At 39.3% G+C, this 72,089-nt stretch overlaps 1 protein-coding gene across 1 annotated transcript; it reads left to right on the top strand.

Moving 5' to 3' along the window:
• Window positions 1–42,463: 42,463 nt before the first annotated feature.
• Window positions 42,464–71,884, top strand: LOC309598715 (vasoactive intestinal polypeptide receptor 1-like; the record flags this gene model as incomplete). Its single annotated transcript, XM_082329535.1, has 13 exons — window positions 42,464–42,496; window positions 52,078–52,177; window positions 55,857–55,964; window positions 56,704–56,813; window positions 59,619–59,716; window positions 60,847–60,979; window positions 61,414–61,567; window positions 63,565–63,625; window positions 65,487–65,556; window positions 66,443–66,534; window positions 67,552–67,681; window positions 68,977–69,018; window positions 71,696–71,884. 13 exons carry the CDS (start codon window positions 42,464–42,466, stop codon window positions 71,882–71,884), a joined length of 1,320 nt encoding a protein of 439 aa, XP_082185661.1.
• Between the last annotated feature and the right edge of the window lie 205 nt (window positions 71,885–72,089).

The following is a 72,089-nucleotide window of genomic DNA, read 5'->3' as shown; positions in this document are numbered from 1 at the left end:
GTGTGGTAAGCGCTGTTCCTTTTAGATTACTGCCTTAGTATCTTCTGCTTCTCTTTTGCTATGGTAGACCATTGATTTTCACATAAACATTAGAAAGGTGACATTCTTTAATGACATTTATGAAGTGGCATGGCCTGAGAAGACTCTCCAGACTGACTGGCTGCATTTTCCCCACTGTCCATGTAAGCAGGACAACGAGTAAATAAAAGTGCACTGTCTACTGGGGAAAAGGGTTACAGCAATAACAAAAATTACAGCTGGGAATTGGGAAGTGGAATTAACAGACCTAAGCTACAGTAGTTGTTCTAACAGCCACAATTCCTAAATGGCAAGGTGACTTGGAAGCTTCTGTCCTTTGAGAAGGGAAAATAAAACATCCAGTGTAATGGCAACTGTGAAGAAGAGATAGGGATTCATGCCTTTACTGGGAGTTGGAGAGCGTGTCTGGTTGTTATAATTTAATAATGCACATTTTTCTCAACTCCACTATTAGGATATTTTTAGTTGCTCACTATGACTGTTTGTTTCACTAGCTAAGGTGAAACAATATTGGGGTCTCAATGAGGAGAAGTGCTTCATTGTGTATATATGTGTGTGTATATGTGTGAAATCAAACATTGAAAAAGAACCAACTTTCAGGGTAATATTTACAAATCAATCAGCTGAATTAATCTGGTTTATTCTTGTGACTTAAGAATCCATTTCAGAAGCTGAGGGGCAGTGGAGATCAGATGTACTCTTTACTACTGAGAGTACATATCTGGGAAGCCCAGATGATGGCAACCACCATCCTACAAGGTGCAGAAGGTTCACAACTGGCTTGTAGTAGTGTATGCCGAACCAGCCAAAATTCAAGGTACATACGCATCCTTTTGGGACCAGTTAAAGATACGCAGTCTTCTGGCATTCCTATGACTGGGATGGAGCTTGTCTGACAAAAGATTAGAAGGCTATCAAGGCTGAAGAACAAAGTCCAAACACAATTTCTTGTCTTGCTCTATTTGATCCCAAATGCTTACTATTCTCTTCAAACATTTTCAGTCAATCAGGTATCTCTATTTTCTTAGAGTGGATGCCAAAAATGGGAGAGTGAGGCTGAAAGGTTAATGCTAAGGAAGCTGAAACATGTAGTTGGAATTAGTCAGCTTGGTGACGTTATTTTTAATAAATTATTGTAGATTATGGAAAGTACAAAAATCTGAATAAAAGCAATTGAAACAGATAAGGAGCATGCAGAAATGTTGCAAAATCCTTCAGTGCTGTGGGCACACAGTAAATAACTTGAAGTCATTTTTATCTTGAAGAAATACAGATTTAATTCATGGTGATATATTTCTGTAAGTAAAATAATTCTCATGAAAGTAGATTACATTGATTACCGCATGTTAAAATGATAAATTAAAAGTTTTATGGGTTTTCAGTTTCATTTTAGTGTCACAACATTATAAATCAGGCACAACTCCATTAACACTGATAGATTGGGACAATGAGGGGGGACAGAAATGCAAAGGCTCAGAGGAAAAGTAGTCACATCCTTAACTGGTGCAAATCTGGAGTCCTGTTTACTGAAGTGACTCTGTATTGATTTGCACCAGTAGGGAACTGCAATTCCAGTTTGGAAATATCACCAAATATGGACTAAAATAACACCCCAGGAAAAGGGCTACATTCTGTCCATCTGGAGATGCAAAAAAAGTCTGCAGTTTTTTTGCTGACTGTAGAAATAAAAAGAATTTGTGTCAGCTGCATGAAAAATTAAACACTTGTCTATGCTGGGGTCATCAGGCCAGGAATCTTCAACTGAACCAGTCACCTTAACCTGTACTCTGTATAATATTGAATTACACACTCTAGATAATCTATAGAATCAAACTGAAGTTGTGGGATCAAGTGCTAGATGTTTTATTTTAATTTTTTAAACCTTTAATCAGACTACCAAACTCAACATTTATTAAAGTAATAGTCTATCTGTAATAATTCTTGCTCCACAATAAAGTCCCAAGAAGCTCTTTTAAAATAGCATTGCACTGGAGACATTGCTCACATAAGCCCCTCCTCATCTTCACAGACCAATACTAATAAATCTTACTCCCCTTCTTCCTGCACATGGCCCTTGCTGGATCCTAATGAGCTCCCAACCGTGCATCTTCCTCTATCCCCTATTCTCCAAGCCTTTCACCAGTTTTGGGGACTAAGTGTTACAGTCAAGGCAGTTTTACAGATCAAGCATAAAAAAGAGAAGCAGATTTTCCTGTAGCTTTCTTGTGTTGGAGGCTGATTCAAGAACAGATCTAATATGTGGATATTATTTGGAGCAGATTGTCATCTGGAAGCCTAAAGGCAGAGCAAACCCTAAGAGTTACAAGTGGGGAGCTTGCAAAGAGTCATATTCTGTTATCTGCTGCAATGAATGAGAAACAAGTAGGGGAAAAAGCAATGGCTAGGCCTAACATGTTTGTCTATATGTGCAGTGTTGTTAGTTTTGAAAGGTATTTCTGTTAAAATGAGCCAGTCATTACACAATTACAATAACATTTAGAAGTTCTGAGCAGTTATCACCATATACATGTGCATGAGATGACAAGTTACTAATGCCTTGTAAGGCATAGAGATGTAAATGTTAGATTCAAAGTTTATAAGATATGGAATTAAAACAGACAGATTTGCATGAGCAGCTTTTTTAAGATAAGTAGAAGGACAGGAAAAAGTGGTTTAAGAGTTTCCTGTGACCTCAGAGAGAGTTTAATTCTTTTTCTACTACCTGAAATATTAATAGTTAGAAAAGTTTCTGAATGTAGGGTAGCTATAACAAGCACAGAGAGAGGTCCATCTAAGAGATATTGAGCAGAAAAAGGAAATTACATGAAATAGAGGTAAGTGGGAGCAAGGAGTAATGTGAGTCATGGCCAACAGGAACAGTCAGAGGAGTGGGAAAAGTTTATGGAAATAAATAACACCAACGGATCTGTACAACTTACATTCTTACCATTTAGCAAGTTTTAAAATCCTAAACTGGGAGTTTAGGCTGCTGGAAGAGGAAATAGAAAATAATTTTCTGAGGTCAGGGTGTGAGGGCTAGAACCTGTATTTAAAATTGGAATCCAATCCCTGCTGCTGCATTCCTAACAGAAAGGTCACATTTGGAACCACTGGACAAGAACGATGTGTAGAGCTACAGCAGAGCCTGCCTTTACAACTGCAGAAGGAAGCTGAAAACCCAGCCTGGTTGTGTTTTGCTCGGCCAGTGGGAGTTCTGCTGTGGGAAGCCTGGCAGCAACCCAAGAGTTAATATAATCCCTCCAGGTCCTTGCTGGAGTGACAAGTCTGTAATGCAGGCTCTAGCCAGTGGTGAAAGGGATAATAGTGTGTAGGCTGATAAAGTAAGAGCTCTGCAAGGACTACATTGGCTACACAGCTTCATTCCCACATCTCATAAGTGAGGGTGTTTCATTGTTCAGAAAACGATGCTGTCTTTTCCCTGACAGTACTGACTCTCGCAATCTGGCTTTAATGTGAAACAATATCCAACTTTGTTTCTATCACGGGGCAGCTGGGAGAAATCAGGAGGTAACTTATCCCTAATGGACTTTTTTCTCTCCAGGTTGATTGTACAGCAGAATGGAAATGGTTCATTTGACACACTATGAGCACATGGCCAAAGGAGCAAAGAGTCCTGACATCCTCTCTAATGTGTTTTTAAGCCACTTTCCCCCAAATGGGCAGGTGAGTTGAATAGCTATAGAGCAAACCTTCAGTTCCTAAGAAAAATGACCACTGGTTGGGATTCCCAGGTATGGGGTGTATTATTGCCTTAGACTCTGAGGACTTCTGGGAGGCAGAGTTAATTATAGCTTACAGCCATTTGGCCATGTTGGCTTAGGCAGAGCTGTGGACCCCTTGGGCTGTCTCATGATATCCTATTTCTTTTTTGCTCTGGGCAATACGGTGGCAGCCATTATAGTCAGCTGCCTGTGTAAGGATGAAGATGAGGAGGTAAATGCACAACTCCAGCCTTTTTTGCTCCAGTATACATATACATGCAGTGTGTGAAAAGTGACAGCCCCTGTGCTTATTCATTATGACGCATCCTGTAAGACTGGTAAACATGGTAACAATATCGATCACGGCTCGTTACATACAATTACAGCACAGGTACACTTCATAAGTTGTTGTGTTAAATTTTTGACCGAGTTTTCAGAAACCTCTGTTCTATTCTTGATATCAGTAATGAGGCAAGAACCATATCAGATGGAGCCATGCATCTTTTCTTTAAGATTACTGTCATCATAACTTCTGGGAAAACTTTCTAGTTCCAGCTACTCAGAAACATGTCATTCTTAAGTTTTTAATATCTAGTACTCACTTAAGAGCAGAAACTGGAAATGGATGGATTGCTACATCCTACTCTGATCAGGAAAATTAGGCTGTAAACTTGATAGGGAATAACAAATGTCTTATATCCTCTGGCCCCTTGTCTTTCTGTTCTACAACACTGAATTATTAGTTATCAAGCTTGTTTAGATCAAAAAAGTCTCTTTGCTACTGATTAAATTACTCATAGGAATTAATTTGGGGTTTCAGTTAGTTAGCTGGGCAGTTATTTCCTGAGATCTAGGAATACAACATTTTTAAAGGTGCTTAAGGAATAAGCAGATTTTGTATCACCATCTATCACATTTGTAGGAATTAATTTGGCTTTCCAAGGAAACACGTACACATCTCCTGTGACAAATTTTTCTAAGGCAGGTTAGGTGGATGAAACACGTGATGGAGAAGAGACCACATGGGGCTGTTTTTATTTCTTTAAATACATAAAATATCACTATGAAAAAATAGAAAAACTTCTGCTAAGCAAACATTCCAGATATAAATGAAGCCTGGTTGCCTCAGTGATGTTAAGAAAACATGGGTTTAAGCAGCAACTGATATAGGAAAGAATCGATTAACACTAGATCAGATTCAGTCATCATGTAAATTTGCAAAGAGAACTAAGAATGTAAATGGAGATACACTGATTTGTACTTACTAAAGGTCTGGCTCTAAGCTTCCTATAGAGCAAATATCAGCTAAACAAATATCAACAAGTTACAGCTGGGGATTTCTATCGGTCATTTAGACTTTATTGGAATTTTCCATAGGTGAACTAGAATAAGATGTCGCAACGTAGACCAAAAGAAAGCTGAAAGCATCGTAGTAGAAATTGATAGGCTCAGATGAGCATGTTTACCCTTTGCAAACATTCGTTATTTCTGTGCTATAAAAAAATAAACATCAAGCCCTCTAATAGCCCATAGTCTGAGTCACTTCCAAGACTGAAGTAAAATAAAAATCTTGAATGGATCAGCTACAGGATTTTTTTTTTTTTTTCCTATTGTGCCTAAATATATAGCAGTGTTAATGCACAGATATATACCCAGAATATCAGTATTGGGCACTTTATAAAAGTTACTACTGAGCAAGACAACTAGGGTCCACCCCGCCCCATCCCCTTCATAGGCATCTATTTGCTAAAGGCAGACTTCTATGGAACTATTTTTATGCCAAAAAATGTTTTTATAAAAATAGTTTTTGAGATGCAGGGTGGATTTTTTTTCTTCAAAGGCACACCCTCAAGAATAGCCTTCAGCCTAGTAATCATAGCATTCAACTGTGAGGTAAAACTAAAATCAAAATCTGAGTGAAACAAGATAAAATTGGCTTCCCTGAATTCAGAGGTGATTGAACCAGCATGACCATGAACACTGAAACAGTAAGATCTTCCCTTCCCACACGTATGCTCTGCTTTTTAATAGATATGAAAAATTAAAAGGTAAACACATTGGACAAAACACAAATTCCTGTGTGGATATAAAGTTAATTTTTGACCCTGGGCTCTCTTCATGGGAGATCTAATCAACACCATCAGTGAAGTCTATGGCACAACTCAACTCTACCATACACATCTAAAAAGGCATGATGAATCACTCTGGAAGTGCTCATTTCTTTCTGCTGACTGTGAGTTTCCCAGAGGAACAGCTGAGCTATCAACTGCAGATGTCTAAAGTTAAATGAGATGAATCTTACCCACAACATTTAAATCTCATAATTTACTTTATCAAAGAACTTTCCTGACTAGATCTATACATGATGGGCATTTATATAGCACATTACAGCCTCCAACAACCAAGTCCTAAAATGCCTAGAACATGAAGAAGAACAAGGCTGCCAGAAGGAATTAAGCAGTTCATGAACATTTGCTGGGATTTAACGAGGGCAGCATGTCTCAAGGAGAAGTGAGAACCTTAATTCTGACTCCACTTAGGGTAAACTTGGAGAAAAACAGAGCTTTCCTCACTCATGCCTGGAATTAGCTTGCACTGACATTGATCCTGGGAAGCAAACAGGGGTTTACCACGAGCCAGTTCCCAACCCAGATTTGTAACCTCATAGTCCATTTGAGGACACCAGCATGTTCTGTGGTGGAGGTAATCATACAGTTTTTCTTGAAAAGATCCATTTGACCCATTCAAGTCATATGCAGTTTGCTATCTAATAATAGTGACTACATTATTTGAATCTTGGATTTGTACTCTACAAAGAAGATTGTCAGATAAATTGGTATCATGAAATGGTTTCTCTGCAGGGGCCAGTTTTCTATGAACACAGATGGGTGGCAGTTATTGGACAACCCATATCTGTTTACATCCTCTGTAATAAAAGTGACTGTGGAAAAAAAATCCTGTTACTAGCTTAATTTTCAAGTTCTCTCTTTATGTTAATCAGGCTGTCAACTGTGTCAGATATCTTGATTAAGCTTTGTGGTTTTAAGTTCCACTTGCACTTTCTTTCTAAGTAGTGTAATGTCCCCAGGCTAGACTTTGGATAGGCGGGAGCAGAGGTATGTGAGCTCCTCTGCTTACACTTCTGAGCTGGTCAGATATGAAGCAGCTCTATTCTGGAAGCTGGAAAGCTGCAACATCATAGCCCAATAGGCAGTTTAATATACTCCCTTGATCATGAAGCCTCACTAGCTTGGGCATAGCAGCAAACCACCAAAGTCCAGAAGGCAAAGGCAAAGCAGATTGTTGCCTGAGAGTAGACAGTGTCAGTAAAATACGCAGGACCGCATTACCGGCCTTGCTTATGGGAAGGCAAAATGAGGTGACTGCCATTGCAGAGATATGTGTCAGGACAGACAGAGTGGTAATCGCTCCCAACAGACAGCCATCACTCTCAGCAGTCCCAACTTTGAGACAACGTTTAAATGAACACCATTTCAGCCAAGCTAAGTAAGATGCCACATTCGGTCCTCGCTGACTGGTTACCAAGAAGAGCTGTAAGCCACCTGTGTTGGACAGCGTGCTTCCTGCTTAGGTCTTGCTTGGTTCCACCTTTATAGAAAAATCTACTACAAGAAGAATCACTGTTCTTCTTATTCCTTCTTTGCAATAATAGCTTGTGTTTCAGGACTCCAACAGATGCCTATACAAGAGCAACAGGAGATACTATATGCATCACTACTTACAAATTTTAGTGAATAATCCAGCCTGAGTATTTCGCCTTTATGGGTGCCCCCAGAGGTCAGAGGTGTATATGCATATATGATTAAAGGCTCATGTTCTTCTGCCTTAATTAAACCTTCCCAATCATTTATCCTGATCTACAGCAGGATGTGCGATGGGATGGAGATCTTTATGAAACTCTTGGGCACATTTATTATGAAGCTAGTATCCTTGTTAAGGTAGCATAGAGGAACTGAAGTGATCTTTGTGTTAAAAGGCTTTCCTGATGAAGAAGGTGGTATAAAAATAGAATGAAAACAGTGACTCAGGCTTACAATGTTGGCAATACATCAAGTGTCACAGGACAAATTACTGTGAGCTGAGAAAAACTGATGTGTAACTCCTTAAGAGTCCTGGACTATTACTTTAAGGACAGAAGTTCCTCTCTGCACAGAAACAGGGCCCACAAATTTTCCTTTTTAGAAGCATCTGGCTTTTTGTCTGACTGACTGAATTTGAGATGAATATGAGATTCAAAGTATTATCACATATTTGTCATGCTGTACCATTCCAAATATTAATTGTAAGCAGGAGTATTATATTTTCATATTTTTTTCTTGGACCAAGGAGTGAAAACTTCTACATACAAAATGACTATGACATTTGTTTACATCAGGGACCAGTGTAATGTTACCAAACCAAAATTAAAGCTGAGCTATTCTTCTTTTACACCTTTAATGTTTTGAGGAGGGTTAAATGCCATTGCATAGTCACAAAGTAAGTGAAAAAGCAAACAGAAGTTATCAGATAGACAACAAATGGTATGATGGGAAGTGTCATGAGAAGTTGCAGAACTCTCATACCTTGTGGTTAGAAAAAAGATGCCAAAAAAATTGATTGATACAACATTGGATTTTGGATTCAATGTTTTGGCACTTAACAGGAATTTCAAAGGGAGCAGCCTAAGGGAATTTTAAACAGGTGGTGAACATCTGAAAAGGGCACAGGAATAATGCAATTACCTATAAGCTATTACATGTGGAGATGACTAATAACTGCAGTATAAGATTGAATCCAACAACAGTACATTTTGCAAGAATTTTTCTTTTCCTTTCATGGGATTTGTTGATAAATTGCCTTCACTCTGGTGGTCTGAGATAAAGTGTTGTGATTTTTATAACAACAATATTAGAGATCCAGAAGGAACAAAATATTTAAACCTGTTTCTAAATTGAATGCACAGTCTCAGAGACTGCTTTTAACAAAGGTAGGTGTCCTTATTTTTTTCAAATCCAAACTAAGGGATTTTTTGAATGAAGCAGCTAACCTGTTATCTTTAAAGAAGGACCTTCCTAAAAGCCTATTGCTACAATTCCAAACAGAAGGCAGCATCAGGCACAGTCATCCCACTTACTTCCCAAATAGTGTTGAGAAACAAACTTTTCAGGTGCAGTTTGTGTCATCCAACCAACAACCAATCCTCAGTAGGGAGTTAGACACACCTCTACAGCATCTCTGGTGGGTCCCTTCCAACTTTCATGTCTGAGCTATCAAGCTTTGCATGTGTGGTTTCTCTCATCCTAGTCAAGGACCTAGAAATAGGTCAAGCAAAGCATGGCCTGAAAGTGCCCGTTTCTCTCCATTGACTATGAAGTCAACATGACTAGCCTCGGTGGAGACACTCGTGATTGTCCAAAGGCAGGAGAAAGGAATCCTGCCCCTTAAGTACCTCAAGTCCTAAAATTTGTTATCTTTCCTTGAGATCTGTTGAGACTGTGTTGAGGTACTGTATTTTAGACTATCGGGCCTCATCTGTACTGTACCTAAAATGGGGCAAGGAATGTTCTCCTTCAACATGCTGTCACAGCATGGCTCACAGCCATTCAGTTAAATCCTTTCCTCCCGTCAGGGCACATGGCCTCATCCAAACTGCTTCTTGAAAATAACCAATGCCTTGTGCTAACTAATGTGAACAAATCTAGGAATTGCTTCGAATGCATGGCCAAAACCACGCAAAAACCATAATAACGATTCAACAGCATGGGTAATCAAACTTTTCAGTGCCTGGGCTCTATCCTGGCCCTGGATAGTTTGCTAGGCAGAAGCTGTGATGTCTGATTTAAAAACTATTGGATGTTTCTGATCCTGCACTCAATAAAAAACAAAGGAAGCTCAACTAAATCATAAGGCACTGGATCTAGCTCTGTGTGTTTATCTCAGAATACTATCAATTACAGAAATCCAGGCTGGAAAGCACAAAAGCCTGGGGGGGGGGGGGGGGGGGGGAGGAGGGGGAGAAGAAAAACAAAGCAAAAATCCAAAAGAGCTTCTAAATGGTTCCAGGGTGACAAAAGGGCATTGCAGCTTTCTGAATCTTTAATTAGTGCAGCTACCCGAACAGTCATAGATGTTAAGAGGCATGTTTATTCAATTACCAGATTGCTTAATGAAAAAAACTACAATGGTTCTAACCTGCAATTAAACAATGATCTTTCTCCAGAAAGGACAACTTTCTTTAGAAAGTGCTGCCTGAATGTAACCATTTCATCCATCATTGCAAATGACAACTCCTAGTGACATGTCAAAAAAAAAAAAAAAAAAAAAAAGCAGGATGGATCCAGGCTCAGCATGTTCTGTAACAACATAATTGACATAACCCCAAAGGAAAAGTATTTGTCAGACACTGTCAGCTCCAGCAGCTGCATAGTCTCAATTTTCTCAAAATTATAAGGTTGGGTTTAAGTACTTTTTGTAACACAGTGAAAAAAGTAACATGTAGAAAACAAAGTTTCTTATCAGGAATAAAAGATCCAATCAAACCTCCACTATTAACCCCACAATGATGATGATTTCAGGAGGCATTTAAATTTGATTTGAACTCCACTGTGCAAGTACTGCAAAGTTACAGTAAGAAGTGTTTCTTACAGCAGAAGTTTGCAGCCTAAAGACATTAGTTGAGGCAAGAAAAAAAAAAAAAAAAAGAATACAGACCAGGGTCAGGTCAACAGTAAACAGGTTTAAATAGTTAATAACTACTGTTTCAGTGAGACAGCCAGATGTAGCTGGTAAACCCTAATCTTGTTGTATCAATGGACATGGGTGTAACATGGCACAGAGAGGAGGGTTTGATATCCACATGTCCAAACAGAAATAGTAATGAAGGCTTTCTTCTGAGCCATGTTTCTCACTCTCTTCATTGCTGCTTTCCATAAAATTACACAGCTTAGGAGAACAAGTCATGTTTTATTTAAATAGTTTGTTTATTCAGGAGAAGGCTGAATCCAATCACTATATTTCCGGTGTTTTGATAATTTAGCATAATTTTTATGGAACAAAAATTGAAGTTTCAGCAGAAGTCATGAGATAAAAACATCTATGCTGCTACCAGCATGGACTGTTTTAATTACTGTGGATGTCTGTGTACAATATTTGTCTTTTTTAATTAGGGCAGGATTTAGGATGTCACCTAAAAGATAAGGGCTAAACCAGTTGTCTAGAATCAAGGTAGGGAGACATTCACCTCCCTGTTTTTGAGCCTTCTTACCTGGGATTAATCACCCTCTGGAGTTCTCCATCAAAACTAGAGGGAGCCTCAATAACCAGCTTAGAAGAGAAACCTAGATTCTAAATGAGTGAGAAATAAGCTCTTGGAGCAAAAGCTGCTTTTTCCTTGATCCTGACACAACATTAATTTCAACAGAAGTTCAACTTAGTTACCGTTTGTTTTTTTTTTTTTAGGAATACTCTTTTATTGCTGTCCCCATGGCCCCACCAATTGCAAAGGAGGGTAATGGTCTTCAAAAGCCTGTGGTACCAACTTGCCAACAGGACTGCTATGGAAGAGAATGGCTCTTGTCTTCTGTGTGGAGGGGGTTAGAAAATATGCAAGTTGAAGAGCAAAAATGACTGGGAATAGTCCATGTTCCCAAAATGCATCACTTCTTTGCATGAGAACCCAGACCTGGAGGCACAAGGACAGGAGTGAAAGTTTCTCCAGCCCATGCAGCTTTCGAAAGAAGGAAGTGAGCAGCTGCGACCAGGAAAACTCCTCCTGATGACATGAACAGGGAACTAGGAGAGCTTGATATGTTTCTCTGCGTTCCCTGTTTTTGAAGTGGGACAGTTGTACCATGTTGGTGCAGTGTCTAAAATTCATCACCCAGGGCAATTTAATAAGTGCATGTGAGTAGAGGCTGGGAGAGTGGTTAGTCTGAAAGTTCAGATTCAGTTACTTTTAATGGAATTACCAACATTATTCTGTGCAAGCCACTTGGGACCAGGTTCTTAAGAGAATATACAGTGCTTCCTCATGCAATATTATAAGACCCAAATAATCAAAATGCTTAACTCCCATTTCCCAAATACGCTTGACTTTTTTTTTTTTTTTTAAACAGGATTTAGAGTCTTATTTCTAACAAATTCTATGTAAATATTTCACTATATTGTATCTTTTGCAAATCTGCTTACCTTTAAGAATCTGCTTCTTAATTGGACTGTGGTCCTTAAATGAATGAATAGCTGAGTCAGAGAAAGACAGTAGATTGAATGTTACTTAAAAGAAATTAATAAATCTGGGCTTTATCTTATGGGTTTCAGCCAACTGTAAAAGAGAGACTATATTATGTTGCTATCTCTTAAGAGAGCTGTCAAGATAAAAAAAGACTGAAATGCTCAGATCTCTCAATAATGGGGTCATGTAAGTGTCAGAATTAGATAAGAAGAACTGGCAATTTTGATAAACTATATAAAGACTGTATGGATATTCCAGCATGTCCCTACAAATCCATTTAAGCTATGCAAATATTTTCCTAGTGTTACTATCAGTAAATAGAAAAATCAATCTAGAAAGATCAAACTGAGTTTGGATTACTTGGATAAATGCCGATATCAGTAACAATATTAAAATGAAAGACAGAATAGAAAAAGACACGTAGCTTTAGCTTTTTAACATTAAAAGTTCATGAAAGAAACAAAAAACTAAATCGTGTTAAAAAAGCCAGGCCTGAAGATCTGACAACTTACGTTTCCTTACTTTTTGCAAAGCAAAGTGGATCTGAAACAGAAGTAACACATTTCAAGCCTAGTAGATGCTGAGAAGCATGCAACTGTGCAATTTGTGTGCAATTTCACTATGCTAACTAATTCCTTCAAAAGAAAAAGTGTTTGACACTTGTGGGGGTGCAGTAATACAAGAAACTCTTGAGGCTGTTAGCTCCAGTGGAGAAAGCAGGGAATGGCATAGTGATAGCAATAAGCTAAGTCCTGCAAGAACAAGAACTGTGCTCAGATTTCTGAGCCTTTTATACTGTCAAGTTTGTTCAATTCATCTTCACTGACAGCAGCCTCACCTGGGAGAGTCAGTATTTTCACTTACAGTGCCAAAAAGATCCAACAATATGTAAATATTTCTGTCAACTTCCAGAAGAAAAAAAAAATATTAACTGTACTGTGGTAATGCTAATAGTTGTACCAGCTGTACCCAAGAGCCTTGGTTTATAAGCTAGACTGAAAATCCCAAATTCTTTACTGAAGTGGTAGTGGAAACCAGTAACACGTTTCCCAAAAACTCTTTTAGACCATATCAGCTTCAACACGCCTCGACCAACATCCAAAAGGGCAATGTACAGATTAAGTTACCCAGAAAATATAAAGGTTAGACTACATCTTTTAGGCCAACAACTATTACAACCCACGCTCAGAAACCTGTAATAATACACCACCACTTCTCAAGCACCACTAAATCCACTCAGTGAACACTCCTAAATCTTACCTTATTGTAGTCTTAGAGATGAGAATAAAACCTGAGTAAAGAACAAAGACCCAAACTCACCCCTTACAGCACAAGAAAAAGGAAAAGAACCTCCCTGTGAGATCTGTTGTTATTTATTTCAGTTAGAATAGAATCATAGAATCGTTAAGGTTGGAAAAGACCCTTAAGATCATCGACTCCAACCATTAACCCAGCACTGCCAAGTCCACCACTAAACCATGTCCCTAAGCACCACACCTACCCGTCTTTTAAATACCTCCAGGGATGGGGACTCAACCACTTCCCCGGGCAGCCTGGGCCAGGGCCTGACAGCCCTTTCGGTGAAGAATTTTTTTCCTAATATCCAACCTAAACCTCCCCTGGCGCAGCTTGAGGCCGTTTACTCTCGTCCTATTGCTTGTTACTTGGAAGAAGAGACCAACCCCCACCTCCCTCAGCTGCTCCTCATATGACCTGTTCTCTAGACCCTTCACCAGCTTCATTGCCCTTCTCTGGCCATGCTCCAGCACCTCGATGTCCTTCTTGTAGTGAGGGGCCCAACACTGAACACAGCACTTGAGGTGCGGCCTCACCAGTGCCCAGTACAGGGGCACTGTCACCTCCCTGGTCCTGCTGGCCACACTATTCCTGATACAAGCCAGGGTGCCATTGGCCTTGATCTAATCAACCAATTTGCAAGTGCTAGCAATCTAGTCAATGCATATGTATTGGAATTTACAATCATACAGGTTGTGCTTTCCCAGTATTTAGCAAGTAGAATCTGGGAGGTATGGATACAGGATTACAGTGAGGAAAAGCAGGTATTATTGCAGCTGTAGGTAGTTAGCGTTAAGAGGCAGAATCATGATGGTGAGCTCCACTGTTTCATTGGCTCCATTGTTTCATTAGCTCAATTGTTTAGGGAGAAAATTATTTTAGGCAAACAGGGAGAGTGCCTTGAAAGACATTCAGAGTCAAAAAGGTTATTAAAAGGAGAAACAAATTTCTTATTCAGGATTTAGCTTCATGGCCAAAGAGGGGAGTCCCTTAAAGTAAAAAGCATAGGAATCACAAGTTACAGGTCTGTAACCCAAAGTGTTTCAGGGCTGAAACTTTTAGTTTATATTAAGGCACTTTGAAAACTTCACTCCAGGTTTGCATAGAGTAGCAGAACCACATAGCAATACACTAGTGTCCTTAGTACCAGAAAAAAATGTGAAAGGGATTTGCATAACAAAACAGCACGAGCTTCTTCAGCTCATATCCTCATGGCTGCAGCATTTGCCACAGAGGTGGAAGGGCAGATTCACCAAGGCACAGTAGGAACTAACCACACCATGCCCGTATGAACTCCTTCATATTGAGGGCAGAAAAAGGGTCATTTGTGTAGTTATAGCCCTGTTTTAGAAGAATGTGAAACTGAGACACCATTTCACATGACGGATAATCTAGGAAGTATCTGATATGTGTTTCCAGCAAGTGCTTATCAGATGAAGCCTGTCAGGAGGAAAAGGGAGGTGTAAGACAGGCACTATTCTCCTTAGCACTGTCAAGACCGAGATGCTCAGAGATAGACAGCCCATAAGTGTAGGTGCCTGAGGCATTTCAGCATTGAAAAGTAGATTAAAGTGGCAGATGTGCAGGTGTTTTCAGGGTGGCAGTTTTAAACCTAGGCACTCAGGTGCTGCTCAAGTCCCATTTTGGAGCTGTCCCTTGGGTCTTAACTTTCCCAAAGGCTAAAGCACATTAGTAGTCCTCACGGATCACATCCCTGAGGATGGGGTATCATCCACATGACCACAAATGATTTATATTCCACTTGATTTCTGTCAGCACTGAACCCTCTATGGAAGTGGTCTTTCTTACCTTTCATAGAAGAAAGTGCACAGCAATGTTTTTATGGAGATGACAATTATTTAGCTGTCTCTGTCTTCTCTCTCTCTCTAAGTCTTCTTTGGGTGACATCCCTCTGACCCTCAGATACCAACCACTCTCTCCTTTTAAAAACTCTCATTGACAAACCTACTTGATTTAAGCTCAGAGCAATTGCTCTGAGTTTGAACTTTGCTGCTCCTCAGACCCAGAGAAAGGCAGAAGTGTCAAACACCTCATCTGTACTCTCCAGCTATCTCAGATGGTCTAATAAAAAGCTAATACATCTCCATCCAAACCTTTCCTTGCATAAAATAGCGTAGTGTTCCCCCTATGAATGAAGCCGGAACAGCAGTACTGGATTTATTCAAGGCAGGCAGCACAAGTTTCTGAAAGGTCTTTTGATCTTTACAGTTATGGCTAGGAGCACAATCAATCCTGTTGTCTTTAATTTGCATCAGTCAGGGGCTGAAGTGGCTCCCTTGCAGAGATGTTCGTTTTTTTGCTATGCTCCTTCTGACAGGGGCAGGAAAACTGCATACATGCACAAGGCTACTGGTGTTTTCCGGGAAGCACTAATTAGGGATGGCTGACTAGATATAAATCACCAGCAGGAAGGAATATAATTGTCTTACAGATTCTGACGGCTGCTTAGAGGCAAACAAATCAAAAGGCACGTTAATTGCTCATACCACAGATTCTTTCACACAAGTAAGGTTTCTTTTTTTTCTTACCTTACCTTTCAGGCTCAGTTTTCTGGCAGCCTTACTATGCTTGGTTTAAATCCCTTCTTTGTGCCTTCACCAATACAAGAAAGATGATGTTTAATAAATATTTCTAAACATAATGAAATCAATGAGACTTGGGAACTTGGATCTAATTTAGAGCTAGTGTTCTTGCCGCATAACCCTTATACTCCTTCCTACTTGGGTTCAGTGGGAGAGGAGAGGTCCCATGCAAAATTCCTAGCACATGGAGACTCAAGTAAGTCTTCTGGGTCAGAGCCCATCAGTGTGAGGAAAAAATGAGTCTCTGTGTCCCAGTTCCTAAGCTCGTGCATAAAATGCTTTCACACCTGTAACTATGCAGAAGATGTCCTCTTCCAGTGCTTCTTTGATGGCATAACACAGTTTGTCGTTGGATAATAATGAGAAGAGAAGAGAAGAGAAGAGAAGAGAAGAGAAGAGAAGAGAAGAGAAGAGAAGAGAAGAGAAGAGAAGAATAATCTTTTCATGATTAAGGCAAAGAGGCAGAAGTAATAACTTCTAAAGCAAGAAAAGTTTGTTGATAAAGATAATATTCTCTATTAGAGCAAAGCATACTGAAGTCCTGAAGAGCTTATCTATTTTTCCTTATTATACTATCCAGTCTAATAAAATTTTACTGCTACCTAAAATAAATCCTCTGCCTACAAACCTTCTACTGTGTCTCTCTGTAGAACACCACAGCTATAAGATGTTGCCGCTATGACTTCTTAACATGTTTTCCATCTTTTGTGTTCGTTGATGATGTGATTTTGAAGCTGGTCACTGAAACGCAGGTTTTCAAAAGCATTTATGTGCCTAATCATGCACATAACATGTAGTGAGGTTGTCATTAGGTAGATCTCAGACTTATGTACACACCTAATGTTTGGCTCCCATTGATTCCCAGAGTGCTTAGGCACCTAAATCCTTTAAGTTTTGTGAAATTATCTTGTATTTTTAAATGTATAAGTGTCAGATTTGAAATGTGATTCTGCGCCGATCAGCAGATAAAGATTAGCATTGTGATTATCCATTTTTGCAGTCTTGTGTGAATCATTCAAGACAGACCAATGTTTCTAAACAACAACAAGAACAACAAAAGTCTGATTATTGAAATGTTAAAATCCTGTAAATTTTGCCTTTAATGAAACATAGGTAATACCTGCTTTGACTTCCTCAAGTGGAAACCGCTGGAGAAGGGCAAAGAAGGATTAAGCGCGTGTTATAACTGTTTTTTAAGCACATTGTACGTCACTCCACTGGACTCTTTTCATCTTCTTTTCCCCTCCTTCCATGCAACATGCCACAGATAAAGAACTCTGCTCTTCATCTTGCTCAGAATTTGCTTGCATCTTGTTTGTGTTTGGACAAGGGTGAAAGCAGTTTGCTGGGACATTATCACAGAATAGTAGGCACTCAATTCTATTGCCATATTCATCAGTAATTAGGGGATTTTCTGTCAACATTTGCTTTCCAGTGTAATTGGACAGTCCATCAAGCTATAAGTACATTCAACAATAGTTTTCAACCTGTGGTCCACATATCTGTGAAAACCTTAAACTATTTCTAAAGGCTGCACAAGAAGCCAAGCATACTGCAAGCTCGCTCAAATTCACTAATTAAAGTGAATGCTAAGGGACAGCAAATCAGAAGCAAACAAAAAAAAATGCTGAACAGAGACTTGAGGCCCTTTCCCAAGCAGGTCACCATCTGAGCAGAGGAAACGAAAGTATAGAATAAAATTCAGATAAACAGAATAAAAAATAGCAGAAATATAAAGAAACAAAATAAAATTCAGAGGACCTGTTTTAGAGGCAAACCACAAAGACTAGCAAGCCAAGTAAGGTCCTCACTTAGGGGTCAAATTAGAGTGCAAGAAAAGTCATTTAAGGTGCCAATGGGCAAGGAAATGTGCCTATCATTCCAGTGAATTTAATGCTAGCTCTGTATCCCTTATTAATTGGTCTCAGCCTCAGAAAAGCTTGCTTTAGGCTTGTTTTTCTTTACAGAAGCTGACAGGACAACACCATTTGCTGAAAACAGCACATTGCTCAGCCTTTCTTCTGTGTGCCCTCTGACACTGGCTAGATCACTTAATTTGGAGTAGCTTTCATTATCAACATTTAAGTCCTGCAGTTACTATAATTTTTGTTCTAGAAAAGTAATTGCCCTTCTCCAAGAGGACAAAAAAACTTGGATAAGGTAACTTAACATCGTGCTGTGAACTTACCAGGTACCTGGACCAAGAAAAGTCCTTTAAGAGGGATGCCAAAGTTAAGTCAAAGCCATAGACTGGTTCCTCTTACACTTCCCTGGCCAAGGTCAGAGGCCTCTGTATCCTTAGGGGTCTTCCTGAGACTCATACGGGGTTTTGCCCTCATATTCAGTATTCATAATAGCAGATACTCCAGAGGGGGGAGGATGAAAAAAAACCAAACAAACATAAAAAAGCCTGACTGCAGCAAATGTTTGCCTGTAAACAAGCCCTTCATATCTCTATACTATTCTTCAAGAAGTAAAGGGGAAAATACAATAATTAATCCATTATTGTGTCTGCAAGGTGCTAAGCAGCTGTGAACCGTGTCCAAATCTGGAAGGAAGCTAGCTCAACCTCTGGCTAGGGCAGAATACAAATTTTTGATATCAGAAAGGAGAGCTGCAAGTGGAAGATTCCTGGGTCAGAGATGCAAACACAACTTGTAATTGATGGGAAAAAAAAATCATAAGGAGCTGGAAATGGAGCAAGTTAATTAAAAAAAAAAAAAAAAAAAAAAAGAGCAGATATTAAATGTTATTAAGGTCCCCTGGACAGCAAAGACCACTTCATTGGCTAAACGAGCTAGCTAAGGAACTCATGATTATGACAATATGTAGCTGATGGGTCCTCCTCCTCTCCTCCCCACCACAAAACCCTCAGGAAAGATTTTGTATGTCAATAGCCATAATTAGAGCTATCCCCTAGCTCAGCGTGTGTCTCCTCTCCCTAAAATAGAGTGCCTTAAACCAGTATGACTAAAAGCCTGGAGATAATTCACGAAGTAGAGCAGATCCTGTAGCTGAGGGAGTTTCACTAAGAGAAGCCTAATGACCTGATAAATCAGCCTCTCTTTCCCCCCATAGCCAAAACTCCCATTAGCATCTGCAAGTGGATGGCCAGTAGGTGGCAAGAAGAATGGTGGGGTTGGAGAAATATTAATGGCAGCACACAGCAGGAGCAGGGAGGGATCTAAATGCCAAAGATGGATGTGGGGGGCTGAACTTAAACATGCAATGAAGTAGTGGATGTCTGCTTAAGGCTGCTTGTTTTGAAGCCACCTACTGAATTAAAGAGAGTGTCCACATTGCAATGGTAGGGTGTAAATCGTTACTATCCCTCCCTCAGTCTCACTAGGACACAGGCACAAACTATCAGGCCTAATCATTCCTTGACATCATTATTTATATTCTAAAGCACTGTAGACAATAGTGCCAAACACTTTTCCTGCACTGACATACTGCAAGGAACCTCAACCAGTCCTGGTAAGCCTTTATTTCTCTTTTTAGTGGCTCCTTTACAGGATTCCTTGTTGATTTTGTCTCAGAGGCTATAAGGCTCTAAATGTAGTCATAAGTTGACCGTGCTGCTTCTTTTCTTATGTGTCTCTGACAGCTCCCAAGCAATCTGTGCTAGAAGGTTGGCTGTCCTAACCCATGCCCAGACCCAGGGATCCAGAGTCCCATGGGCATCTTCTTACAGTGCTAGTAGGTTAACAGATTATTGACAGGCCATTAACAGGTTTTTTCATGCATTTTTTTTACACCAGAACTGAATATAAGTGAAGTGGTGCATGAGTGTAGAGTCTTCTTGCATCAGTTGCATCTCCGATGGTTATTCCTCATTTTTTACTGTCTGTGGTTAGATAGAAAAGATTATTCCGAAAAGGGCTGATGGATTTAATTTGGGGAAAAAAATATGGCTAGTCCTAGAAAGTTACTGCAGCCCTCAGCAAAAGCCTGCTCTTCATGTTTGGAAGAAGAGACAATGCCCTTGGCATACCCAGATATTTTAGGCAAGTGAGGCAGAAGTGAGATAAGCCTGGGAGAAAGCCAGCTAATCTGGGTCACCAGATGGGATGCTGTAAAGCAAAAGGCACAGTAGCAGGAACTATCTGAATGTGAGCAAAACAAAAGGACATAGCCATTATCAATAGCTCTAATGTTTTTGAGCTAGCTAGGATGGCAACAGAAAAATCTGTAGTCAACTTGTGTGTGCTTATAAAGCAACAGACGTTTAAGAGAACAACATTGTACAAAACAGAAATAGTGTAGGCTATTTATTATCAAGGCAATAGTAACAAGACAGGAATATTTAGTTATTAGAAGTTGTAAGCCAGAAAAAAACAACCTCTACTTTTGAAAGAGTCTTGTAATTTTCTCCTACACGTGCCTTTTGGTACTCAGGCCAAGCTGACATGCGTCCATCTCTGCAACTTTGGGGGTAGCCAGCAAAATCCCCACTGTGGATTTCTGTGCAGGCACACAGCATGAGGACCCTAACAAACCTGCTGGGCATCTTTTTCAGCCCCAAAAGTTCTTATTCAACTTTGTCTTCAGAATGAGGGTTGAAGGCACTCATTTAGACAATAAATTCTGCTCCTATCTCATGAACAAGTGATAGGGCTTGGGATCTTCTGACTTCCTCCTAAGGTGCTTTAAATTTCATGCTCAGTCTGAGCTGTTGGAAGCCTTTCTATGATGCTTTGGGGATAGCCAGGAAAATCCCCCTGTGATGGCTACCAAGCAGTCATAGCATACATCCAATTCTGGTGTGTTGAGCTACTGGGCTGGGCTGGAGGAAGTGTGCTGTCTGGGCTAGTGCAAGGGGAAATTAGCACTCAGAAAGATTTTACTGAGTGGTTATATAGATTTGATAGAGATGAACCTCACCATCCTCCAGCAAAGACACGATGACTGCTGCATCAGTCCTCTCCAGACACTTGTGTTTGGATTTGGCATAGCAATGAGAAGGATCTCAACACCTAAGTTTCAAAATGGAGATACACAATTGTGTTTAGCACATGGTAGCACTGGAGTTTATTGGAAACATACTGGTCTAACCAGTTATCTTAGACATATGTGTGCTTTCAAGGATGCCTGGATTTGTCCATCTACATATATAAAATAAGAAGTGCAAGGAGGACCATAAGAACATAAATGTTCAGACCAAGAGTTCATTTAACACAGTAATCTGTTTCCAATACATAGGGAAAAGGACACAAGAATTAAACAAGACTCCTTTTGGCATTCAGTATCTGCAGCTGATACAGCTGGAAAAAATGGACAAGCTTCCATCTATCTATCTTCATCACAGCTGGGATAATAAATATGACTACTTTTCCCTAAAGACCTTGCATCCAGATATTATCCTTGCTACAAAACTGTTATTATTGTGTAAAACAAAGAGCTGAAATATGTCCTTCAATATTCCTCATTCATTCCATTCATGTGAGAGGATGACATTTATCCCTGGTGATTTTTAGATGGAAAATGTCTACTTTTCCCCCAAATCTATTTTTCAAAAATAACATGTAAACAGATCAAAACTTTCCAAAAATAATTTTTAAAAAAAGCCATCAGCTGGGCCTGATTTCCCCCACTCCTGCCCAGTTTTGCTGTGTGGGAGGTATCTGTGTTATTTTAATAACAAATTGGATGTAGCTTTCTCTCTGTCTTTGATGGTCACTCTCCAGGACTGAGAGAATTCATATCTTGTTTTGGAACAGCAGCTAACAGCTGCTTGATGGTCACTTCAGATGATGGACTCAAGATCTGCTAACATCTGAATCGTGTTAGGCTGGAGATACAGTAACTGTCAACAACAGAGACAACACATATGAAAGTAGCATCAAAGCACTGAGAAAGACAAATACACTGCCTGGGGCTAAGGAGAAGATGAACCCCCATGCCTGTCTGTAAGGGCTGCCATATACATTAATACTGCTTTTTCATTCTGCTACTCAAAATCCAAAAATATGTAAGCTTGTTTTGGAAAAAAAAAAATCCCCAATTATGGGCTGGTTGGATAGATTTAGGTTTCTTTGGTTTCAGTTCAGTGAGAAATAAAGATGTGGAAGACAATGTGGAAGACAAGTCTGGACTTGGGACTCTCCCTTCAATGTCAATGGGAACTTAAGGTCTGGCAATATATAGGCAACACCTTGAAGGATACTTCACTGAGGAAGGAAATATACTGTGACAATCCATTTTTGCAGTATAATGCTGTAGCTATGATGGTGTTGGGATATGACAGAAGGGCTTTTCTCCTTCTATGTCAACAGATACAGTAAAAAATGTTATATATCCATAAAAATATCAACTTCCTGAAAACATGGGGCAGATATTACGACGGGAAAAAAAATCAGGGATGTTATGAAGGGGAAAAAAAGCAGCAAGATTGCAAAATTGCTTTCACTTTAAAATATTTATAAAAATAATATTGGCTGAATAGAAATATTTCATAGCAAGTTCTACAAAATTTAAAAAAAAAAAAAAAATCAAGACCTCAAAGGCTTTGTTTTAATCAACTGTGCTAGCTTATGGATTTAACTCATGAGCCTGATCTCTTTCTCGGTCCCTTCTTCTGCCAACCTGCCCTTAATCACCAGCAGGCTAACTGAAAACAAATGATCTCTGAGAGACTTGCTTGCAAGCAAAATCAGTGCCTGCCACAGCATGGGATTCTTGTAATTAGGGCCTTAATGTCACTCCCTCTGCCATCAGTGGTCATCCTAGATTAAAGCATAAAAGACTTCTTAATGCAAGGAAAGATTCTTAAAACAAGATATTTTCCTATTTCACCAGCAAGCAGGTATATAAAGGATATTCAAAGCAATCAGATGGAAGGTTTAAAACCTGCAGTTCACACAGCACTCAGGGCAGAAATGTACGGAAAGTTATAACAAACCAAGACGTGTTCCCTGATGCATAACTTCTTTGATGGACTCTTCTCCCCAAAGTCTCTAGCATCCTTGTGTTTTGAGCATATCCTGTGTAAGCTTATTAAATCATTCCTCTAATTAACTTGATAGCTTGAATTCACAGTTGGACTTACTGGTCAGAGTTGGATTTTGTTGTTTAATGTTCAGACAGCTAGAAGAAAAAAACTGCTCACTAGAGAAGAAATTTCGCTGATGTTTAAAGAAGATCAAACAGCCTCCAAATGTTAGCCAAGCTTATTACATAAAAAGCATAGGTGAAGTGTGCCGAAGACAAACAACATTCCCATACACACACACACACACACACACACACACAAATAAAGCCTAAGGCTCTGCTATCTGCTTAGCCCCAGAAGGGCAGAAGCTGGAGGCACAGGATCAGCCCTGCTGCAGGGAGGCAACACGTTTCAGTTACCCTTGCTACATCGCCTCAGAAGCACCTTTCTTACTCTCCAGGAGCAATAAGAATACAAAACCCTCGATTTCTGAATCTCCCTCACACTGTTTCTTGGGTCTCTCATGCCACATTCCCTTTGAAGGAGTTATCAGGCTTCAGTATTTCATGAATGGGACAAACCACCCAATTTTGCTTGTACTGCTGAGATGCCTTCAGCTACACATGTGGCTTTTAAATGATGCACCGGAGCGGTAGAGAAGTTGAAGACAGTAAACCAGCCTGGTAGCTTGTTAGAGACCCTGCTAAAAGGCATCTCCCTCTCTTCTTTTTCTTTGTTTTTTTTTTTTTTTCTTTTCCCTTTTTCTACAGGAACTTTGTTTCTATGACTCATTATTTCCTTGTCCAAAGGACTTTACATATTGGAAAGGTAAATATGACTTGGATTGGTACAAACCAGCCCTGCTGGCCTGGCCTGGCCTGGAGACCAAAGCTGGATTGTTTTAAAAAGATTAATAATGTTATCTTTTCCAAATAGAAAACAAAAATGAACACACTTTAGGAAAAAACTTCCCAGGTGTCTAATTTACCAGCAAGTGAATAAAGAAATGCTTAGAGATTTACGCAGAGAAGCATGATTTTTCCCTTTTTCTAGGGCCTGCTTCTGCTTACATTAAGGTTGGTTAGCACGACTAAGTTAAACATGGAACAATTGTCCCAAGCTCAGTTTAGGCTGAACATTGTTGCTACTGCTGCTTCAGACTTGAAGAAAACAGAGTGTACTCAAAACCTTTGCTTTTTCCCATTGTGTCAGCCATTCTAATGAAAGATATCACCTCTGTTTCCAGGCTTTGCTTCACTAAAGCTGGAAGCAATCTTGTTGTTGAACAAGGTCAGATTTTTAATGTTGCCATCATACACAAAGCAGAAAATGGACATGTGAGTCAAAGTTATTCACAAACATGCCCTTTTCAAAGTGAGGCCTATTGGATCTCATTAAGGCAGAGACCTGTTGCATATGAACTCAATGGAAAAAAGTGTCCTGAGCGCTACAAAAGGAGGATCGCTACACATTATTGTAAAAATTAAATTGGAATTATGCTGCAAAAAAGAGCAAAAGAAAAAACAAAAGTCTTCCCCAACAGCTGTCATATTTGCCTAGCTTTATTGTCACGATAGACAGAGCGGTAAAGAGTCAATTAATTCTCTTCCACAAACATACCCTCTAATTAGTGACTGCTGTTTCTAGACTGAATAGGCAGTAAACACAGCAAAGTTTATCTTCAGTGGAAGGTAAATATGTACAAATTTGTGTATGTACTTGGATAAAAACACACAGAGACATATATATTTCATATGGCTTATACACTAGATAACTATTTACACAAAGTGTATGGCTTACTAGGGTCATCTGCCATTAAATCTTTTCACAGTGGTTTTGTCACCTGATAAGGAGAAAGTGCATCTGCCTAATTTATTTTGGAGATGGGAAATAAACTGTAAACATTGCTGTAGAATTGCAGTTTTGTATATTATTATCATCTGATCTGAATCTGAATTCTCTCAGTGCCAGGAGGCACACAAGGTGCGAACATCGTTCTTCCACTTCGATCGGTCTGCGGCTGCGTGCTCTGGAGTCAAGGGCCACAGCACAGTCTTCTGTTGGTTTTTTCCTCAAGACATGACCGATCCAGTTCCATCTCCTCCTCCTCACTTCATTACTGATTTTCTCCATCTCCGAGTTGATGCTCGTCGTTTCTGCGACTTTTTATTTTTTTTCTGGGAGGAGGTAGTTGGCCTCCTGCCCAACCCCCATGACTTGGAGGGCCAGTGGTTTTTCTGTCAGGGTGGCCTTCCCTTAGGCTGCGTTGGTTCGCGGCACCTTCTTCAATTTTATCCAGTGCACCCTCCAGAGAGGGATCCCCTATCCACCACCCAGGGGACGCGCCTTCTAGCCGTGCAGCCCCAGCCGAAGGTATTATTATCATCAGGCAGGATGTTATTAGTACCTGGAAGCTTTGATCACCTTGTGGTCCCCTTGTTGTGGCTGCTCCATCTTTTATCAAGTTCCCTTCCCTACATGGTAAGAAGACTAGAAATGGAGCTGAGTGATAAGCAGACATGGTCAACTAAACGCATTTCCTTTTGCAATGGGACAGTTCTGGGATGGCTCAGTATTTGGCTGGGAGAGTACCTGGGATTTCTGGAGACCTTGTGCACAGGTGAAGGAGCTGAGGGAGAACATTAGACCAGAGAGTTGCATGAGTTGGCTCTGGAGTTTGGTGGAAAGTGACAAAGAGGGAGGATGGAATATTGGAGGCATCAGGATGGCAATTCAGGGCTGTCCCCTCCAGCCATGCTGGCGGTGGGAAGCAAGGAGGAGAGATCCATCTTCCTCCTGCGCTTCTGCAAAGATGCAGCTTCTCAAAAGCCCTGCTTTTAGCAGTCCTGGCTTTGCTTTCCCATCTTGCATTCTTAAGCTTGGGAAAGCATCCCAAAGCCATGCTTATCACAAGTACATTACAGTCACAAACTCTTTGCTGTTCACCTGTTGACTGTCCCCACCTCTGCCTACTTCTAAAAATCCGGATTGCTCAAGACCCAGTTTAAAAAATTCCCCCCGAGACCATCGTCATTCAGAGGGTCTGAATCCAGCTTGTTGTCTGTCCGACCTCTCCAAATCCCCGACTAACGTGTGACAGGCCTGATCCCTGCTAGGACGGGATGCCCGGACCTGCGAAGAGCTTGGGTGCCCTCTGCGGGCAGGAGGAGAGATGGGTGCTGGTGCCTTCAGCAGATCCGCAGCTCCATCTAGTGTCACACAGCCAAACAGCGAGGGAGCGAGCAAACAGCCAGAAAGCAAGGGAAATACCAAGGAAAGGCTTTGGTGTGTGAAGCTCATCTTAGCAGGAATAAAAAAAGGATTTGCTTTTCGGAAAGGGTTGTCTTGTTAACGTATTGCAGCTACAGATCTTTTTTTCCCCAGAACTTTGCAAGGGATAATTGATGTCTCCAAGGACTGGAGCTACTGAGTGGCTCGCAGCAGCACTGTACCTTTGGGGCTGAGCTTTCTCAGCCAAGGGCAGAGCCTTGGTCCTTTTGTGGAAAGCACAACATGAGAAGTCAGTGGGAGCAAGGCTGAGTACTTAAGTTCCCCTCTCCAGAGTTGAGTACCTTAGGTATGTTCCATAGAGTTACATTTCAAAGAAAAACTGTAAAAATGTAAGTACCAAAGTCCAAATTACAGTTCTAAAAATCTCTGCACAGAATGAGCCAGAACTCCATAGGCACTTTTTTTTTTTTTTTTTTTCTCTTACTTATAATTATTCTTCTGGTGCCTAGTAGCACTTAGCCTTCTTGTGTTGAGGGAGTTTTAGCCTTCCTCACAGTAATGTCCGATCCAGCCCCCAAACTTGACAGCTCTTGGACATTGGAATGTCTTTAACATCCTTCTCAGAGGCTTCTAGTGGGCTTGCAGATGTTCTCTGAGGTCACTTAATGATGCAGGATGCAGAGGGCCTGTGGGGGTACAGTTCTCCCTTCAAAGAAATAGATAGATAATCAGAACACTCTCACATCTTGGGAGAAAACCCAGAGTAGCCATCTCCTCAGTCTGTCTGGGCTCAAACTGACCTTTCCCAGGGAAGCAGGTTTGCCCCTGGCTGTGTGGTGCCCTGTGTTGGGGGCACTTTCCATCCATTCTCCTCTGAAGCAGTGACATTACACAGAGAAGAACAAGCAACTGAGCTCAATGTCAACCAAATAATTCCTAAATCTGTGGTTACTTCGAATGATCACGAAGATGTACAAGCCTTTTTGTGTGAGATCCATATAGGCAGGCAGAGGCCAGATGTACTGTACTTAGGACTTGAAAAGAAAAATTGATTTTGTGCCCCGTGGTATTTGTTCAGCGTGTGCAAGTACAGCCATGTAAATAAATGACTTTGTGTTTAGTTTTCATTACTGAGAAATTAGGAAAAGCACTGATTTGAAGGTCAAAGTCAAATGTGAATATATCTGAGATTTTTTTTTTCCCCGCATTTGAAAGGTTGTATGATGTTTCATTTAGATTTGAAGATCCTCTTGGTCTCTTCAGATCTAAAGGTTTGAAAGTCCTCAAAGATTACAAAAGATGAAGCAAAACAAAAATTTTTGGAGCAATTCCTTACTCTAAATAAAAAAAAAAAACAACAAACCTTATTGATTTTAGAATGTTGGAGCTCTCTATTCTTTACTTTTAATTTGTATGTTTATTCATCTGAAAGAAAATTATGAAATTAGCATCATTTCACCAAATGGTTCAGTCAATCCAAATCTTCATTTTTCAAAGAATGACCATTCATCTCAAAGAGTACCACACATTAGTGTAAAGACAGAAGTACTTTCCCCCCCTAATTAATGGCTTAAAAATGATTTATTTGGTCTATTCCTCTATTCTCTCCCCCACCACCCCTAACAAACTGGGTAGAGGAAACAACAGTGCCTCAGTGCAAACACAATTAAAATAATTTCCACCATTTTCAAGTAATCAAATATTTCATGAATAACAAGGGTGTCTGTACAGATAAAGCTTTATTTGCTGACATATACGGTACTGCTCTGTGATCTTTTGCTATGCCAGCAGTGTCTCCTGGCCCAAAAAAATCACCCTTTACTCAGTGTTTAGCTCTTTTAGATCCTAAATAACGCAGGTAGTCCTGAGACTAGTGGAACAGTGAAGGATTTTTTTTTTTTTTTTAAATGAAAATGAGCCTGAAAATTTGAACCCTCATGTGATATCTGTGATTTCTAAGTTTTGGTCTCATGCACTGTTCTTTCCCTCAATAGGAAGCGCTAAAGAGGTCATGCTCCACTATCTGATTCTTTATTTTCATTAAACTGGTAAAAAGTAATGCTATTCAGCCTCTGTTACTTTGTCAAGAGTGGCTGGAATGGGACACTGGATTTCAAAATTTTTGGAGGAAAACAGGTAAGAGCACACAAGTAGACAGGGATTACACAAGTCATCTTCCATGAAACCACTGAAGTGGATACAGAGCAATTTCGTTTTAGGATGCTCCATACCACTAATTTCAGCACTGCATTTTGCTGTCACTGGATTTTGTTCCAGCATCTGGAAGTTATTAGAAGGCCTGATTTCTACTTCCTCAAAGACAGATTTTTTTTCTTGATTATTGCTAATCAAAACCATCTTCGTTGACATTTCTTTTCATGGTACAGAAGCAGTTCAGGCATGAAAAAGTGGATATCTAATCACACTGCCAATGTTCAGGGGTGTCTCAGAGGTCTCCACAAGGCAGCTGGATACAGCACTGCAGTTAAGAGGTTGTACTGGGCGAAGAAGGAGGAAGGGGCCCTTTGGAGTTATGGTATTTGTCTTCCTAGGTCACCATTTATATGTGATGGAGCCCTGCTTTCCTGGAGATGTTTGAACATCTGCCTGCCGATGGGAAGCAGTGAAAGAATTTCTTATTTTGCTTTGCTGTGCCTGCGGCTTTTGCTTTCCCTGTTAAACTGTCTTTATCGCAGCTCATGAGTTTCTGCACTTTTACTCTTCCAGTTCTCTCCCCCATCTCCCTGGCAGTGGTGGTGGTGGGAGGTTAGTGAGCAGCTCTGTGGGGCTGAGCTCCCTACTGGGGTTAAACTCAACAAAGATTTTGTGCCCTTCTGGAGCAGCAGCTGGAGACCAGGCAGAGTATCTCAAATGGGGCCAGATGTCCATCCTTAGGCACTTGAATTACTCTTTAAGCAGTTGCCTAGGGAAAAAAAAAATATTTTGTCAGATTTGTTGTGGGAATACTTCCTTTTTTTTTTGACTTGGAGGGTTTCAGTGAGACATTTAAACTTTTTCCTAAGAAAAAAAAATCACAAAAACTACACGCACGAAAAAGTTACAGTATTTTGGGGAGAAAAAAAAAGAAAAGTAGTATCTAGTTGGAAAATTTATAATGTAATTTTAATGCACAGTTCTTGGATTAGAGTTGTTTTGGAAGTGGAGTGAGGATGAAAGGACACTTAATTTAGGTTTATAGACTGCCTTCCTTTGGTGGCATTCTGTTGGATTCAGTGAAAAAATAAAGAATTTCCACTGCTTTCAGGTCTAGCTTTGGATACTGCATTAGAATGAAGTTCATACTTTGAGGTACAGTTATGAGCAAGACACAGTCCATAGAGTGTCTCTCCAAATATCTTCTTGGTCTGGTTGCAAATGTAGGATTCAAAGCGTGAGTGAACACTTCCCATGGATGGGATACCTGCACCCTTTCTCAAAAGCTCAGAGAACAATAAAATCTGGTGATTATTTTTTGTTATCAGGCTGATTGGTTGTGCTCCAAATGACTCTTTTATCTATGACTTAATTTTGTCTATTCTTTTTTACTTTGTCACGGGATTGTCATTAATATTTATGCACCAGCAGAACTTTAAAGAGTTGGCCTTGTACAAACATTTACCAAGTTTATAAATCTGCATTACATAGATGTTTCTTGGTGTACCTAAATTTCTGTAATGGATTCCATAATAAACATGATTGCTCATCAGTTTTAAAATTAGTCCATGTGATTTCTGTTAGCAAGTGCATGCTAATAAACCATCTAACTATTGCACCTTTCTGAGCTTAAAACACCCTTCCAAGTGCTTGACTTGTCTCAGTTTTGCACATACATGTAGCATTTATGTTCTAACACTTGCAGTATTTGGCCCCTACTTTCTTGTTCTAGCTTTGCAGAGATATGAGGAGATAAACTAAGGTGATAAATATATCAAAGAGGATTTTTGTATGTTTTTTCATTTACACTATATTGAAAATTATCATGCAAGATTTGGCATGTTATCATTTTCCACGAACTTTACTTAAACAACAGAGAATTAATAAAACCTGAGCAAAGTATTCATACTTGTTCTGACCTGTATTTTTTTTTTTTTTTGGTTCACTGGTATACTTGAAGGGTCAAAAACAACTAGGTCAGCCTGAACATCTTTTCCATTTATAAGAATTAACAGCAAGCTGAAAAATCTATTTTTCCTGCTCCTCCACTTCGGAAGTCTCAGTTCAGCAGTGCCCTGACTTGCACACTCTTTTTCTTTTCCTTCCTAACCAACAGCACTTTCTCACCTCTAGTGTGAAATTCAGGTGTCAGCTCCCTGTCAGAGGTAAGACCTTTGTCTCCGCACAGGCAGATGAGTGCAAAACAGCACGAAGCTGTTAATGAGACGAGATGCCAACCCACCTGCTTGTCAGGTCTCACTGCAGAAGACAATGTATGGGGGAGAAAGTACCTTGAGTAGCATTGAGGGAATCTGCAGGGGTTGCTTACATTACCAGCATCTTTAAAGGTCACCAGCTCTGCTTGCCTTCTTTTTCTCAGTAGATCCTTGAATCCTGTGCTGCATAAATCTCTTTTTGTTTAATTCACCATTGCAGCTAGAACACCACCACAAACACCACCTGGGCACATGCCACCAGCCCCTCAGACTCTTCAGGCTGCTAAGTAGCTTCACATTTAACCAACACAAAAGAGGACAGTCTTCCTGTTACCGCTTCGTGTTTCATGAAATGTCTTTGCAATTATAGTGGTTCTACCTCAGTAGCTTTTCTACTATAATAAGCCCTCCAATGTCAGGAGGAGAAACAATAACAACAACAAACTCTGTGTTAGGAGGAAACATTTAAGTCCTTGATACAAAGCTCACTGCCATCTATTAATTAACAGAGGCCACAGGAGCTGTTTTCATTGTTCTCAGAAGAGAATTGTATTTGCAACTGATAGTTATATGCCTTGTAATAGAAGGCTACAGAAATAACTTACTAATCACCTGATCATTTCAACCTGAATTAAGGTGGTGATGTTTCCAAGAAAAGATCGGAGGATGTGTACCCAGGCCAGACCTGTACTCAAGGATGTAATGATGTATCTTTTCAGGATTCATATGCCTGCCTGAAAAGCAATTCTAAGAATAAACTAACAATACAGAAAAGCCAATGTTGCTCTGTGCATCCACCTTCGCCTACCTTCTGCTTCTATTATTTAATTTGATTTGCTGGTTAATATTTGCATTGAGTTGCAGATTTAGCAGCAAGTGTAAATGGGAGTGCTATTGTTTTATTATTTACTTAATAATATCTCAGAGAAAATTCATGGCCTCTTAATGGCAAACATTATAATAAGACATTATTGCTCAAGGAGCTTTTATTTAAATAGCAGAATCAACCTTCCAGTCCTGAAATATTTAAAATGAGAAAATACATTGGCTTGTTAGTGGTTTTTTTTTTTTTTTTTTTGGTTTTATTTTAAGCTTAAGAACATGAAAAACAGTGGTACAGTTCAGCACAAAAGCATTAATAGCTGATTCTTTCTCTGACAGTGGCTGAAGCAGAAAGCTCAGTAAAGGTATACGAGCACAACAACTATGCAGTGATTATTCCAAGAACACCTGGCTGACTTCCAGCAAACCACAGCTCAGCAACTTCTGAAAAATGTTCTGGGCCAAATTGGTCAATGGCTTCATTATTTGTTACCCAAGCCAATCACTTTAAACACAGTGTATTAGGCTCAGCTGGTCACATTTGAATGCATGTTGGCCCATTTGGCCCTATAAATTGACAACTGACTGCTCTTAAAAGTAAGTATTTGTTAAGGGGGAGGTGTGATTTAATTTCCCGCCCCCCCCCCCCCCACCATCTGTTTGCATCTTCACCATCTCCTCTGATATTTTAGCTGGCCTGTGTGCAAATCTCCTTACATACTAGAGGAACATTAGAGAATTTTTTCACCAATACTGTTGTAAGGATTTTGTGATGGACTTGTTTTCTATTTTCAGCTTTCACAATTTTTTTCCCTGGGAGAGAAAGATAAACCAGTGAAACAATCACTTTCATGATCTCTTCAGGTGAGTATTGTGTATTACAGACACACAAAAAAAGCCTAAATATTGAAATAATCACTGTAATTTCTGCATCAGGAAAGTAAGACTAGAAGCTAAGTCAGTGTGAATTAAAACCTGTTTATAAAAAATTAAGTAACAGGAAAAGAGGTTCAGTGAATATGTATAAATGATGAACTGTTCACCATGTTCAGCACAGAAGACTAGCTATTATAAGTATAAATGGAATTATTCCTGTTTAAGAGGAACATTATGGTTTTACATTCTCTGGCCTGACTACCATAAGTCCAGAGTTTTTTTACTAGTTTTGAAATGTTGGAGAAAGCAGAGTAAGGTAACCATAACTGTCTTTAAAAGAAAGGAAATTTTGGACAAATAAGCAAGTTCATACAATAGCATCTTTGAAAAGGTAAAATCTCACAATCCCAAACTGTAAGCTTGTCCCCTCTCTGTGCTTTGTGGCACACTTACACTGCTTCTTATTCCTGCTCTCCTGGGTGTAAATCAATTGTAATGCTGAGTTATTTTTTTATGTAGTTTCCTTTCATGAGTTCCTGGGTATAGAGCAATCCTAATGCTGACTTGGTTTTCATGCAGCTATTTTTCATGGGTATTTACAATAACAATTTTCTCACAATATTCAACTAATGCTGTAGGAAATAGCTTGATTCTCTGAACATAATTGTGCCATATACTCCCTATTGCACAAAAAAAAAAAACCAAACCACAAAAATCCAAACCCCACCTTATGGTTGAATTACATGATTTTTTTACTGGAAAGAAAATGGGTTTGATGCTTTTTCCCACACTTTTTTTTTTTGTTATTTGTAATGGCCTTTAGAAAAATAAGAGTAACAATGGGCAAGCCCTACACAAAAACATAACTAGAAAACAGCATCTTCCCCGCATACTTACAATAAAAACAATGTAGTTAGCTTTTGCTCATCTAGAATTACTAAATTAAGCAATGGTCGATTTGCTACATGGAGTTGAAATAATGTCACTTGAGTTGCAGAATTCGCTCATGCAGCATTCTGCTTCCACTACTACAGTTTTCTTAAAATATGGATGTTCAAGTAGCCCTCAAAATTGTATCTACTTACCCTTAGCATGTCATATTGTTGAGTTACTACAAAAAATATTTAATGACAAAAAAAACCGTATCAGGTATAACAATAAAATATACAATCTATTCTTCTGAAATGTTAAGTTTGTTCAAAACAGAATCTTACTTAAGCAATGACTACAGCCTTAATTTTGACCCCAGATGGTATCTTGCTTACTGATTTGCCAAAACTTTAAACAATGTTCTCACTTTGAGTCAAATCAAGATTTTTTTTTTTTTTTATTTCCTTGTAAATGCCATGATAGTGACACATGTAATTTTTTACAGTTTTCCAGCAGGTTAGTTAAATTGTTGCAGATCAGTTAAACTGTTGCAAGTTCACAAATTTTGCAGGATAAAAACATCTTCTTTGTTTCATTGGTCTGTTCCTGGAGGAGATTCACAGATTTTTCTTTCTGCACTTAAGAATCAGAGGGTAAGGTGATAACTATCTGGTGTGACCACACTTGTGTTAACATGAAATAAAAGCCTCGCTCTAAAAAAAATAGGATTCCATATTATTTTTGTCATGAATTTTTCATGAAAAGGTGTTCTACCACTAATAAATGGACCTGTTCATTGATTATTAGTTTGGATTGTGATTTTAGCTAGATATGTTATTTGAAATATGGTTTTCATCAAATCTAAAAGCAGTCATTCTAAAACCCTTTGACAGCCATAAGATTTTTTTTGTTTTTATGTATTTAATCTCTTCTGGGGGGGGAAATCCTTTATACTAGAAAAGGAAAGAAAGGTAGGGATGGAAGTAGGAACAACAAAGAGAAGAAAAAAGAAAAAGGTCTCCCTGTAGTAGTTTTCATAGCCAAAGCTGATGGCGGTTTTTTAATATACTTTATATATGATCCTTTCTCATTATTAGGCTGTCAGATACTATTTGTGAAACAGGAAACACTCCAGCCCCTAAGAGTCTGAAGGGATTGCTGTTTTGGAGATGTGTGCTATCCTAGATTGTGCAGTTACTTACATGTGCTCCTCAGGGTAGCATTTAGGGAATACACTTTGCAGCATCCACTTTGTCAAACTTTAGGTATGTTACATAAAGGGGGGGTGCCCCTAGGTACCCTGTAGTCAGTAGAAAAGAAGAGAGATGCCCTTCCTCAAAGTAGGTCAGAGCAGAAGCCTAACTTTGGCATTCCTGGGGACCAAGTCGCTTTAAAGGACACTAATATAAGGTTTCATCCAAGATTAACGTAAATGGAGGTATTCTGCAGTTCTCTTCCCATAGGCCAAATATGTATGTTGAAGGGAGTAGGCTGGTGTTGATACATTTTACATAGAAACCAAAGGAATTTTCTGTTTAATCCTAGAGATTGATGACCCTCCTGTTTTACTGAGGTAGTTACTTTTTAGGGCAAATACTAGTGCTCTGATGACTACAGCTTTAGCTGGAAGACCTACAAGAAAGTTTCGTCCCTGTAAGACTTGATTCTGTCCCATTTGAGGGTTGTGACTCGGAAACCTTTAGCTACAGTATTTTGCACTCCAAGAAACTGAGTCAACTAATTTCCCCCTACACGTAGCTTGCAGTGCTTGGCCTTGAGCACAAAGTTTGCCTCACAGGAAAGCTTGTGGGTCCTGTTATGATTTCATTTTTCTTTACTTTTCCAAAATGCCAGCACTCAGAATAATGAGTCTCCAGGGAGCATATCACATAAAAGATTTATGCATTAGATTCATTTAATCAGTATAGCCAATGGCACACAGGATCCAATTGGTCTAATGTTAAAATAAAAATATAAGAAAAAAAAAAAAAGACACTTAAGCATGTCTGCTTTTCTTCTTTCATTGCAAATAAAGCTATGACATGGCTATCTCTGCTGTACATATCTACAACATAAAAACTTAAAGAAGGTGAGAAGAACCTCATACTTTCTAGGATCATGGATGAGTTCATCAGCTAGGAATGGCGGCTGAATATATGTCAGAGTTGGGTCCTTGTATTTATTGTTATTTAGATATTTCGCATTATTTTTCTAGTAACTGGCCATTAAAAAAGATCAATGTGTTTACATACCATGATCTTGTCCTGTGTATAATTCTTAGGTAATCTAAGGTAATCAGCTCTTAGCTCATCATCCTCCTAGATGGTTCTTCTTTACACTGTCCTCTGACTACTAAGAAGTTGGCCAGCTCATCGAACTCATACATAAGGTATTTGCATCACACCCATATATCTCCTTTACACTCTTCCTCCCATAAGTGATGCTTCTTCAAGACATTAAAATCTTCTGTGAATATATTTTCTCCCTTATCATCTCCTAAAAACACATGGGAGTGTTTGTCTGAGTTACTTGGCTGCGTAGTAGCAGCACACACATTTGCGGTAATGCTCACTGTGTTCCTCTGTCTTCATCCACGGGCTTTGAAGGATGTAATAACTCTGCATCTGGTTCAGTCTCACTTTATTGACTCTTTGCCCTCACTTCTGCCTGTGTCAGATTAGGAAGGCATTTTCTTCAGAGCAGAGCTATCTGCACGGCATGAAAATAAGGAGGGCCAGGGACAGACAGAAGCATTGGTGTGTTTGTGGCATCTATGTTGTTTCATTGTTAGCATACTACCTGGCATGGTTTGGCCTAGCACTCTTTTAGATCATGCCTGGGCACAACTCAGGTGATAGCACAGTCCAGAGACTGTTTCCAGTGGACGGTAAGGATGAGGCTGGGCTCTTTCTGGGGGAAAGAGAAGCTAGCCATATGGACAGGAACTGTCTCTAACACTTGCTCTTGCAGCCACAGAATGGGCCTTTGCCCATTTTGATTTGCTAGGGCAGATGTAAGCTTTGGACCTGATCCAATTCTCAGAAAGCCCTTCCTGTTGCTTTGGGCTTGGGGTTGATCTAAATGTGATACAATACTTCCACAAAGCTGAGAGACTAGAAAGAAATGCTTAGAAGATCATGTTGAATGACAGGAGGAACCGGAACACATCGAGAACTTTGTTATTGTTTAGAAAAAATAGTGGTGGAAAGACAGCCTTCTATTAATTTTTCAGAGGAAGGTTTGTCTCTTGGTGCATATCCATAACAGAGCTGGCTATATTTGCTTATGTTTAATGTGAAGAGTAACACAGGAAGGCACAGCAAAAACCATACTACCACAATTTTTGTCAGCAGAGCACTCTGGCTTGCCACTGCCAGAAAATTTCTGTATATCTCATGGATCTTCTGCTATGGCTTCTGTGACATGTCTGCTCTCCTTATCATCTGCCCTTCCAACGCTTGATTCAAATAGCCTTAATGCATTGAGTTAGCACTAAGATAGAAGGATGCAGTAATATCTTCCGTTGAAAGAATAGAAATGTATGACATCAACAATACTCATTCAACTGCTAGTGTTTTATTAACATCCATGCATCTTTAAAACCACCACAGAAACTACATTCTGCTATGAGTGATTGTTTTACCACACATTAGGAAGCTGAAGAAGAAAATGAACTTTGGGTTTCTTTACATGTTCTCAGCTCCTTAGGATAAATGGAGGGATTAGCAGTGTACTCTAAAGTAAGTCATGGACCTCATTTGTTTCTTATTTGGAGTCCAACTGTGAATGGTACAACATTTAGTTATGTGGTTCCTTGTAATATGCAGAAATACAATAACCATGAAACAAAAATCTAATGATAATGTCCCCTCAACAAAAGGCTATATATATATTTTTAGGTGAGATTGAAGGGGCTGCTTTAAATGGAGGAAGTGAAATCGTTGATGAGGTGTGCTATGATCAGATGATACAACCATGCAAGAAGCCTAGCATCCTAAGGAGAAACAGTTTGTGATGGCATGAAAAACAGGTTTAGGTAAAGGAGTGCAGCCAGGCCTTGTAACTCAAATCATCTTTGAGAAACACATAGCATGGGATTCATCTCACCAAAGACGAACGTTAAAAGTCAACCTAAATCAGATATCTACTCTGGCTAGGATTTATCTTATTTGATTTCAGGGCTTGCTTCATTTGCTCACACGCAGAAATCTAGGCCCATTTACCCAGGTAGCATCAACCTGCCATGCCTTCAGTGCCCATGTTTCATATCTGCCAGCCTCCTGTGAATGTTAAATATACTAAGGCATCTCAGTTGGTGCTGGTCACCTATTATTGGGCAACTTAATTGAGCCTTGAGGTGTATGAAGTTATATGGATCTTAGCCACTGCAGTCAATGGAGTCTAAAGAACCATTCAGTGGACTAAATAAAGGTGCCGTTTTACATTATTGTTCACCCCAATGGAAGCTTAAACATCCAATCTGCATCTAGACACCTACATGTTGATATCTAAATTTTTCAATGTCTTTAACAAACTCCACTTCTCATCTTCCTTTGAAGTCACTTAGAAGAGAGAGAATTGCTTAGCACTCAGTACCTCCCACCACAATATAGTACAAATGAGTTTCTAACAGGAACTTTCTATCTCGTTCCCGTAACTCTAAAGGAAACCTAGTTAATTAGTTTAGGCTGGCTATTAACCACAGCGGGAGCTCACTTTTCCAGCTTACACATCCAGATAGATGCCTACATTAGGTGTCCATACTAGTGTGTGGAATTTCACCCCTAGAGTAAACATCCACATCTGAGCGATCATCCTATCCTCCTTTTAGAGACGGTGGAGATGAATACGCCCTGAGGAATTGATTATGTTGTCCTCCGTAGACATCTAAATTATGTCAGGCAAATTGCATTCAACAGTGTCTGTGACTGTGAAAATAACCTTAAATAATCACTTTACATTTACACTCTTAAAGCCTGAAATGAGATGAGAAAAGTACTACTGTAGGGGTGTGAGGTGAGCTGAGCCCCCTCTACAGTCAGTGGAGAAACTGGCATAATCAAGGAGAAAAGCCTGGCAAAAGATGCCCTTCTCTCTGTTAAATATAAAAGATGCAGAGACCAGTATACACTAGTTACTGAACTACTATGTTGTTAAATTAGGTTACTCATGTTTTCCTATCTTCTATTTTGTAGACTCAACCTATGCCTAGGAGAAACATGGATCTTTTCTTGGCCCTTATGAGGGGAGCAAGCTTAGTCTTAAAACTGAATTTTAGTGAATAAAAATCAGTGTTGTTATACTCATCTTGAAAAACAAACAGAAAGGAATTTGAGTTGAAATGGCCAGAGGAAAGCAAGAAAACAAATGAATAATATAATGCATAGAACTATTTCTGAGGACAGGAACAGCTGGTTTGTCAACTCTTTAGAGACTATTAATAAGAATGAGGATTGCATTGTGTGTCACTGGAAAAAGTAACTTCCTTTAGGTTTGAAAAAATTACTTTCTTATTCAACAAATAAGACAATAAAAATCAAGAAGGGATCACTGACACTTTTTTTTTTTTTTTAAATAGAAATGCTGAAAAGATTAAGGGAGTTTATTTTTAGAAGAATCTAAATACTATGTTTGTGGTAGATAAGTAAAGATAAGATATATTTTTCAAATTCAGAAAGCATCTTAGATTCTTGGATGGAATTAAGTTTACAGATTAAAACATGTGGGACAGAATCTACATGACCCAAGTGTCCACGACTGCATGACAAAACTCTGCCTCTATTTCTGTGGTGCGCCGGGAGTCAGGCCAGGTAGCAGTAACAGAATACGGGTACATAAGGAGTCAGAGCCCCAGGACACAACAGGAGCCAATGTTAAACAAGAAAAATAGTAAGCAGACACCACAGCTAGTGTATATAAAGGAAATGCATTGGACAAATTATCATCATGCAGCTTTAAGTACTTGTTTTCTCATATTTAGTGCCTTACCCCTTTAGTATCTCAATAACAACCCATTTCTTCAGTTGTTTTATCTTCCTGCTTTCACCCCACTCTCTCAAAAATCACACAGAGATCGCTCTCAGGAATAAAACTTCCATCCTTTTTATATACCCCCCATTTTTTTAGATACAGTGAAACTTTGCTTTTAATTATGGTTGCAATGTTACTCAGCAATGTCATGTTCTGTCTAGCCACTGGATTACGTGCTTACAGTAATTACAGCCTTCTTCCCATACTTCCAGAACTGGGTTTTTTTTGCATCTTTAGTCAGATTTATCAAAAGATTTTTTAGACATGTCAATAGATTCACCTTTATTGTCTGCTGATGGCTCATATTGCAATGTGGTGTTGGTGCACTATACTTCTGTTGCCTAAGGAGGTGCTTGTATATGCACACAAAGGAAACTCAGTTGCATTTCAGAAAGATGTTTGTTATGGAAAAGCCTTATTCAGGTAGCATATGGTAACGAAAAAACATTCTCCAGTTCCTACAAAGGTTCTAAGCAGCTCAGTAAATGTCAAGTCATTTTCATTAAATGGCATCAATTCATTCAGAATATCCATGACGGGGATTAGGAAGAATCTCAGGTCTATTGCTTCATTGATTAAGTTTCATACCATCACGATGGCTAGATCGCTTGTTGATGCTAACAAGAGGACATTTTTATGCACATAAGAGTTATATTATGAGCCCAGATTGGTGTTGTAGAGCAGTAGGAAAACAGAGCTGGTTCTTAGATTAGTTATCCTGTAACTACTGAAGAGAAAAAAAAAAAAAAAATTGCTTAGTTATAGCCAACTTATCAGGCAAGGACCTATTTTATGATAAAAGGTAGCAACATACATCAGAGCATACAAGAGATTATGAGCAGTATGGTTACTTTCCTGTATTATTTCATTATTGGGTCTTCTTTGGGTACATACAGAGAAATAACAGAGAGTAGAATGAATAAAGTAAATTATTATCATAAACAGAAATTAGGTTTTAGCCTAAATAAGGTTTTAGCCTGCAAAAGGATCTGTTTAAAGTAATGAAGAGATATAACTAGTCTAAGGAACTCCGAGACTTTAATGTAAGTGAGGTTTATAACATTAACTACAGTGAGATGTTACAAAAACCCAACAAGGGCAGGCTTTGTTTTCTTTATTAGCATGGACAAAAACTCTTACAAGAGGAGTTTCCAGCTAATTAATTTAAAGCTCAAGGACTGGAATGTGGCCTGGTTTTTAGATCAGCTGGAGATCAGATTGGAAAAACAGATGGAGGGGAGAAAATATATAAGGAAGGAAGCACTGACAGAACACATCTGCTTGAAGAACCAATGCCTTCTCCTAAGGATCTCTTATGAATACCTATGTCAAGAAACTACACCAAAAATTACCAAAAAATGTTTCTCACTTGGTTTTGCTCCAAAATAGAAGACGGGTTATGATGACCAAAAAAACTTCATCAAAGTGACCTGTGAGTCCTTAAATAACGGAATCCAGTTGAAATTTTGTGGACTGGAATGTCATGCTGATATTAATTTAATTGCATCTTTATGTTTACAGTGTGACTTCTGAGAGGGAGAGCAATTTGTTTCGAAACTTGATGTATTTTGAGGGGAGGAGATGGCTGGGTCCAGATCTCCATAGGTCCCTTCTGACCTAAATTGTTCTGTTATTCTGTGATCTCGTATACTCAAGTTGGTTGAATACTGTTCAGCAGGGATTATACTCTGTTCCCGTCCTGGGGGTATTTGATAGGCCTTTACTTTGCATTTTCCTTTGCATCAGAATTAGGAACTGCCTGATACCATGTGGTGCCTGCCTTGTAGGGGGATCCTAAAAATTATTCCAGTGTGATGAGAACCACCTTATTGACCAGTGAGAGTTGGGCACAGCTTTGAGTTATCCATTATACATGGGGAAAAACAGTCAAAATCAGACTTCAAATTATTTTTCTAGATTTTAACCTCTTTATTTCGTAACAGACTTGATTTTTGGAGTAGCATTTGAGGCTTATCTGTGCAGGTAAGTGATCAGATGCCATTATGCACTAATGAAAGACAAACATATAGAAAAGGGGAAGTAAATGAGAATTAGGTTACAAATATTATCCCACAAATCTATGCCTTCCTCCCCCCTCTTTATTCTGCACAGGTTGTAGAACTGCGTCTGTAACATGAGCCTGGGGATACTATTTGATTATAGACCCAATTTCCTTTGATTTGCAAGAGTAAGGTGGGGTACATCCTGATACAAAACACCCGCATTTCAGCATTTTAATGCAGCTGTCCACACATGTACGAGATGTCTAGATTCCCATTACAACTGAGTGATTTGGTCAGGACTATCAGGGTGCAAAGAGACAAATTAATTGATACCACTGACATGACTCGGTTTCTTAAACACAAGTAAGGAATGCCACTCAAGGTGCCCTTGTATATCTGAAGTATCTAGGTGGAGCTGGCAAACATGATATAGGACTTTTAGGAGAGCTATACACTTATGAAGAAAGCTTCTAAAATATATATTTCCTCTAATGGCATTAGATGCCTATTTTGGGGTAACAGGTGAGCTCTGGATCTCCTCTGACTATACAGAACTCTTGTGTTTAACACTATTGGGAAATAATGGATGATAAACTGGATATGAAATAGCACTTAAATCTCATCAAGAAAAAATGCTTTTGTCACGTCCACAATTCCTGCTCTCCCAGGACCTGAAAATAGCTTGCTGCAATATTTACTGTGGCAAAACCCAGAACTGATGCTTAGGTCCTATAAGCCCTGACATTTAAAAAATTACTATCATTTTTTTGCCTTCCCCCTCCCCCCGCCAAATCCAAACTGTAGGCAAGAAGGTCTTTAGCTTTTACTTATTGCACCAAGAAATAAAGCTGCACACGAGGCATCTTTATAAAACAAGGGCCAGAAAGACTTTATGCAGCTTGTGAAGGAAATCCTCTGTCACTGCTCAACGTTTTCCATCCGAGAGGAGGGGGATGCCAAAACCCAGAAACTCCATCTCTGAGAGTCCCTAGGGAATATCACGCTCTCAGACCCACTGAAAACCCAAATCCTTTGAAAACCTGCTACCACCAGCACAAACATGGGCCCATAAGCAGAAGGAGGGTTAAACCCAGCATCTCTTCTTGCACAGAGAACATCTGCCTCCAAATACACCCTAAAAGCTCAGTCAGTGCTTCAGCTCCCCGCAGTTTTACAGGTGGGCGACCAAAGGACAGATTCATAGAGGTGGATCCAAAATCCCAGGAGGATGCTGGAGAATCTCCTTCCCTCCGTTGCAAGCCTGGTCCTGCGGGGCGCGAAGGTGCCGCGCTCCCCCAGGAGGGACGCGGGTGTCCGGGCAGGGAGGTGCAAGGCGCTCCGGGGCGGGTCTTGGGCAGGTGGAGGCGGGCTGAACCTCGGCTTTTGGCAGCTTCAGAACAGGCAGAGGGAGCGGGGAAGACCCGGCGGCTGCTGCGGAGGATGCTAAGTTTGTGCTGGCTGCTGCTCCCGCTGGTGAGTGCCCGGCGGTGGTGCCTCTGCTTCGGGGAGGGGGTGGGAGAGGTGGGGCACCGCACATCTGGCTCCTGACACTGTTGCCCACAGCTGGATGGCTCTGCAGCTACCCCGCAGGATCGCGGGGGGCGGGGGGATGTCCGCAGAGGCAGGGTAACTTTTCTCCTAACAGGTAGAAAGAAAGAAAAATAAGGAAAGGATTAAAAAAAGGGGATGGGGATGCAGGAGGGGAGGAAAGAAAAAATATTCCTGAGTTAGAGGTTTGACCCAGCTCTTTCCTTTAAAATTTTCCAGCCCTAAAATGCTATTAATAATGTCTTTTCATTTCCATTCATTAGAATTGCAGTTTCCAAAGGACAGAAAGGCATCCCTAAATCAGAATAGCTGTAGCATGGCTTTAGAGGGACAGAAGGGGACAGCTTGCTGTCCCGGTTGTCCTGAGAAAGGCAACTTTGCTGAAGAAGGAGGATAACTAAAAAGGAATAGTTCCTCCTGATGAATTTGGGACATTTACCTCTTTGAGAGGGCACTGATGTTTTTACTGCTGAAGGCATCTGCTTATAATATCACCAAGCAGGAGCATGAACTGTCTTATATCTGCTACGCACTGGAGGCAGCAGGTGAGATGATTGTAACATTAAACATCAGGGAAGATGTATGAGCACAGAGACGCAATTCAAGCACGTATCTCTCTCCCTAAGCCCCATGCTCTACTGCTGGCATTGCCTGGGCTGGTTAACAAAAGCTAGTGTAAGTACAAGTACAGTCATATGTCCTCTTTCCCCTCAATTGTCAGCCTCAGAGAAGTGTTTGGAAACCTTCCTATGGGTGTGATTCCCAGAGATTCATTAATTCTAACTTTAGCCATCTCACAGTTAAATGTTTAGTGTAGGCTGGGATTCAGACTCCCGCTATAGTCAAGGGGGAGACAGTCACCTTACAGGGAGGCATTTCATCTTGTCCTGAGAAAGACAGATGGGGGGAATGTTCCTCTAGGGCCTGTTTTCTTCCACTGATAACAGTGAGAGCCTGAATGGTTACAGACTGGTCTTGAACCTTCAGTTTTAAAAGGTGAGAGATGGGATGTAGATTTTCACACCTGCACCTCACATCCTTTGGAACTCATTTTTTCCTCTGTATTTACACAGCTTTATGTGCAAGTGATAGGATATAGGTCCTTGCTACATAAACCTTGTCACATGTAGTTATTATCATGTGTAATACCTTTCTTTCAGGGAAAACTAGGCAGCCTGAATTGTTACACTGCTACAGGTAGAGTGACTTTGGCATCTGGACTAGCCCTTTTACACATAATAGAGGCACAACTTATTCTTGCAGCTGTCAGTAGAGTGGAGCTAACCTGAAATGATGTATCATGCACATCTGTGGGCTGCCACGCATCATTTTAATGTTTTAGCATATTGCAGCAGACTGTGCCCATAATAAAAGAAATTCTACAAACTGCATACTCTACATAGCTTTTGGCCTCAAACTATTGCTCATATATGAACTCCAACTACATGTGTGGTAAGAGTCAGTGCTCTAAATATCAGTGGGTTTCATGTCTCAAACTAGGTCTCGTGGGAAGCTTTGCACCCTAAGTTAGACAGCCAGGTAAGGCCAGAGGCCCATAGGATGTACTAAGTAAACAGTCCTTTCATATTTCAAAGGATCATGTCAGAGCAGAGAAATAATTCTAGTGTGGATTCTGCAAATAATTCATTATTCAGATATGAAAATAAACCAGAAGGGTAATCCTGAAAACTTCCTCCGTGAAACTGGGTACTTTTACCTCCTCTCAGCTCCACAGGGAGCTGTATGTTGCAGAATATACTTTGTGCCTTGCAGAACAGAGTCCTTGACATTAAAAATTACCATTTGCTTGTAAGAGACAAGGAACAGAGAGCAGTAGGTGCTGAAATGAATAAAAATGACTTTTCCTGTCTTAAAGAGTTTAGAGTCTCAGGAAACAGAGGATGGAGAACAGAAAAGACTCTGCATTCACTGTCCTTCCTGCTGAGCTAAACTGCTTTCTTCTTCATACACGTAACAGCTTTTCGCATTTCTGGGGAAGGGATTCAGTCTGATCTAATGAATGGAGGTGAGAATGGAAACGTAGATGGGTTATCGTTGAGCTATACATTTGCTTTAGCAAAGCGTTTCTTGTGGTAATAGGTATATGGATCCAAATCTGTGGCAAGATGCTGAGCTCCCAATAAAATGGAGCTGGGTGCCTAAATTTCTGATATAGCTGCTATTGTCTAATTTGCATTGGAGGGACATACATGCTTCTTCTAGGGATTCAGTCCCTGCAGACTTTAAATTCCCCTCCATGGGGAACTGGAGGTGTGGAGGGATCAGTCTGTTTAGGTATTTTGCTAGCCTGGAGGGAGTTAATGGAGGGAGACGGGCTCCTGTACAGTGAGTCACTCTGTCCTCAAATAGGTGTCTGAGAGAGGTAGGAGGAATCCTTCCCTGGAACTGCTTGTCTGCCTTCATTGATCATTAAGGGAGGCTTGATGGGGGAGTTTAGATTAATCATCTGAAATTATCTATCTAAAATTAGGAATCTTGTCTAAAGCTACTCATTTAGCCTCCTTCAATACTACTGGGAAGAGGTGGAAACACTCCAAAAACAATGGCTATGGCTTCAGTTGAGTGAACTTGCTGATGAACTTTGATATCTAGCTTTCAATTCTTTGGGATTAGGTGACATGAACCCCACCTTTAGGTAAACATGCTACACATGCAGAAAGGGAGAAATTTCTGTTTAATTTGGAGGAATACTTGCAATAGCAGAAAACGAGGATCCTCAGTTACCAGTGTTCTGGTATTCTTTGAGTGTTATTGGCAATTAAATGCTCTACCAAATTTAGCATATAGCTAATAAATTAATTTTCATTTTTCTCAAGATAGTATTAATTACATAGGGTTTGTAAACAAAATAAACTAGTATGGGTGTATTGTCACATACAGAATACCTATGAGCAAATATATATGTTGATATACACGGATATGTATGTGTAACAAGTACTGTTCTGTATAAGGCTATGCAGTTAAATACAGTCAAATACAATCCAATACACAAAGGAGCATTCAAGCATTACTCCAATGTCTTAAAAACAATCTTGAAAAGATATTCCTCTAAATGACTGTAAGGCAATCAGTGTCTCAGCTTCTCTTGTTCCATAGGTAATCGAGTTAGAAAGAGAAAACAAACACTGAAAATGTCCTCTAGGTAGTAATTTTCAGTGAAAAAGACTCCTGAAATAATCTATTTAACTGGCTGAGGAGAAAGATTGGAAATAGGTCTTTACCTTTGGGGTTGAAAGCTTCTGGGATCAAGAGTGTGTCAGAGCTTGCAAGTTGAGGGCAGGACTTTCTATGATAACTAAATACGTTGCTGGTGACTGGAGTCATGTCACTGCTGTGGTGACCTCATGCTTTACAGTCAGTCAAAATCAAGAGTGGTAAACACAGCTTGAATATGGTAGAAGCAAAGTGGATGCTCATCTGTTTACAAGCGCATTTGAGCGGTGAACTTTTTTGCTGCATAAGAAATCTTTGGTTATTTTTTAGGTTTTTGTAGTTTTCTGCCAGAACATAATACTCCATATATTACGTTATAAATATCCCAGAGTTACTTATAGACATAGGAAGATCCTTACTGTGGTGATTGTGAATGTAGTTGTACTGAAATGGACAAGAACCTATGGACCTCGAGGTTTGTCCCAGCTCCCTTCAAAGCACATGTGAATATTGGCCCTGACTTCAGTGACCTGTGCTTCCCAGTCTCCAAGCTTTCTAATTAGCACTTGGCTTTTTGAGAAAGGTGTTAAGCAGATGGAAAGAGACAGACCTAACAGAGGATTTTTATGAGATATATTCAACAGCCTGAGAAATTTATGGAAAAGGCTGAGGATTTCTTTGTCTTCTTCAGTTATTCGAGCTGTGTTCAACATTTTTCATGATCCTCCTTCCATCCTATACACCTTTCCTGTTCATCAAAATTTCAGTTGGAAAAAATGTATGCATTTCAGAGCATACACTGCTTCTCTGGACTGTGTCTTTGGCATCACTGAGCAACTTTCAGGACTAACTGAACACTTCATTCCACACTTAAAAATGGACAGGAGATGAGGGGGGTTCTGCATGTCTTTTCTGTGCCTTTCTGTACCCTAAAATACCAGGTGAGTTTTAATCCTCCAAGCTGGGAGTCAGTGTGTGACATGAATGGCAGACAAGTCTGGTTTTGTATAGGGGAAAGCTAAAATATTCAGGCATCAGAGTCATATCAGAAAAGCTGAACAGGGGAAGCACAGACAGGGAGAACAGGGAGTACAGGGATGATTTCAGAGGAGATCTGAGATGAGATCTGAGACATGAATGGAAGCTGTAGAGACAGAGCCAAAATGGACAGTGATGAATATTCTTAGCAAATGATTTGTGCGCTTGACGTAAAACGTATTTGTGAGGTTTTAGGATTGCACCGCATTGGAAATTAAACCGGATCACTGGAAAGACCCTTCAGGTTTTTGAAGCCTTCCCATCTTGCCAATGAATTCAGCCACTTCTTTGATTTTTGATTAATTTTCAAAAAGACTGTTACCAATTTATTTCTGGCTCTTTGATCCCATTGAATTGTTTTTTCAAAAGTGACTAATGTATTCGGTGCCCAGCTTTAAAGCACTTCCCTTGTTTTCAGAGAGCATAGAAAATGTCCCTACTTTTCCCCAAGTGTGCTAATGGACTTCTTAGTGACTGAAGATCTGCCTTTTATGTGATATCTAAATTACAGTTTTTCTACCACCACAACAGCCTTGGGGCACCATCTTTGGATGGATTTTCAGGAAAGATTCCTTTTAACTAAGTTTCACTAAGTATGGCATGAGGATGTTGCCAGAAAAACTCTCTTCCCAGTGATTGCTAAGTCTGATGTTGTCCAACATGAACAAATCAAAGCCCAGAGTGCCATTAGATTAATTTTTTTCTGTTCAGATTTGGGCAAATTAATAAACTATCATGTAACAGAGGAAATACAAAACAATCTTATACTTACTATCAGTGAGTATACCACTTAAGGTTTCAATGCAACAACCTTACAGATGTTAAGAAAAGGAAGTCCAAAGGTAAGTGGAAGCCCAAAATCTGACCCTCTAACCTCTCAGGTTTTTAGCATGTCCATGCCTGTCATAGGTCACTTTTTAATGTTCACTATGTGATTGCTTTGTTCCAGGTAAGATTGTTTCAGTGGTTAGGACTTAGAAGATATCCCTGTGAATTTTGCTTGGTCACTAATGTTCAAGCCAGCAAAAAGGTCTTCAAGTTGTGATGCTTAGCAATCCAAAACCTTGTTCCTTGAGTGCTGTCTACAACACTGCACAAAACATCTAAGTTTTCTGTATAAGCCTTGGGGTGAAGGCACCTAACTGTGATATTCAGTGAGGTTCATGCCAGGTTACTGCCTAGCTACTAGGAAATGTTGATCCAAGAAGTAGCATTTTAAATCAGCCTCTTATGCTTATTACTGTGGCAGGGAAGACTGTCAGATTGGACATCCCTGCCTCAGAAGTCTGCTTTGTTTTGGTTCCTAAATTATCCTTTTTTAAGGTGAACAGGAGCTACTCTTTTCCTACAAGAGCACAGTCATTAGAGCAGATGCCTCCCAAATTGCACTGTGTCCCTGCAACACATGCAGGGCCCCTGCTTTCTAGAAAGCCCCATCACCTAACCATTGTAGGCAGATTAGAGCAACAACATGCACTTTTCTCTCAAGGCACTGCGAGATTAATAACAAAAAATAAGTAAGCCATATCCAACAAATCACAAATAATATTCTGCCCAGAAGGCTTTTCTTTAACTGTAAAATGGTTTAATGTCTTTCTTTTTCTTAAAGCCTGAGGAAAACCAACAAATTGAAGCATCATCACTGTTCTCAATTTCTTGTATATGTGTTGTTTTTTTCTTGGTTTTTTTTTCTTATTTTTTTTGTAACAGTGGGATTACTTCCAGTAAGGCTACAAGATTATTAGTTAACAACACCAGCCTAATTTTGGCTTCTTACAGGATGATCTGTAGGTTACATCTGCAATTGCACATGATGTTGATTTTCAAACACTGAAGTGTCAGTAATATTTAACCTATGCACCGGCCTACAACAAAAACTGAGCTCTGGTGGCTATAGCCACCCCCAATCCAAATCCAGTAACTCAGAAGAAAACAAAATGTGAGCATGTTGATTACTTGCTTAGCTATTGGTGGTAGTGGGGTTGACTGCAATCTCACCATTGGTGAGTATCACCAGCAGTAGGTCTGGATTTCTAGAATAAATTGTAAAATCGTGTTTTCTGGTGATTCATCACTGCTTTCAGAGGCAGGAGTCTGGAGTACATGAACTGGGGATCCGATCTGTTATGGAAATTCCTCTGTCATGTGTAAAACCAATGCAGTACAACTTCCCTGCAGGTAGGGTATGGGCTTCCCCAACCAGTGTAAAGGAATAGCACTCCACTGATTTCAGTGCAGCGCTGCTGAATTATGGTGACTGAGGGTGTGCTTCAACAGGTGTAGATTTACCAAAGGAGAGAAAAAAGGGCATGCAGCCTACTTCGAGCAGCAGGCAGGCTGGCACACATATTCAATGTTCAACATACCATTTGGGAGAGCTCAGCCACTTAGTCCCTCATTTATGTTCCACCTGCATCTGCTGCATTTGTTGCTTAAGTTGGCATTTGGAGAAAGATAACCCTTCCTCCTCTGAAACTTTTCATAACTAATTATGTGTGTTTCCACTGTTCTCAGCACCCCTGGCATGAGGAGGGAGTTAAGTTAACCCATCTCTCCCAAGTGCTTTTTCCTCAAAGGCATTTCAAATCTCCTTTCATGGTTTTGATTTCATTTTGGGTTATGACTGGCCATTGCTTTCAAGCCTTTTGCCAAAAGACTCAGTATAGATGGTAAGTTGTATAGCATCATGTCAAGCTGACTTAAACATCAAGCCTAAGAATATTCCAAATACAAAGTTTCTCAGCAGTAACAAAGTCCAGAAATTCCAGAAAGTAGAGAAATTACTTTCCTGTCCAGCTGAATCCATCTTTATAAACTGAAACAGTGCAACATTTATGTAGCAATCATTTTGTTACTACTACTCAAATAATCCATTTGTTATGTAGGTAGAATGCAAAGTGAAATGTATGTTAAAAGATAAAACAATGAGTGGGGATCCTATTAATACCTGAAAAATTTCATTTCTAAATCGTGTTACTATAGTTGAACAGCAAGAAGTACTATTTTAAGAGTCACTCATGCTCATTTATAAAATGTATTTCGAATTACCCACTGGAGGAATATAATGCATGAAAAAAGCCATATCTTAATTTTATTTTCAAAAGGTGTCCTTAATCCTTTTTCTGTTCTAATATTAGGATGTATAAACCATCTCTAGGGCCTCATAATTAAAGACAGTCTGTCTATGCTACTTTAAAACCCAAATGTAGGCAGAATTTTTAAAGGTTTTTAAAGATAAAGTTGTGTTCTATTTTTTTTCCCCTAGGCAGATAGTATTGCTAAAATGTAACAGTCTACATGACTTCCAGTAAAGTTTCTGTGGAGACTAAAAGAAGTCCTGGTTGCACTGCTCACTGAAAACATTCTGAAAGCCAATAAATCAACTTCCTGAGACTGAAAAGGCAATATAGCAGTGATGTTTTCATCTGTATTGTGTTTTCAAAGTCATTAGGGGTTTAGAATGGCCTACAGTCTTCCTCAGACATGTCTCAGAAAGTCTTCAATCCATCATTTCGATTAAAATCACTACCCCTGAAGCCCCCCTGTCTTTGTCTTGAATAGCATAGCTTGCAAAGGAGCAAACCCTCTGCTCTATTCCATGTAAGACTCCCTATGTCTTGAAGATCCCAATATCCCAGAGGAAGCTTTGGTGCAATATACAGTTGTCCGAATACAGTTCAGCTGCTTTCTAGACTCTACTGACTCTATTGACTCTTATTGACTCTCGGTTTAATTCAGTTACCTAAACATGGGTGTGTAGAATTATTTGAGACATCAAATAATGCATTTGAGACTTCTGCATGGGGCTGGCAAAATTAATGAAGAATCTACACAAGAAAGCTGAGATAGATACCCTATAGCATCCCAAATGGCATTCACCATTCCTGGACAAGTGAGACATCCTTTAAATTTCCATGGATGACAACAGAAGCTCAGATAACAAGGTCCCATGTAGACACTTACGTTGTAGATTCTTTCTCAGAATTTAGTTGCCTTTCCAGAGGCAATAATTTTGGGATGTTCTAGGGTATTAAGAATATCTTCACAATCACAGCAGATATGATGCAGGACTACAGGGGACACAAAACTTTCTGGAGTAGGAGATGGAGGCCAAGCAAAATACATGACAGCACCTAAATGGCATTAGGTATCTGTACTTAAGAAGATGAATCCAGATCCGATTCAACAACTGCTGTCTAGAAATCCATTTAGCTTTCTAAATGTAGGTATCTTAATCTGTGAGTTAAATATCATTCCATAAGCTCCAACAGAAGTCACTAATTTTTTTCTCATTTCTTCATCTGGTAAAATGGAAACAGTGCCTCTGTCTAAGGAGTGTGTAGCAGCTCTGCATCCTCAGACAGTATGTTGATAAAATTTTGTAATCACTCAGATTAAACTATGGCCAAGACTGTCATTTTTCTAATTTCTCTAAATTCTTGGATCTCAGTATTTCTTATTTAAGCCCCAATGGACATAAAACTTCTGCTCCTATTTATTGCTTCCGGTTTTGTAATTATACCAACTGCATTCCGAAGGGAAGAGCTTACACCATGCTTTCTCATTAAAGCCATTTGTATGACACTGTAATCTCAAAGTTTCAAAGAAGACCAGGAGCCCATTCTATTAGTATCAGCATTGAAGCAGAGTAGGCACACCCTCCTGAAGAGTAATTAAGACTTTATTGTCACACGTAGGGCTAATTCTTCCAATAAAGAAAACTTGATTCTTGGGAGCTCCCAAGAATCAAAATAGGAATATTTAGCCAATAGATAGTTCTGAACACCCAAAACAATTAACTAAAAAAACCACAACAACGTTTGTATTTAAATAAATTTATTTATTTTTATTTGTTTTACAGAGTCAGGCTACATGTATATTTGGGGGACTCAGTGTGAATATTCCCATAGGTGATGGATTCATTCAGTTTTGGCCAGTTGACAAATAGCTGGAGATCCAAAGACTGTGAAATCCATTTAAGTTTTGTGAAAAACATAGGTGTAAAGAAGAAGCAGTATAAATGTCCAGATTAGAGAAGAGGTGCTATGTGAGCTTGACTGTTGCGATACCCTGCAGAATCCATATGAGTATGCACATCCAGATGCATATACAAATTGATAAATGTATGAGATCACAGCCTCCTTCTGCCTGTTGCATAAAAATCTTCAGCTGGAGTTTTCACATTCTTCGACCTCAAAGTATCAGCCACAAGGTACAAACTGGAAAGAAACCTGGCTCTTCTCATTTCGATAATCACAGGACTTCTTGGTTTGTTTTGTATTTCTGTCACCAAGGTTGCGGGAATCCATCCAGAATGTAAGATATTCCAGCAAGTGGTCAAAGAGGAGGCTCTCTGCTTAGAAAAGAATGAATCTGTTTCATCTGATCTTAAAGGTAACAGTCCTGATTGTCAAGCTCTGATATGAATATCCCTTTCATATCATTTCAGGGGCACAATGTCAAGATACCATTTGTTCTCATGAGTCAAGATTTGATTCCTATTTCATTTGGTTTCTTAATAGTTTGAAGTGCTTCTTCTATAGGCTGGAACTTTACCTCATTTCATTTTAGACATCTTTAAATGCTCAATGTCTAAGTTAGGACCTGTCTTCTTAGATTTCCTTAAAGTAAATGGAGGAAGATGGGTGTCCCTAGAACATGTTTCTTTGCCTCTGGTTTAGATGCTTACTTTAGGATGAGATGAATCATTCTCCGGAGTCGTATTTCTCTATTAACTACAGAATGAGACTAAGACGATTGGTTCAGACCCTGACAAGTTTAGATGCTTCGTTAGGGCAGGAAAGCCCTACTTGGAATGTCTTACATTCCTAAAGTATTTGGTGTGTTTTTTACTTATATCCAAAACTGCAAAGAAACTTCCACAGAAGACACTGAAAAGCATGCTGAAATTATATTGTGTTGGGAATCATTCTGGTGAAAATGTTCTTTGTGAAAAAAAAAAAAAAAAAAAAGAAAAAAATAATCCCAACTTCTTCAAAATATTTTATTTCTACATTTTTGGAGGTTCTTTGTTTCTTTGTTTGTTTAAAAAGATTTATTGTGGTGGTGTTTTGAAATCTATTACATGCTCAAATATAAATTTTGAAAATTAAAATGAACATTTCAGGGAGCCTGTAAAATATTTTTAAAATGCTCTGTAGGGGGTTCTCTTTACTGGAGTTTTGGCATTGTGGAGACATATTTTGAATTGATTCAAAGTGAAATTTCAAAATGTTCAAACTCTTTCAAAAGTTCAGTCATATTTTTTCTGGCCAGCTCTGCTGAGAAAAGTATGAATCCACCTCAGTGATATTTTTCAGTTGGCATGAATTATCAGACATCCATTTTCTACAGAGGAGTTATGAGACAAAGATGCCTCATGCACTTAGTATGAATAGAAATATTGCAACCACCTGGATGTCTGCCTTTAGCAGCCTACCGAAATTTAGAGACTGATCCCCAGGATATTTCCTTTATCTTCTTATTTATTTTCCTCCAGTCTTTCAAATCACTCTAATGTCTGATATCCTTCTTGTATTTGCCTACTCTATATTAGTGGAATTTTTTCCCCTTTTAATCAAGTCCAGAATACCTCCTGGACACATTTTGCACTTGGAACACCCAGTAACCCACCCAAAAAAGTTCTGGCAAAAATCAGGCATTTTCGATGAATTATTACATTCATTACAGTATGACATTCCAAGTATTTTTCTCTTTACCAGAAAAATAACTACATGATTTGGGAATCCTCTTTGTAGCAAAGGCTATTCAAAGAAATAAAAACCGCTCAAACTTCTGTTAAACTATTTAAAAATCTTTAACCTGATCTTCTCAAAGCTCTCCTTTCCACCTTTTATTCCCTAGAGATGGAAAAACTCTAATGAAAATCTGTTCTGGTATTTAGAACCTTTCTCAATATAGTTTAAAATGAAACATTAGATCTGGAAAAACAATTAATCCCCAATATTTTATCTGGGGTATTTTAAAACTAGATTAAAATTGGTAAAAGTCCCTGGTTTGCATTTCAGTTTTCAGGAATTACACATGAGATGACCTGAAGGATCACAACTTGTACAGAGTTACTTCTCAATACTCACAGAGAATCCAACTGGAATTAGTCTATGTTGCAGACTTTTTAGTCTAAAGTAGTTCCACTTTATTCTTATTGATGCCTAATGAGTGTCATCAGTAGAGTCCAGGGTACAATTCCTCTCATCATGAAGTAGATGTGTAAAATAGGCCACTTGAATCAAGCTCTAAAAATGCTTATTTTTCCCCATTGTCTAAAACAGAAAGAGCCCTGGGTTACTGAAGAAGACTTAAATATCTATGATGTCAACATTACTTGATACAACTCCTACTGCAGTTGTCTTGATGGAGTCTCAGCTGACTCGGACAATTATTAATCTCTAGAAAACCTTGGTGTGTAAAATGTTCTTGCTGCCTCTGCACTCAGCGGTTTCTCTGATATAAACTGTAGAAGTCACTGGAAATGAAGCCAGATCTAAGACTTGAAACATACAGGTTCCACTCCTCTATAAGGTCACCTGATTCTGGTTTTTAACCCCGCATTGTCAAATATGATAGATTTTTAGACCCAGCTCCTCAAAGGTACTGTAGTCTAAGTCTCTAAGAGGGACCCTTTAAGTCCCTAAGTCTAAGTGTGTGGGCCACTGCATGTCTAAGTGGGAGTCATATTACCTGACATTATTAATTTGAAAATTAGCAGCCTAGTTTAGGCTATAATCATCAGAGAGACCTAGGTATTTGCAGTGAGTGATTCATCCCATCCTCAGAAAGGAGCAGCCAATATATAGGATGAATCATATGCTGGAAGTCCCTGACTCTTTCTACTGATTACGGAGGGAACATAGCTAAGATTAGCTGACATATTTTAGACAATTACAATTAGAGATAATGAATCAGGGCTTCTATTTTCCAATCTGGCAAATCGGGGATACCAGGAATTTCATCCTCCCAAGGGTGATGCGAGGATAATGCTGTGGGAGATTCTCAGGACTATCCTTTCGGAAGAAGAAGAGTAACTTTGCTTAGCTACAGGCAAGTAATATTGCTTCCACATTTCAGCTCTTGACAATTTTAGATTTGCCTTGTCATCAGTCACAGAGGAAACAGAAAAGAATCAGTGAAAGAAAATACCACCTCCCAAACGAAACTCATACACTGCTTTATATCCACCTTACGACTATCTAGAGATTAGTTTCAGTTACAGCACAGTGCTTCTTTTATTGTTTCAGGCACCTTTACATCCTGATAATTTTTCTGTGCTGCACCCACACCTATTTGCCAACAGACACTGCGTGACCACAGCTTGAGTCTCAATGTGATGCATCTGTGACAAAGCTGTGATTAACTATAACTTCTGAAAACACTTTTTGTCAGACTCATAGCTAGTATCATGCCCTGTCTCATCAGCTAACAACCTCTGGTTTAGGGAACTTCATGAATGCCAGCCAGTCAGACCTACTCCTGATGATCTTTATTGTATATGATGCTGAGAGATGTTCTTCTAGTTTGGGATGAATCTAATCCCTGTGGAAGTCCATTGTAAAAACGCTGTTGATTGTCTAAGACCAGGACTTCGGCCCTTACTTCCTTTAAGTCAGGTGATATTGATAGACTTTAAGCATGGAATCAAGAGACTAAGGCTCTTAAGTCTGATGTTTTTCAGTTAGACTCTGAAACCTGTAAGGAGAAATCTCAGGTGTTAGTATTTATTCAATATTTTGATTTTGGTGATTTTTTGTTTTGACAATAAAGAGCTCCAGTTGATTTGACTTGCAGATTGTGTCTGCTTGAATTTCAGGTACATTCTCTCATGAGGTAAGGTGGGGGAAGGTCCAGCTGGAATGCCAAGTGCATATGGGAGCAACGATGCATTCAAGGAGAAGAGGAAAACAACACAATCCTTCATTTGCAGAGCTGCATGTCCTGTTGTGGCTCTTCTTCATGCATGTGAATTAGTGGGAAAGCTACAGACAATCTCATTATGGAAGATCAACTGTGTGATGTTCTCTGTGTATTTCTTTATTTAGAGGCACTTTTTTTTCAGGATGCACCAGAGATTGGGATGGGCTAACCTGCTGGCCCAGAGCCACTTTTGGGGAAGTGGTTAAAGTTCCCTGTCCGAGATTTTTTGAAGAAATCACCAATGTCCATGGCAAGACTTTTTTCCTATTCTTTTTAACCCTAGATATTTTGAAAATAAATTTTAATAGTTAAAAATTCAGGAGCTTGCTTATTTTCCTGATTCACAATGCTATTTTAAGTCGATCGACATAGAGTAATTATCCAGATACACATCTTGGCTTATGGTCAATATTTGGCGCTCTTCTGTTTTGTGTTATGCTGTACTAATTGTCTAGTCTCTTTGGTGGCCTAAAAGATATGGGTAATTGCACTATGTTGCTAAGGTTATAAAGGAATATAAGTATGTCACAGAATCAGTGATTTATAAAGTCATAGAATAATTAATGTTAGAAAGGTCTTCAAGTCCAATCATCCAGTCAGAGCACAACCAAGTTTAAAAATAGCATCTAACTTCAAAGATAGATCAGGTGGCACAGGACTTTGTCCACAAGCACAAATTATGTTGTAAATGCAGGATAGACTGCATAATTTGATTTCCTCTATGTAAAGATTGAATTTACAGAATGAATTTCCTATATGAAATGTAGAAGTTCCACTGCATCTTGAAATGAACGGGAATATCTGTCTCAATTTTTCAAATGATAGATATATAGAATATTATGACTCTATAGCTAATCTAGTCATAGGTTACTAGACCTGCAAGTGCCTAACTTAAGAGGCAAAGTAGGAAAAAAATTTGTTGTTTCTTGTCAAAACTTAAAGAACACCTCTCTCTATAATTTATTCTCTGGTATATTTTACCATTAAAGGCTTCCTTCAGAGAAACTGTACACAGGAGGCATATTGGTCAGAACCATTCCCACCATACACCATTGCCTGTGGATTCGATGAAGGTTCCAGTAAAGGGCCTGAGGATCAGGTGAGTTCTTGATTTCCTGCTTGTGGACGTTTCCAGAGCACCCTCTTTTGAGCGTGCTGAGTAGTTGGATGCTCCTGCACGTATGAGCCCTGTCAGAATCCAGTAATTACCCGTCTTCAGTATTAAGCTCAAACCTTTTAGGTATATTTAGAGACTGTTTAACAAATTAGGCTTATTATACAGCAAAGGAGTAGCAGGTAGCACTTTCCTCTCTATCCAGTTGTCTCCTCTTGGTGTTAATCAGTAGACTCACGATTAGTTCACTTCTGCCTAACAAAGACTTTGGTTCTCTGACAGAGGTGATTTGAATCCACACCATGCACCCATCTCCCAGGGAATCCCTACCAACCAGTCTGTGGGGAATTTTTCAGGGAAAATTCCTTTGGTTCCCTCCTGTTGCTTGTTTCTCCAGATTTTCTTTGAGTCAGAGAAAAAGATTCCATAACTTCGTAGCATGGTGGTCAATGCACATCTCTAGGAGGGAACTCTTGGATGCCATTGAGTATTCTCACACTTCATCTTACATATTCAGTGGAGTAGAAAATGAACCTCTATTTTTCCTATCTGAAGAGCATCATTAGATGCTCAGTTAGGCTCCAGGAGTGTTTCTTTCTCACCCACATCTTCATATGATTTAAATTTCCGTGTTCCTCATCATCGACTTGGCCGCAGGGTAGGAATGCCTCGGACTGCATTGGTGGTGTTAGTGCCTCAGTGGTGAGCTTTGCCTCTTGGCGGAAGGTTGTTGATTAACAGAGACGTGCTCCTTGCTTCTGCCTCTTGAGTTCTGACCTTTGCTAAATGGCACAGTTCCAGCATGAGAGAATAGGTGTGTTTGCATCCCCTCATCTTCTGTCTGTATGGGGAAAGTCTCATACATCTTGTACAAATGCACTAGCTCCTGGGGTACATCACTGCCTCCTCCTCCCATTGTGGTATTTTGATAGAAGCAATAGACTACTTCCAATCTATGAAAGAAAAGACTGACTCATGCCACTCCTTGTGAGTTTTTGGTTCTCCAGGCATGAAAGCTCAAACATAGCAGCACTAGTTCAGGTGACTGAATCTTTAGGAATTGTAGACACAATTGACGTCAGCTATTTGGCTCCATGAACTTAGAAACCCAAGCACAACTGTAATAGGCAATACAGATATCTGGAGCTCAATTCCCCACCAGTAAACCGAGAATATTTGTACTTCTTTACCCTGTGGGGAAGATAGAAAGATAAATGTTTAAAAAACTTGTGGAAAGTTGTGGAAACCATGCAAACAGTTCAGAAGCAGTGTGAGACTGGTAAGGTGCCATGTGTTCTGGTGCACAGTTCTGCAGCCATGGGGCCAGCTGCCGTGGCATGGCTCTCACTCAGAGAGCTAAACTCTCTTACTCTCCAGACCAGGGTGGCTTTCTCCAAGCAATCCCCGGTTTGTGCTAAGCCAGGCATAGTCTGTAGCTGGACTAGGCTGAAATCAAGCAAGGGACTATATTTACATTTTAACATTATGGAAAATTTCAAGGCAGAGATCACGTCTGTGCTGTGACTGTGTTTAGTTTGTCATTCCAGACAAACCCACAAAGTCTATAAAAGGAAGATAACATCAGTAAGCTCTACTGCATTGTAAACATAGGGAAGTAGGTGAGAAGAATCCTACTTATATTCTAAGAGAACCACTTGTTTTGTATTTTGTATCTGCAGTGAGGACTTATGATGTCTTCTGCATATAGTGCTGGTTTTTTAGCTACCCTACAAAACCAGACAAAATGCATCAAAATACTTCATTGTTCAGTTGAGGAACTTATTTTCTAATTTTCACGTCTGTTTTGAAAATACTGTATAAAAGATTAGGACTATTTCAGAAACACCAGGATGATTCCTAGGTTGTCAGGGTTGCATGATTTATTTATGGATCTACTTAAAATTGCTAATCGGTTGTCTCCACCTAGAATTGCTGCCTTTTGGATAAACAGAGTTTGGATCAATTAGAGAACAAAGTGTCCATTGCGTTTGCAAGGAGGAAATTTGCCTGGATTCAGATAATTTAGTTTCTTGGGATTTTGAGTAATTAGATGATCTTGTAGTGAATCAGAATAAAATTTGCATAGCTAAAGCAACGTAAATACGCTTCATTTTTCTTGGGACATAATATATTTGAAAGCAAAACAAACAAACAAGTGAACTATAAAGAATTTACAGTGTTACAGTATGCAGCTACTTAATGAACTGTTTGTCCGAAGAATTAAAGACTGTGAGGTTATTTTCTTGGCTTTAATTTTCCTACCTCCACAGTGTGATGTGACTGTTTCCCAGTGTTTCCGTTTCCTCACCTGCAAAATGCAAGTTTTATTTCTCCTTTAACTATAGCTGTTTGTGAAAATTAACACATCAAATCAGTGGGAAACATCCTTTGAGCTAAACAAAGTAGAATCTGGCCCAAGTCTAAAGTGACGGATTCTCAAATCACCCATCAGCAAGCTTCAGTGCCCTAGAGTCTTTAGGTACCTATAGGAGAAAATGTAATTACTTAACAAAAGTAATGTTTTCCTGTTGAACTTGCTCAAAGGGGTCACTATTTCATACGAGCCTGTGGGCTGTGGAACCTGTCTCATATGTAAGGTTATGTAGGCTTCAAAAGAAAAAAGGTGTGTTAGCAACGGAGGGAAAAACCTGGATCAGATCTTGAGCACGCAAAGCAGCACATAGGTGATGGGACTGACTAGTAAGGGAAAATGGATTTTAGTGAAATAAGCACACCAGCATGCATGCTGCATAACCACCAGCATTGGTCTGTGTTCTCTTTTTCTCATAGAAATCATATTATTCTGCATTTTGGCGTGTCTACACTGCTGGCTATGCAGCATCAGTGACTTCACTCGTTACAGCTCTAATTGTCTTTGCTGCCTTCAGGTAAAAAAAAAAGGTCTCTTTTTCAGGATGTCTTAAAATAACCTCATCCTAATTCCTCTCAAGCCCTCTGTGTTTTTATTTTGTGGGATTTTTTAATTATTATTCTCAAATCCTTCTCAGACATAACACAGTTGATGGCAATGGGTCCTTCTCTGTTCATGTTGTGGCATTTCCCTGCAGATGTTAAAACAATAAAGCTGGCTGGCCAGTCTATCTAAGTCTCTTTAATGACACCATACAGTGGAAATGCTCCAGCCTGTTATCACTATTAACATGAAATAACTGTTCCTCCAGTGCATAGCAGGACGGAGTGTCTCAGTGTACAGTAGTAATTCTAAACTGTCCTTTCCCTCTGTGAAAGACCATTGCTTCCATAACTGGGAGAAATTTAAAGAAATTTAAATATCATGTTTGATGATGTTGGATATTAGGAAACGGATCCTGATTTTGATTGGCTCCAATGCACTTGGACAAAAGCCTTAAGCTTACTCTGCAGCCTTAAGCTGCAGCCTTAAGCTTACTCTGCAGACTGGAGTGCAGAGCACAGAAGCCGCTTCCTAACTGGAGTGGATTTGCAGTCTCAAAGGTCCCATCACTTCTAGAGAGACCCAGGACCAAGAGGCTGATCTGTCCGAACCTTGAAGGAGACTCCTTCACCTCAAGGTCAAACTGTGGACAGAGCAATCTAGGGACATGCAGTCTAGGATAAGGCAGCTACTTCTCCGGCAGCCATCCCACAACATGTGACTGACACCTATTCAATACTCCTTTTTCCTCTGGGCAGAAAGGGGCTGAAGAGCCTGTTACAAGCTTGTTCAACAAAAAATACTGTTTAGAATAATTAAGAGGCATTATTGCAATAAGAGCCAAGAGTTCCAGAGTTACTCTCTGCTTCTGGCATCTCCTTTAAATGTGTGGTGATTCAAGGACAATTACACTAGCACTTTTATTAGCTTAAATGGATAATAACTGCTCTGCTCCCTTGTGTCTACCTCTCTCTTAAATAGTGACAGATCATTTATTTGCTTTGGAAGGTGTTTGAAGTCACCCTTGTATTCCTGTCTGAGTTTTGATGAGACCATGAGAAATTTCTCTTGAAGAACAACTTTTATTTTCTCTTTCCATGTCAGAAAATTCCACTGTACACGGAATTACATCCATATGCACCTGTTTGTCTCCTTTATCCTGAGAGCAATTGCTGTTTTCACCAAAGATGCAGTTTTGTTTGCAGATGAAACTATGGACCACTGCCTAATGTCAACGGTACTAAACTTCCCCCTCTCTTATCCTTGGTTTAACATTTAATTCTTGGCCTGAAGAGAACATGGAGATTTCTTAATCCCATTTCTCTTTAGTTTGCTAGAATTGAAATATTAAAACAAACAATACTACAGAAACCCAAAGACCAAGTGCTATGGCTACATTCAGCCTTGATATACAAGGTACAGGTCTGTTGACTCTAATGAAGCTGTAACAATTTCTATCAGCGAAGAATTTCATCTATAAGAGAGGGCCAATGTTTCCCTTTCAAAAAACTCAAGTCAAGTCAATTGAAATGATGGAATCCCAAAACTACTGAAATTTTGTAATAATTTCTTCATGCTTGTGTGGTAACATTGAATTTTGCCTATACTTGTAAAGACACCAGACACAATGGAGAGTAGACCTAATAGTTTTTATTTCCTCTGCATTTCCAGGTTGCTTGTAAGGCTGCTGTGGCGTTCTTCCAGTTCAGTATTTTAGCCAATTTCTTCTGGCTTCTTATAGAAGGGATATACCTGCAAACACTGCTTTTGCTGACCTTTGTTTCAGACAAGCAGTATGTATGGTGGTTCATATTTACTGGCTGGGGTTAGTACTCTTTTCCTCTTTGTGTTATTTAGTATTTCCATTTACTTTCAGATCTAGACAAAATATTTGTTCTGAGATAAAAGATGCCTATCAGAGGTGCCACCTTTCTGATGAAAGTTGCCCATTCATCCAGTATTACTACATCAAAACCATACCATTATTCTGTCTTTCTTCTTATCTTGTTAGATATTTAACCATTCAAAACTTTGAAGGAGAGACTAGGATGGATTACTAGAAGCACTATATTATACCTACTTGAAAGACTACAGCATTCGTCTTTATGATTGGAATTAGTTTCATGCAACTACAGTAATTTAAAAGTTAGCCATCTAATCTAATCTAAACTATCTCTCCAGGTTTCTTCTGTAGTCAGTAGAGTGAGATATGCATATTGTGGTGGTGATTAATCCAGTCCTCAAGTAGATGAGTAATGTGGCTGGATAACATCCTAGAAACATGTTGCCTTCCTCCACTGACTAAAGAAGTTTGGGTGACTAACTTTAAGTGGACATTTTGCTTTTAGTAAGTAGAATTAGACAGAGTAATCTTATATCATGTTGAGTTCAGGCCTAGGAATCAAAAAATACTTTTTTTTTTTTTCAGAAACCTTCTGGCTTTAGGGAATCATTTGAGTTTATACAGCAATTAAAATTATCTCTAATTTTTAGAATATGTGCATGTAATACACAAAATTTCTTTCACTGCAGAGAATTGTTTATTGTGAATCTCAGATATTCTTGTACCTCATCTTGGCTAGTTTAAAATCAAGGAACCCAAATTGAGTGGTTACATGACATATTTGGCTTAAGAGTGAAATTCAAATTCTCCTGAAGTAAATAGTAATTTATCCTTCATTTTCAGATTCTCAGACTTTTTTAATGTAATTAAATTTTAAAAAATCTGAATTTTATAGTGAGGATGTTAATTTGGAGCTATTCCAATTATGATATCCTGAAACTAGATGCTTAGACCTTGATCAGTCACAGTTCACTTGAGATAACCAAGAAAACACCTCAATTAACAATATAGTAATCCTCACCTCCTATAGTCAATGGAAAGTGAGAGACATCTCAGGGGCAACTCAGGTCTTAGGTGGTATGGATGTAAATATTACTCTTGATTAATTAAAAAGGCAACTTGGACTGAATATGGTCCTGGTTTAAAGGCCTTGAACAAAGGTCTAAATTTAGGAAGGACAACTTCTGGGCCTTTCCTACAAAACTCAAATGATACTTAGAAAGATATTACCTACATTTCTATAGATTTATCAGTGAAAATGTCACCTGCTTCAAATTACAGTCCCTTTTGTGGCAGCTTTGAAAGTCACTTAGTCTTTGGAAATTCAATTCCACAGAATGAGAGCAAAACCAATTGCTAGTTTATAGATCTGCTTAAAAAAAAAAGAAAAAGAAAAAAAAAGAAATAACTATTCAGTCATAAATGCAGAAGGATAAGCAGTGACAAAGCGAGGCTGGAAATCACCAGTTCTTGGATTTAGCTAAATTTTCATGAAATGCTCATCAGTTGGTGGGTCTAGCGTGATTAGTAGAGGCTCCTTAGGACAAAAATGTGAACCCTTCCAGCTAGCATACAAAGAATTGTATGCTGTCCACAATTCAAAAGATAAAAGAGCTTTAGCTAAATAAGTGATTCCTACAGCTTCACAAGGGCTCGTAATTCATATCCAAACCTTCAAATAATTTTTAGCTGTTATTTTTTAAAAGATAGTTTCACAGCATCCCCTATTCTCCTTTGTTTTTATTTCATTCTTCTGCTGTTTTTTTCTTTTTTTTTTCTCTTCTTTTTTTTCTTCTTTTTTCCTTCCCTGAACAGTAAGTTAAGTTCTTTCATAAAAAGTTATTTAAAATTGTCTGGCTCATTGTTTGACCTTTAATGTACATCCAATCTGCTGCACTGTGAGCCTTCTTGGAATAAAGTTTCCATAGGACACGGTATTCAGAATAATTTTATTGTGTGTTCCATGTTGATTTGTCCAGGAGCTCCCTCTGCTGTGATGTTTGCTTGGGTCCTCACAAGAATCCATCGACAAAATACTGGGTAAGTCAGAGCTTGGATAAGGACGAAAAGGATATCCTATTTTGTATTGTATTTTAATTTGTTGGTGGGGAAAAAATAGAAATAAAAACCAACAAAGCAAAGAAAAATTGTTCCAAAGTTGTTCCTCTTATCTTTAAACTTCATACGCAAATAAGTGAGAAAATAATTTTAAGTCTTCTGATTTTGATGTGCGTATATGGAATAATAAAACTTGGAAATATCATAGTAAGTATTGGAACTTCATTTAGTTTCCCAATGCCCAGTCCTTGAAATAATTATATTTTAAGAAAATCACTGCTTCTGTATGAAATCAGCCATAAATTACTAACTCTAATCTCTTCAAATAAGTATCTCCTAAACAAACAGATTATGTCCTGATACATAGTTTCTTCTTTCATTTCCATTCAGTTCTTTGATTCTTTTTATTTTTTATTATTTTTATCTTTTAATATGAGAGCCAGGTATAAAGCAGATGATTGTTTACTAAAAGCTGCCCTGATCAGTTGGAAAAGATATTATTTTACACCTACCAGCTCAGGACTCAGATTAAAGATGTAGAAGCAGTAAGTTCTATGGTCCACCGCATTTAGCACATCCTATTTTCCTTTCCTTATACTACTGCAGTACATCTGCAGAAGAAGTTCTTTGCTGTAATGTTTCATAAGTGGAAGTGGTCTACCTTTCCACATCATGTGTTTCCTTTTTGTAGCCAGGAGAGGTGCGAGGAAGATTTCATTTTTCCTACTTTCCCACTGCTCCTCTTCCAAAAAATCGTTGGGTTTATCTGTTGGATCTGTAGCAGAATCTGGCACAAGATACTCCAGTTAAAGGGAGAGTTCAGAAAACGGTGGAGAGCAGGAACAAGAGCTCTGACAAGTTCTCACAGGCTTAAAGAGGGGGCTGAAAAGTGTCTGAACTTCAGATGCACTTCCAGCAAAATTCCTACCCACTCAGTTTACTTCTCTGATGTATTTTAGATGTTCACTTTAACATGAGATTAATTGTGTCCTGCTGTATTGATCTTTGACTGCAAAGGAAGCGTAGTTGAATAGATGAAGACATCTACAAGGTCAGATAAATCTCCATTCATTTGGCTGCTCTTCTAATGCTAGATATTTAAACAAGCTACAGTGTCAGAACCACCCATCTTTTACCTAATTGCCTAGTAAACGGGAAACCCAAGTTCTTCAGACACGGCTGGTCTGAACTCACATTGCTCACACTGCAAAGGTATACCTTGCACTCCGACATGCTGGGATAATCCACCATCTGTAAACTTTATTGTTATGCAGCCAAATATCCTGTGTCACAAAACTGGAAGGGAAAATACAGGAAAAGGGAGCATGATATAGCCTAACATGTACGGCACTTGACTGGAGGGAGTTAAGCTGGACTGTTATTGATGTTAAATACAGGAAAGCCTCAAAACAAGGACCAAAAGCCCATTCTGCTTCCCTTCGGGATACCTTTACTAGGGCTCTAGATTTTTCTTGCGTATTTTCTCATGACCCCAAAGTCATTACATTCACGGATGCACAGTAGTTTAGTCTCTGATCTGTACGCTGTAAACCAGTCACTTTTTCAACAGAAAAGCAAGAAAGAAGCCTGAAAATACAAATGTGCATTTTTTGACTTTACTTTGGTTCTTCAACCCTTGCCTCTTACTGAATGAACTTCCTTTAGATTGGGCTGCACAGAAACTTTTAGAGAGGTATCAGGATATGAGTACGGGTAGGGGCCTTTAAACAGTGATTTAAAACTTAGTGCCCATCACTTTCCTGTTCTGTGACAGAAATACTTTCATGTGTTTTGAAAACTCACATGGGATAAATAATATGACTGGTTTTGTTTGCTGTTTCAGATGTTGGGATGATGATGAAAATGGAGTGGTGCTATGGATCATCAAAGGCCCCATTCTGCTAACCGTATTAGTATGCTTTTTTTTTTTGTTTTGAGTATCTTTGAAATGTGAAAGCTAAGTTAGTGTCTCCTTTCAGTAAGCTGAGAGAAAAGCAATGGCACATGCTATGGTATTGAATTTCAGATTGTTGGAAATTATTGTATAGCACATGGTTTTGTTGCTGGTTTTGCTGGTTTTGTTGTCATCATATCCCGCTCCCCCCCCCCCCCCCCCCCGACACCCTAAATCACAACCTAAAGGGTAAATCCTGTATTTTCTAAAGTTATGCTAGGACATAATGGAATCAGCTTGACACCTCCCTTCCACATACGATAGTCATGTCCGTGTCTCTGTGAGTCATTTCTGAAGAAAGGCAATCCATACGGGCAAGACTCTTAGATAATATGAACCTGGTTTAATACAAGAAATACATATAGATCATTTTATCTAGTATATTTTTAAAATCAGTTCTTAAGATGTAAACTTAAGACAAAAAATCTCCCCTAAACACACATTCATTCCATCTAAATTTAGGGATGAAACAGTATGCCATTTAGGACTGCGCCTGTTATAATCCCTGTCATAAGCAATGAAGGGAACAAGGGGGACTATTTAGACCTTGTAAGATCTGCTAGGTTCTGACAGTGAATACTAGGACTTAGTATCAGACATAAAATGATATTGAGATATGTAGGTCTATATTCATTCAACATAACTTTCAGCATATCTTTATGTATAACTATATATCAGTGGAAAAAATAATACTATTTCTAATGCTATTGATTTGATCTGTGAGCAGATCTTCACTGGTTTGTACCAGTGTAATTCCTATAACTGGGAATTTTCAGTTAATTTGTATCAACTGAAGATATGTCTTGATTTGTAGTAAGTTTACAGATTTTGTCTTGTCTTTTCAGATTAACTTTATTATATTTATTAATGTGATCAGAATCCTAGTCCATAAATTGAAATCTCAAGAGGGAGGAGGGAGCCATTCAAGCCACTTCGTGTAAGTATTTCTGGGTCTCTTGATATTGACCTGTTCTAGCTGCTCTAAGAGATGTTTTATGGGCAGGAGCACAAAATGTTCTACTCCTTACTAATAGAAAGAGAAATCCCCAGAAGAAATAACAATGTAAACTTTCCTTTTCATCCCAAATATCACATCTCGCTTTTTCTTCATGGGGAGGAGGGTGGGGTGGATGTGTTGGGCACAATGAGAAAAGTAAAATATAAAATATTACAACTCCGACAGGACCCAGCTTGAAAGTGTAAACACTAAATGTCGGGTAATGAGTCCGTCTTCCTTCCAGTCTTTTCCACACAAATGGCCACATAAAGATGCAGATAATTTCCTTCAAATTCTTAGCAGTAACATGATGCTGATGTTCTGGTAACTGAACCTAGTTCTTCTTGTTTACGATCCCCTTCACGATCAATGGAGATCTCATCAATGCAGTCAGAGGACTCTAGTGAGATATTTGACTCATTCTAAGATATATAGGTATGGCTGTTGTTAGTTATGGCACAGGACTTAGCATAAACCTGTGCCCTTCTGGAGTGAGCTGAAGGCCAAGCAGAATATCCTAGGACATCACCTAGAGTGATGGGCTATTACACCACTGTTTAAGCAACTGAATCAAGTCCTATGGACAGTGATGATTAGATATCCATTGTCAGTTTTGGAAGTTGAGATGCTTATATGGGGGATACCGATATGTGATTGAGACTAGTTTCAGGAGAATAGATCACAGTACTTAAGTTTGGTGCCCTTGTTTTTGCATGTATAGCAGGGAGAAGAACCCTTAAAGGTCAATCCAGAAAACTTGCATACTGATTTGTTCATCTTTGTTCACCAGGTGTTGACGGTGGGAGCGGCAGAAAGTAATCTTTCTGTAACTTCATTGGATGTAGTTGCCTCCATTCTGGAACTGTCCTCTGTATTAAAATTTGTTCCAACATATAATTTCTATCACTAATTCCATATTTCTAACAGTGCATTGTTCTTTAATTCTTGGTTTGCCAGGAGACTTGCTAAATCCACGTTACTCTTGATCCCCCTCTTTGGAGTACACTACATTGTATTCGCATTTTTCCCAGAAAGCACTGGTCTGGAAGCTCGCCTTTATATTGAGCTGGGCTTGGGTTCTTTTCAGGTAAGCTGGACAAAATATTTATCAGTGCTAAGAGGTTTGGGCTGAAACACCACAGTCTCAGGAGTTTTACATTTTAGGTTTGTTATTAGAGCAGGTGTTAATAATGTGTCTGAATTCAACACACATTCCATCTTACTCCTTCACAAGCTCTTTCAGTAGTTTGTTCCCTTATCTAATTATTTGAAATCTCACACTAGTTTTGAGTTCTGACTCAGACTTCATATTAATAATCACAATAAAAAAATACTTCTATATTGAATAACGATGACTGAGTACCATGAAGACCAGTCTATGGATTAAGGTGAACTGATTGAAAGTAATTCCACATATAATAAAGGTGACAATAAGAGGATTGAAAAAATAAGGACAATGTATAACAACCTCTTCTGCCTTTACCCTTTAGCAGTAATGAATCCAACATGTAAATACTTCTTCATTTCTTTTATTTTGCTATACCACTGTTCAGAACAATATCATGGATCTGAGAGGGCCAGGGCCTGGATATGCTGCACTTTGTAATAAATAGCTGAGGTCTTTTTCCTTCTCTTTTGCCCCATACACCTACATGTTGAAAATGATCCCTCTTCTTTGCTTACCTCTGAACCATGGCTGGACACTGTTTGCAAAAATACTTGATGGCCCAAGACAAAGCTGTGTCATGGACAATGTTGACGTTTTAACAACATGTAGGAACAAAGGTCAGTGTTCAGGGCTGTGCCTTGTTCAATTTACTAATACAGATGTGGTCTAGCATCGTCCAGTGTTTGCACAGTCTGTGGAATGGCTTGGGTCCCAGCTGCCTAACACTCCCCCAGACAATGCTTGACTGTAGTTCTGGGTGAATATGAACCCAAGACCTTTCCCAATAGGTTGTTCGAACACAGTCATAGTCTTCTGAATGAATTAAGGTAGTTGAACAGTAAATATAAAAAACAAGGGCAGGTCCTCACCCAGTTTATTCACTACTGTACATATAGACTAGAACAAGACAGAGGTCCCTACTACCTTATCTGAGGAAGAACTTTTTTGCAGGATACAGTAAACAGTAAGTTAGTCCTTAGTGTCTCCATACAAGGAGGATAACATACATAGTGTGTTGCCAGTCCACTGAGGAATTTAATCCTATTATGAAAACCCAATAAATAGTGCCACATCACCTAAATTCCAGTGTAACAATGGAAAACAGGTATTTTTGTTGTCTTACTCAAATTTTGAATGAAACCTGATGTCTCTCTCTGATTCTATGCTTTAAATCCTAACAGTTGTCTTTTTTCTCCCTACCCTTCCTGTCCTAGGGTTTTGTTGTTGCTCTTCTATATTGCTTCTCAAATGCAGAGGTGAGTAGCAAGTACATAAGATTACCAAAACCTTTTAAACTCATGGGCCTCTCTTGTTTTTCTTTTTTTTTTTTTGTTTTCCTATTTCCAGAACAGATCTGTGCTTTGATCTGCTCCTGAAAGCATGAAATACCCATATCTTTTTCCCCTGGTACCTTTGTTGACTTTATTTGTATTCATACAGTTCTGACAGAAGGACACAAAATAAGCTTTGAAGCAATGACCCTTTACAAATGGTTGGCAACTTTCCTGTCAGGGGAATTTTTTTCTGCTTTGTGTCTGATAGGTATCATGATGTCTCAATGGAAAGCTCGTAACCCTCCTTACTTTCTTTAGGTTTATTTTCTCCTACTGAGTTTCTTACCTTTCCCTTTCCCTTTCCTTTTCCTTTTCCCTTTCCTATTCCCTTCTCCAGGGCAGCCTGTGTGTTTTCAGTAGTTTTGTTCAAGCACTTTCTTTCCTGTTTTTTGTAATGTCATTAGAATTTGGATAATTCCCTGTAGTACATTTTGGAGAGCCTGTCATTTTAAAACTAACACCTTCCCACAGAACGGAGGAGAGTTATCTGGATTTCCTTGTGTAAACACTGTATGGATTGCCAGAATTTGCTTGCACTTTCCCCAAAAGCCATGAAACAAAGGCCATGAGAAAATGTAAAAACACATCTCATTCTCACAAAAGTGTGTAGGTTAGATGAGAAGAATGACCCACTAACAGTACCTCAGTCTCCCCACCAGCTTACACTGAACACTTTCATAGAGGTGGCTAAATAGAAGTAAAATTAATCCTACCCAAGGATGAATGATGCTTAAAATACATTTTCTACTTAGGAAAACAATTTATAAAGGACATTCTAGTGCTGTTCTGAGAGAGTGCTTTCAGGACTAACTGTAAATACAGAATGCTCTACTTCCCACCTGCCTTCTGTCTGCATAGACTCCTTGCCAACAGCCTTTCAATAGCTTGCATATTGCATCTCACCACACACAAATCTACTTGTTGTTAAACAAGGATCAGGCAGAGGGTGACGTCTGGCCCTAAGGTTAAGTGGGATGGGTTGGCTTGTGTCCATGCTGCTTACGGATAACTGCTTCTGGAGCAGATTGGTCATTCGTTACAGCTTGGCAGTGGATTCTTCCTGCATCTGTTATGGTTCCCTGCAGTCATAAAAACTAGTATTTTCTTTCTGTGCGTTCCTTCAGTTTTAAGTATCTGCAGCAATGTGAGAGACTGTGCTGCTGCCAAGCAGGGTGGTATCTGTATGGGATGAAACTGGTATTGTATGTCCTGATTTTTGGAATAAGGTACACAAGAGTGTTGAAGGACCTTGAGCTTGCTGGGATAGTACTGGAGTACTGGCTTGGTGGAGGAAGCCTGCTTTTATTTACTAGAGTCTTGAAAGCCCCAGAAGGCCTGTTCTGTCCATACTTGAAGTTGCACACAGGGGCTGGCAGGTCTGTATGATAACAGAGACAAAAAATGCAGAATAGAGGCCACCTCGATGATAAATATTGCCAGTGAATTTCAGGGAGCCCTGATATACTTCTGCATGTCCCACCCTCCTTTCTGTACGTCGCTACAGAACCTGTACCTAGTAGAGGATTAGGCAACAGAATTACTAGGTGAATTCCTAAGTTCAAAGTACTTAAATAACATTTGTCCATACATACATCCCCTGTAAGAATTAATGGTTTCACTTAGTTTATTTCTGCCTTTAATTTGGAGTGGTTTTGTGCTAATGGTACTACAACTATAACACTCATACATTTTCAATACTAATGACAGCCACAGAGTATGGCAGCTATGTGGTTAAAAGCGTTTGACATATCTTCTTAGTTTAGGATGGCATTTCTAAATTACTTTGTAGACATTCAGGAGAGCCACCCCCCTTGCAGGAGAAGGAGGAGATGAAGCTGAACGTGAACAGAGGTAACAGGGCACAGCAAGCAATTAATCCACAGGAGCAGACTGCTGATGTGAACGGTGGCAAGGACTGGGTGTTTCCTGCACCTACTTGCTCTCCCTCTGCTACAGCTTTGAGTGTGAGCTGCTTTATGTAGGGCAACAGAATCTGCTTTCCCACTGTCCCCTCACCCTGGTCCCAGTAGTGTCAATAGTCCACCAGGCTGTGGACCTCCAGGGTTGTTCAACCTACCTGTTAGCTGTGTGTCAGATGGTAAAAAAATCAGTTTTGCCTATGCTTTTGAGGATCCCTGAGACCTCTCTCAAATGTAATATGTATTCAAGTTGATTCAGTCAGTAAGGGATCTTTAAGAGGGATTTTAAGCTGGATAAACTGAAAGCCTGGAGAATGACCCTTGTTGTACATAGCAGGTCACAGCAAGGAGGCACAGAAGATTCAGTATGAGGAAAAATAGAAATTATACAAAAAGGCAAAAATATTTATGAAGCAGACCCACAACAATAAAAAAGAAACAGCAGTCAAAAACTTCCCTGTCATCCTCTGAATTTCGGAAATTAAGTCTTGTTTATTTTTAAAAAGTGAATAGGGACATAGTTTAAGTTCTAAAACTGTGTTAAGGCTTAATCCTGATTGATCTGGGTGCCTTTGTGCATCTGGGCTAAGTAGTCAGACATTTTGGCATATTTTACCTTCAATGCCCACTAAGTCTTAATTTTCTGATTCTTTCTTTGTTTTCAAATTCCTTTTCTATAGGTTCAAAGTGAACTGAAGAAACAACTGTGCAAGTGGCAGTATCAAGAATACCTGAACTTCACACACAAACATGGGACTTTGTCCAGCGAAAACAGTCCAGTCAACTATGTCACTCAGTTATCACTGCTTGAAAAAATCAGTCCAAAAAGGAAAATATCTGTGTACCAGAATGGTGTAACTTCTGTCTGAGCTTTTCTAGCAGGATGAGTTGCTGTGACATTGTAACATACTACCTAAGAGATGGCCAGCTTGGATTCTTTATGGCTTTCCATAGTGTCAAGAGCCTTCTGCAAATTTCATGTCCTGAATGTGAGCTGCTTTTCTCACCTGGTACAGATCAGTCCCGTAACCCTGGTTCTCTCTCTCCTTAAGCATATAAAATCCACTTGTTTTG

The sequence above is a fragment of the Platalea leucorodia genome (genome assembly GCF_965183815.1).
Source record: "Platalea leucorodia genome assembly, chromosome: 1".
NCBI classification, from domain to species: domain Eukaryota; kingdom Metazoa; phylum Chordata; class Aves; order Pelecaniformes; family Threskiornithidae; genus Platalea; species Platalea leucorodia.
This window is presented reverse-complemented; position numbering and strand designations above follow the sequence as displayed.